This window comes from Cannabis sativa, chromosome 4, assembly GCF_029168945.1.
Source record: "Cannabis sativa cultivar Pink pepper isolate KNU-18-1 chromosome 4, ASM2916894v1, whole genome shotgun sequence".
Classification (NCBI taxonomy): Eukaryota; Viridiplantae; Streptophyta; class Magnoliopsida; order Rosales; family Cannabaceae; genus Cannabis; species Cannabis sativa.
Genome location: NC_083604.1, coordinates 67,790,181 through 67,862,269, shown reverse-complemented (window position 1 = coordinate 67,862,269; position 72,089 = coordinate 67,790,181). Strand labels below are relative to the sequence as shown.

The following is a 72,089-nucleotide window of genomic DNA, read 5'->3' as shown; positions in this document are numbered from 1 at the left end:
TCCTTAACATATAGATCACTTTCATAAATCCTTCTTGAATATCTTCTAATGTTCCCTATTTGATTACATCTCAGATAGCTCCCACTCAATAGCAGATGTCTGGTTAAATAATACTTTTAAACTCTGATTGTTTGGAGAGTTACCTAGTTGTGACTTTTGTATTAGTCTGAATCATTAAGTCAAGACTAAGTCATCAACATAGCAGACTAGTATTTGAAGTGAAAAATACATGCCAGAGATAAAGTAATCAAAATTAAGATACCATCAAATTTTATGAGGATTAAGAATTCTTGGTTCAAGTCATTCGAATGGACTGAACTAGAGTTCTTTATCTTATTCTCATAATTATGATAAGCTATACCTATCCATGTGAATGGTTAGATTTGCTTTTCAGTAGTGTTCTTAAGTACCTATCACAATTATCAACCTAATGAAGATGGGTATAGAACTTTAAAATTCTCCCACTCAATTAAGGTAGTGTGAAACTTTAACAAAGAACTTTCAAAGGTATCAAACTTTTACTTACAACAGTAAAAACGAAATGGAACATACAATCAAGATCAAGAATTTATATTGATAATAGCTGACTCATTATATTACTTCCATGTTTAAACAAGATATGTGTTTCATAGGGAATTGTGGAATGGACTCCACCCCTAAGAATATACATATAGGGTACTATGGATAACCTCCACCCCTAAGTATATAGAGATTATGATCCACCACTAAAGGTTGTAAAGATCATGATTCTCTTAGTGTGATAGAGTTTATGTGGAGTTGAATACTATCCAGAGTTCATTAGATATAAAAGATCTTTGAACTGCATAGTTTTCTTAACTTTTCTCCACCCCTATCAGATAATAAGATCCTTTTATTAAACAAATTCTTAATAATTGTATTAGAATGAACAATTATTAATAAACATAGAAATAATTTCTAGTGTTTATTTAATATAACTCTATGAAGAGTTGTAAATATTATAGAATTTGCATCAATAATAAAAACACTTACACATACAAACATACAAATATAATGTGGTAATAGTTGATGAAGATAAAATAAATGAAGCTCAATCTCATAAATTGCAATGTTGTTTTTGAAAATTATAAACTTTATTAATAAAAAAAAATGTATTGCAAACAATATGAGAGAAACAGGGATAAATATCCCTAACTAAAATTTGAAATCCAAATTATCTTTAAACTAAAACAATTAATTCAAAAATTGAAGAGCTTCATCTTCATCTGGACGATTTCACCCTTGATCCAGCTTTCTGATCCAACTCAATTGAGTTCAAGTAGCTTGGCCTATTAGAAGAAGAAAACAAATAAACAAAGTTTAGTCCAGAATCATAAATCCAATTGGATAATAATTCACTAAAACTTTTAAAGTTTATAAATGGAAATACCTTGTTTCTTTGCAAGAAGTTTAGGACACTGGGGTTTCCAATGACCTTTCTCATTGCAGTAGAAACACTTTCCTTTAAGTGTAGCATCACCGGAAGGAGCAGCCTTTTTATTGCCTTTTGTTCGCTTCTTGGTGTTGTGCCACTTCCTCTTCGATTTGGGCTTTGAAGCAAAGGCAACATTTGTTTCAGGTTTTATCGTCCCATTACCATTCCCAGGATTGTGAGGTTTACTCCCTTTCTTCTTGGGTCCTCCAATCAAATTTTCATAAGTTTGAAGGTCATTGACTAATTCATGAAAGTCAATTATGGTAGAAATGCTGGAGTCAGGCTATTCAAGATAAGACTTACTTGAGTAGCACTGTCCATTTCAGCACCATGATCCTGGGCTTCTTGGAAATAACTGGACATGAGGAGAACATGGTCACGCACGTTTTGATGAGGTTCCATCCGTGCATTAATGTACTTCTTAATCGCGTCAAAGCGTGACTGAAGTGATGTCTTACCGAATAGCTCATTTAACTTCGTCATAACTTCAGCAGCCTTCTCGGTTTTAGAAAACCGAGTTTTGAGGGTGTCAACCATGCTAGAAAGCATAAAGTATAGAGCTTTGTCATTTGCTTTCTGCCAACGCTCATACTTTTCTTTCACAGCTTTGGATGCATTATCCCCAGGCACTTCAGGTGACGGCTCAGTTAAAACAAACAAGGCAATTTCTCTTATGAGAGCAATATTAATGTTCTCATTCCATTTATTAAAGTTAGATCCATTCAGCTTATTTTCAGTCAACAGTGATAACATGGGATTCATTTTGACAAAACAGGATACTACAAAATAATAGAAATCAACAAATAGAAATTAATAATGGTTTAACACACAAAATCAATTAAGAAATTATAAGCACATAGCAAGTAGGAATGATATGAGAAAATACTTAAAAAATTCAATCCTAAATAATTTCCAAGGTTTTCAACAAACTGATATCAGTGTCCCGTTTAGGTGAGAGTCAAAGCTACCATCCATTGAATAGAGTTGTCAGCTCATCTAAAATGTTAAACATTCTAGCAACCTTTTATTCGATCAAGATTGGAATCCAGCGTTGTCCCGTTTAGGCGAGAGTCAAGGCTATTCTATCTTATGAGCTTCTACCATTGTTTCGCAATTTGCAAGTCAAATATGGTCGCCACCATTAGGGTGATCTATACCATATAAAACACTTACAAACCAGTTATCATGCGAGATTAAACGGTGCGAAATTGCTAATGAACGTTCCTCCATTAGGGAGGATTACTCACTAAAACAAACGCGGTGTAAAACCCACAATGGAGATCGAATATCTTAATAATAATAAAGCTCATTCTTTAAAATGTATTTTCTTTATTATTCTAATAAATAAATTCTCATTAAATTCGAAATTCAGAATTGAAATTCAAAAATAAGAATTTAATATAATATTTATAAAATTATACTTAGATGGTGATTGAAATAAAATTAATTATTTCCATCTTAGTAATAATCTTAAATATAAATATTAAGGAAATTAATTTAAGTTGAATGAAATAAATAATTAGTAACTTAAAAATTTCCTTTGAGAATATATTTATTGAGTTCGAAAATTTAAAGTATATAAAAGAAATATACTATTTTCGAAAATAATGAAAATAGAAAAGAAATACTTTAAGCAAAAATATCACCTATCTAGATTTCCTTGTGACTAGTTAATTCAATTTCTAATAATATATGTTGACCGAGATTTTCGGCAACTATTAAAATATGATTATAGTAGTGAGCTGTAAGAAAGCGAGATGGGGATTTTTACGTGGTTGGGGCGTTAATGAGCCTTAGTCGACGAGTCTTTGTTATTAATGGATGTATTTAATACAGATTCCACACTTGAGGGAAGGTTGTCCTCATAAATACAGAGAATGTTCTTGGTGAGTATTTGCTCTTCTTGCTTATTTGCAACCCAAGATTCTCGACCCCATTAAATGAGCTTTGAGGGGGTATTTATAGTATTTTGGTGGGGTAATCCCTAGAATTGTTCTTACAAACGTATCTGTAAGTATCCATAAAGTTGGGTATTCCCAATGAATATACCATCGGTGATGCATGGTCAAATCCCTAGGTGCTGTAGGGTTTTTATGAGGAATGTCCTTTTTGCCTTGTGATTGACGCGACTCTTCGCAGAGTAGCCGTCGCTAGACTTAAATGATCATTACTGTGGCGCTGCTGTTTGGGGGTTGTGCCGTCAGACTTTATTGCGTGTTACAGTCCCAACACGCTTCCTCCCATGCGGCATTAAATGCGACTTGATTGCTCAGGAGAGGCCTGACACATCCCGGAGAGGCTTCATGCTATACGAGCTTCCGGGAGTACCTTGTACTCCGGGTGCCTCCTCCGGGACCTATGCCCAGGGTGCTTCCTTGTGGCGTACAAAGACTTATCAAATATTTACAAGTTATCTGATCCACGTGTCCCTATTCGACTGGTCCACGTATTTTGGGCGAATTCAGGGGCAACAATATATATATATTTTAAATTCATTTATTTAAATTAATCAATTAAATGAAAAAATCATTGATTGTAGTTGGTCCAAGAATTAATTAAAATAAATAATTAATTTACAACTCAATCTATTTTTCAAAATAAAAAATTCGAAAATATTGCACAAATAAAATGCAAATTTCGAAATTGATTAATAAAATAAAGGAAAATATATATATTGAATATTATTTAAATTTAAGTTGAAAAATTAAATTTCAACCTAAAAATAATTTTCTATTTAATTAAGTGTCATGAAAAATCAATAAATATTTAAGTATCATGATGAAAATCAACTTAGATATTTAGATTTTTCAAGTTAATTAAATGTATTAAATTCAAGAAATAATAATTAAGTGTAGAGAAGGTTTAATTATTAATTTCTATTTAATACTAGGAAAAATATACTTAATAAAATTGTACCAAAATTAATTATTTAAATAATTAATTTCACAAAGTATAATTTTCCTATTTAAATATTAGAAATAATAAGTAGTCTAGAAATTACTATCTAGAAAATATCTTATTTGACTAAGTATCTTTTCAAAAATTTGAAAAAATATCTAATTTAAGTTAGATAGAAAAAATCTAAAACTTAAATAATTTCAAATTTAGATTTAATTAAATATCTAAATTAAGTTGTAACCACTTAATTTGAAGATATCTTTTTAAAGTTAATATTTGAAAAGATATTAACCAAAAAATATCTAAAATATTCCATTTTAAGTTAATATTTGAAAAGATATTAACTTAAAAAATATCTTAAGAATCTTTAATAACTAATGCCTAGGATTCCTCAACTTGATTTAAAATTTAAATCAAATATTCAAATTTAAGTTAGATAAGAAAAATCAGTTGATACAACTAATTTATAACTTAAATATGAATATTTAATTAAATAAGCTCCAGAAAGAATCTTAGTTAGTTAAAATTCTATATTTAATTAAATACAAGAAAAATACAAATAGTTTGTCTAGAAATAATATCTAAACTAAAAGTGTTTTTCTTAAAATTAACTTTAAAATATTAAAATGAAAAATAAATTTTCATATATTTTAAAAGTTAATTATGTTGCTAATTCAATTTTATTAGGTCAAACTAATATAATTAACCTAGTACAGTTATTTAAATCAGGCAAATGGGCCTTCACAATTGGGGTAGTTCATGTGAGGGGGTGCTGGGTTCAGTATGTCGTACCCACTTCTATGGCTCCCAACTCTCACACAAGGCCCAAAAGAGAGGAATTTAACCTTAAGATAAATAACTGTTATTAATTGAATAGGTCCAATAACTAAATGGACCTAAATAAAATCTATCATGGTGTGACATTTTATTTAGCAACAACCTATATGTATCTATATTAAAACAAAATAAACATATAGGCTCACACAGGCACACTTTGGATGGATCCTATCATGTTGCTAGGTCATACACAGATGAAAGAAGATTGTAAAATTTACCTGTTACAAATTATTAACTTGACCAAGGGAGTCATCAGATCATTAGATCTGGCAAAAAGTAACCATGGCTATTTGCAATCAAGTAATAATAGGTTTTAAAAACTTACACACAAGTTAAAACCACATACTCCTGCAACAAGGTTAGCTGGATAGTTGGAAGTAGGATTTATTTAATTTTAAATAAATAATTTCGAAAAATAAATAATTAAAAAAATATTTAATAAAAAAAATATTTTAATTTTCGAAAAAATAAAATTAAAAAAAATATTTAATTAATTTCGAAAATAAATTTAAATTTCGAAATTATTTAAAAATAAATATTTAAAATTAAACCTACTATTTTGAAAAATTAGGTTTCAACCAACCTAAATATCATTTCAAAATTTGCTAACTACTTTTAAAAATTAAATGTTATTTTAAAAATAAAAATTAAATAAAAATTAGAAAAGATAAATAAAATATCTTATCAGATTTTAAATTTAATTTAAATAAATAAAATAACAAAATTTAAAAGTTAGCAAAATATCTTACATCTATTTAAAATTACATGATTATAAATATCTTAATTTTAAATTTAAATAAGGTCAAAATATCTAAAAAAGATAAGATAAGATAAAATCTGACCTTTAAATTTAAATATAAGATAAGATATAATCAAATTTAAAAATAAGATATATTTTTAAGCAAGAAGATAGATACTAATTCTATTCAAATTCAAATTACACTAATATCTTGAATTAAATTTAAAAAAATATTAAATTAATTCAAAATGATAATTAGAATTGAATTAGGAATAGTAATAGTATATATACAAAACTATACAAAAAATCGGAAGTTAATTCCATGAAAAAGCATGAAAAATCGAAGAAAAACGAAAAAATTGTGAACTGTACGGACAGATTTGCGATCGCAGGAAAATATCAGCACAGCCCCGACTTTTTCAAATCTTCAAAAATTCATAACTAATTCAAATAAAATCGAAATTGAGTTCTGTAAAAGGCTAACTTGCTTAATTTTTTCCATACTATCCAATAAAAATAATTCCAGAAACAGAATCGCAATTATTTTTCATGAAAATTTACAAACATCAATCAATCATCAAATAACACTCAATACAACATGATACCATCCAAAAACAAACAAACAATCGTTTTAAAGTCCAAATTTCATGTAAGTAAATCAATTACCATGGCTCTGAGGCCAGTTGTTGGAAATTATTTTACCAGGATCTTAGATCTACTCACAAGTATGTTGTTTAAACACCCTAAATATGAACTTTCTAAAAACGATAAATTAAACACATATAAAGTTAAGAAAACCTTACATTGATGCAGCGGAATTAATGTCTCCTTCCACTCAGATCTCTAACCCTTGAATCCTTTCTGTAGCAGAGTATAATCAAGATCTGAGCCCGAATGTCCTTCTTCTTCAAGTTTGATCCTTCACAGTCTTCCAATCAATGATTGAGTTACTGCTTGCTGTGTGTGGGCACTTACTCTTTCACTAGGGTCACGAAAAAGATGAAGGGAAAAGAGAGAGGTATTTCGGCCAGGTATAGAAAGTGGGGAAGGCTCAGTTTTTCTGAAGAGAGAAATTTCTGTCAGAAAAGCTTGTGAAAACTTGTGTAATTTGACTGAGCCATCACTTTCTATTTATAGGCAACTACTAGGTTTAGGTTAGGAATTATTTGGCATTAAAATAATGAAAATATTAATTTGAAAAACTCCATATAGTGGCCGGCCAAGGTGTAGTAATGGGCCTCACTTGATTTTGCAGTTTTATCAAATTTTATCTCTATTTTCTCAAAAACGCCAATTTTCCAATTCTAACCTTTTAAATGCCAAAACTAATTATTTAATAACTAAAATAGATTATTAAATAATATTGTCATTTAATTTAATTATTAATTAGACATATAAAGTCCATTAATAAATAAATAAACCTAGAAACTCTTTTCTTTACAATTTCACCCCTGCTTAGTGAAAATTCATAAAATTAGACATAGTCTAACTTTAGAATTATAATTGATCAATCACGAATCAATTAATGAGTCTTACAAGCAGAATGTTCTCAACTAGAATGGGGACCATGGATCTATATGCTGAGCTTCCAATAAGTGAACCAAATTTACCAAGTAAATTCCTACTTATTAATTCTTCGTTGAATCCACTCTTAGAACTTAGAATTGCACTCTCAGACTTATATAGAGCATATTGTATGTTCCACGATATCAATATACTATCTCATTTAACCATTGTTATAATCTTATTGTGATTTAAAGATCCTCTATATAGATGATCTACATCGAGATGGGATTTCTTTACCGTTCTCACCCCTCAATGTATTTTGCCCCTTAAAACACTTAGCTACCTGTAAATGGTGTTTAGTGATCTAATAATTAGTCAGTTAAACAAGAGCTCATCCATTTACTTCTATTTGCTAAGCTCGAAGGGAATCATCACTTAACTTCTATACACCAGTAGAAGCTATAGATTCCATATTTATGTTCAGCACTCCCACTCAATCATACTATCATGTTCTCGAAATATATGTATCACCCTGACCCGAAAGTAAGCTTAACTAATAAATCTAAGAACATGAATAGCACTCCTGAGTTGAGCCTAAGCATATCAGGATTTAGATTCTTTTAATCTTAAGATCAACTACTGATATTGACTTGGAAAGATATGTATAACGGTAAGTTTGTAATATCTTAACTTAGTTGCAATATTGTTGCGAAAATTATTAATTACTACGCAAGTGCACGCAATCAAGTAGTATACTCACGCAAGTGAGGTCGAACCACAGGGAATTGGATTAATTACTACTAAACTATACTTATAATTCTATTTGGCAAATCAAAAGTATTTATGATTAAAAAAGGAAGAAAGAAATTCAAGAAACTTAAAGAAACAAGTGAATATTAATCAAGATGAGAGAATAGGGAGACGAATCCTGTTGTTAAGTTACCAATGTTAATGTCTAATTGCTATCCTTCTCTTGAAGTGAATGACAGATTATAAATTAACCTAGCTCTTTTCAGATCTTCTAGGTTCTAAATCTCATGCTCTCTAATTAATCTCTTAATTAAATTAACATGAAATCAGCATTAAGCAATTATCTAAATGTCACAAAGGCTATGTAAATACTTTCGTTTCACATCAAAACCTAGACTATCCAATTTTAGCATTCTCAATTCTCACTTTTCAGATTTCGAATTGAGATCATAAAACATGTAAAAGGTGATCAATCTTGCACATGGAAATTAAACACAAATATGAATAGTGTTCAAAATCAAGATGGAGGAATGGCAATTATTCATTAACTAGGAAAAAACTTAAACAACATTCATCATTCTCCCTAAATAGGAGTTTAGTTCAAAACATCCATAATCAAATCCATAATTAACATTGAAATAGAAAAGAACATAGAAAAATTAAAGAGAAAAGAAAGAACTAGTTGAAGCAATTGATCCGGGTCGCCACAAGCCGCTCTTCTAGCCTCCTCCTTTGTTTCTAGGGTTCCAATTCTGAATAATCCCTAATTTTCACGAACCCTCACTATTTAAACCAATTCTCATCTTTAAAATTCGTGAAATTACGAAACTGCCCAAAAATCCCGTCACTGGGGTCCCCGTCGCGACTGGCAAAGCCCCCGTCGCGACGGGGTTAAACTTTGAAACTTCGAGATCCTCTCTGCCAGTTCCCGTCGCGACTGGCATGTTCCCAGTCGCGACTGGCATGTTCCCAGTCACGACTGGAACAGGCAGCGACACAAACTTTGGTTTTTCTTCTCGATTCTTTCACCACTTTTCCTCAATTCTTGTACATACTTTCTTTAAACACCCAAGGACCTGAAACAAAAGAATCAAGCGTAAAATAGCCCTAAAACTAGAAACAAAGAGTGAAAACTAACTGAAAATACGACCCGAAACTTAGACTAATTTTAGCCTAACAAATTCCCCCAAACTAGATTCTTACTCGCCCCCGAGTAAGGTAAAAAAAAACTAACTACGCTGTCAGATAATCACTACGCTGCTGACTCATGCTCTGTTTTCTTCCTTGCATAAACTAGAATTTCGATCCTACTAACTCTAACAATTAACTCAGATGCTCAATTTATAACACTATGTACAACTGCAAAAATTTATTCAAATGTGAAACATTGCTATAAAAGTTTTACTCTTTCCAACGAGTTCACGGCCGATAATTCATAAGCTTGCATGCTTACCTTTCTCCACTAATGTTGACAGTATTCTTTGGAATCATTAGGTCTTTTCAAGGCTTTGGGTAATATGGCTCAGATATTGAGAGATAGGCAAAAGACAATTTTGGCTCAAGATATCATAAGCACACAAACAGAACCCACAAGCTTCTTACTTTTCTTTTTTCTAAGATCCCATAATATTCCCGAATTTACCAAGATTGATAGAAGACATCTCTATTATTTTCAACATCACTGAAAAAAAATTTCTCTTTTTTTTTTTCACACATATTTTTACTTTTTATTGTGTTTTTTTTTTCATCATATTCCATTTTTTTTCAGTGACATTGAATTACACAATTTTTTTTTTCTTCTCAATCTTACAAGTTTTTCTCCCTCTCACTATTTCCTCACACTAAATGTTTATCCTCCCCCAAACTAATTATGTAGCTTATGATATCATGGATAAAATGGTGAAGAAAAATTAATAGTGTGGTTGCAATTTTTTTTTTTTAAATCGATGGGTGAAAAACATAGCAGGTTTAGGCTCAAAAGGTTAACTAGGGATACATCTTATTACGGTAGGCTTGAAAGGCTCAAACTATCCAACAAATGCCTAAGTCATATTCCAATTGAACACTATCAAGGATTTCGTCTCAAAAGAATAAACATGCAAGTTCTAAGCTATCCTGTCAATCTTACCACAAACCATCGTAAAACAATTATATCAATTTTCACAGATTGAGTATTTGCAGATAAACACAGGTTTCTAAGCATCCAAACTAATCCAAAGAGTTAACAGAATCAAGCACACAGTTATTTTACAATTTCAGATCACATCACACTAATCAGCAGCACACAATTATCTTCTAGCTTATTGCCATTCCTTAACTAAAACAAAAAAAACTAAAACAGATAATTAAAATGCAGAATTTAAAAATTTTAAGTCTCTCCCCCCAAACTAAATATGACATTGTCCCCAATGTGCTATTATACTCAAGGTGATAAGGACTTACCTGAACCCCCATCAGAAGGGGTTGGGCGGACCCTTTTCATCCAAAAGAGCCCTCGTACTAAATGAAGAAAATTTACCACCAATCGTGTTGATTTCAGAGTTTCGCACAAGAGTAAGCTCACCTTCAGAACTACCACACATCAATCTTTTCCAATGACGCCGAATCGTTCGAAGTCGCTCTTTAGGCTTTGCTTTCTTCTTATCAGCTTTAACAAAAGAACCCTTCACCATCTCAATCTTGCAACAGGTAGGAATGTCGGTTGGGGCAAAAACATTAAAATTGATCTCTTCATCTTGCACTCTCAACTTTAACTCTCCCTTTTGAACATCTATTAATGCTCGGCCTGTGGCTAAGAATGGTCTTCCCAAAATAATGGGAATAGTTGAATCTTCCTCCATATCAAGAATTAGGAAATCAGCAAGGAAGATAAACTTACCAACCTTCACCAGTACATCTTCAATTATCCCACGAGGATGAGTCAAAGAACGATCCGCTAGTTGTAAAGTCACTGTTGTGGGCTTTGCTTTTCCCAATCCTAGCCTTTTGAAGACAGACAAGGGCATTAGATTAATGCTTGCTCCCAGATCACATAGAGCTTTAGTTTCCACCGAACCCCCTATAGAGCATGGAATATTGAAACTACCCGGATCTTTAAGCTTGGGCGGTAGTTTCTTTTGCAAAATGGCGCTACACTCCTCAGTTAATGCCACTGTTTCATAGTCCTCCAATTTTCTCTTCTTAGACAATATCTCCTTCATGAACTTCACATAACGGGGCATTTGTTCCAAGGCTTCGGCAAAAGGAATGTTGATGTGTAATCTTTTGAAGACCTCTAGAAATTTTGTGAACTGCTTGTCTAGATTGGTCTTTCGGAGTCTTTGAGGATAGGGTATTTTCACATGATGATCAATATTGATTGGTGGAGACTGTTGTGGTGGTGCTGGACTATCAGTAATCTTCTTATCTGATGATGCTTGAGTTGGTGCCGTTTGATCTTTAATCTCTTCATCCACTGGTTGTATCATCTCAGGCCCATCATATTTCTTTCCACTCCTTAAGGAAATTGCTTTACATTGTTCTCTTCCTTTTGCATCATTAGTGCTAGGCGAATTTCCTTGAGCTTGTTTTTCCACTTGAGTAGCCAATTGTTCCATTTTAGTTTCTAGAGTTTTAATAGAGGCTCTAGTTTCCATCATGAATTGGAGCAATAAATCAGCTTGGATAGTGGAGCCTCCACTAGAACTTTGTTGTTGCAGCTGTTGTTGGTTTTGTTGGGGCTGGTTTCTCTGTGGTAGAACCCACTGTTGGTTGTGCCCATAATTACCGTTTTGGGAATAGTTTCCAATGGCTTTTGCTTGATCCATTGGCAAATCATCCACATGCGACACTCGGAAAAGTGATGGGGACACTCCACATATCTCACAAACCACTTGAGCTTGTTTGGCTTGCACTGCGATCAGCTTTGTTAGGGCCTCAACCTGAGCTGTCAGCTTTGTAATGGCATCAACCTCTAACACACCAGCTACCTTCTTAGATTGACTCCTTTTAGTTGGCCACTTCTGGTTGTTTATAGCCATCTCCTCCAATAGATCATACACCTCATTAGCACTCTTTCTCATAAAGGCTCCGCCAGCTGCTGCATCTATTAGAGTTCTAGTGTTACCAACCAACCCGTTATAGAAATTATGAACCAGCATCCACTTCTCAATACCATGATGAGGACACTTTCTGATTAAGTCCTTGAACCTCTCCCAAGACTCATAGAGAGACTCATTCTCTTGTTGACAGAAATTGTTGATCTCTCCTCGTAGCTTAGCAGACTTTGCTGGGGGAAAGAACTTAGACAGAAATTTAGTTGCTAAGTCTGTCCATGTTGCTATGGAATTTGGTGGCAAGGAGATTAACCAACTCTTGGCTCTTTCTCTAAGTGAGAATGGAAACAGTCTCAAACGAATGGCATCATCACTAACTCCATTGACTTTAAAAGTCTCACAAAGTTCCATGAAGTTCGAGAGATGCAGATTAGGATCTTCAGAAGGGAGGCCACCAAACTGAACTGAAGACTGCACCATTTGAAGTATGGCAGGTTTGATCTCAAAGTTATTCGCATCCACTTCTTAGGTGGCCTGATACATGACTGCACTCCCGTCAGAGTAGGGAGAATGTAATCTCTCAAGCTACGGCCATTAGCTTGGTCTTCCACGGCACCACCATTATTGCCGTTATTTACAACATTCGCATTCACATTAGCAGCCATGATTTCTGTTGTTTCAGCAATTGCTGAAACTCTTTCTTGCCTCTTGTTCTTTCGGTTTCTCCTACAAGTTTTCTCGATTTCAGGATCAACTGGTAATATGACTGCTTGTCCTTGACGGCGCATACACTAGGATTCCTGAAATAGATAAAGAAAATATTGCAAGAAAAAGATTAGTAATTAGCAAGAAAAATAAACCAAAGTAGAAGTTAGTATAATTTTGGGTAATATTAATTTTATACAATTCCCCGGCAACGGCGCCAAAAACTTGTTGCGAAAATTATTAATTACTACGCAAGTGCACGCAATCAAGTAGTATACTCACGCAAGTGAGGTCGAACCACAGGGAATTGGATTAATTACTACTAAACTATACTTATAATTCTATTTGGCAAATCAAAAGTATTTATGATTAAAAAAGGAAGAAAGAAATTCAAGAAACTTAAAGAAACAAGTGAATATTAATCAAGATGAGAGAATAGGAGACGAATCCTGTTGTTAAGTTACCAATGTTAATGTCTAATTGCTATCCTTCTCTTGAAGTGAATGACAGATTATAAATTAACCTAGCTCTTTTCAGATCTTCTAGGTTCTAAATCTCATGCTCTCTAATTAATCTCTTAATTAAATTAACATGAAATCAGCATTAAGCAATAATCTAAATGTCACAAAGGCTATGTAAATACTTTCGTTTCACATCAAAACCTAGACTATCCAATTTTAGCATTCTCAATTCTCACTTTTCAGATTTCGAATTGAGATCATAAAACATGTAAAAGGTGATCAATCTTGCACATGGAAATTAAACACAAATATGAATAGTGTTCACAATCAAGATGGAGGAATGGCAATTATTCATTAACTAGGAAAAACTTAAACAACATTCATCATTCTCCCTAAATAGGAGTTTAGTTCAAAACATCCATAATCAAATCCATAATTAACATTGAAATAGAAAAGAACATAGAAAAATTAAAGAGAAAAGAAAGAACTAGTTGAAGCAATTGATCCGGGTCGCCACAAGCCGCTCTTCTAGCCTCCTCCTTTGTTTCTAGGGTTCCAATTCTGAATAATCCCTAATTTTCACGAACCCTCACTATTTAAACCAATTCTCATCTTTAAAATTCGTGAAATTACGAAACTGCCCAAAAATCCCGTCACTGGGGTCCCCGTCGCGACTGGCAAAGCCCCCGTCGCGACGGGGTTAAACTTTGAAACTTCGAGATCCTCTCTGCCAGTTCCTGTCGCGACTGGCATGTTCCCAGTCGCGACTGGCATGTTCCCAGTCACGACTGGAACAGGCAGCGACACAAACTTTGGTTTTTCTTCTCGATTCTTTCACCACTTTTCCTCAATTCTTGTACATACTTTCTTTAAACACCCAAGGACCTGAAACAAAAGAATCAAGCGTAAAATAGCCCTAAAACTAGAAACAAAGAGTGAAAACTAACTGAAAATACGACCCGAAACTTAGACTAATTTTAGCCTAACAAATATCGGTTCAGTCCAATGTATACTCCATACATTCGAAACTAGTATACTTTACTAATGTCCTGGAAAGAACATAACACTTACTCCAAGTGTAAGTACACATCATCGCTGATTATCACATTAGTGTAAATCCAATAACACTGATGAAACAGGGACCAAAACTTTTGATTCATATGATCACAATCACATTCCACTGTGTTGACGATACTGTAATTGTGAATAAACATATGATCTGGATTTAACTGATTTTGTGTGTATGAATGTAATAAACATATTAAACCATTAGCATGTAAAATTCATGCAAACATCAATCACTTCAAATTTCTTACATTGATAACTAATCAGATTGTAAAGAGTTTTATTTAGGGCATAAAACCCAACATATAGAGGAGGATTAAAAGGAAACTGACCTCGAGAAGTATTTGAACCTCTAAAATTTCGATTGTAATGTGCAAGAAAAGCTTCATAGGAGAGTTGATTTTCCAAATTAGTGTTAGTAGCTGCAAGATTCACATTCATATCAACTTCTTGATCTGTCTTCTCGATCCTCGATTGAGAGGCAAGTAATAAGGCTTCAATTTCTGCAACTGAATAGCCTTCAATTCTGGTATTCGAGGAGATAATGAACGTATCATATTCACTTGGCAACCCCTTGATTATTGCAGCTATGTGATCTCGAGCTGAAAGAACCTCCCCAACTGAAGCAAGAAGATCAACATGTTGTTTCACTTTAAGCAGGTAATCATTGAGAGACTATGAGCCTTTCTTGAGATTCTAGAGCTTAGTCCTAAATTCTAAGATCTTTTATGATACTTGCAATGTGAAATGTTTCTCCAAGGCACTCCATATCTGTCTTGCAGTAGTACATCCTACCATTCGCGTTAGCAGACTCTTAGTCATGGAGGAGAGTAGCCATGAAACAAGCGATTGATCTTGATCCTCCCACTCCACAAATTTAGGATTCCAGATCTGTGCAGCCTGATCTGCATCACTGAGATATTGAGGCGGTGGTGCACCGTCTTGGATGAACTTCAGAAGTCTGTTTCCACGAATGGCAGCCAACACATGTTGCTTCAATAACAGGAAGTTGTGATCATTCAATCTGATAGACAAAGTGTGATTGAAATGAACTGGTGAAGTATCATAAATTTTTGTTCTGTTTCGATCTGCAGCAGAAAACCCAGGAGGAACACCAAGATTTGTTGAGCTCGAGTTGGCTGTTCCAATATTAGCCATATTAGCCACCAATGGTGGCCAAGGCTCTGATACCATGTTAAGGTTAGAACTCCTTCTAGCCATTGTTGAAGAACACTAAAGAAACAAGAAAGAAAAGATGAAAGTAAGAGAGAAATAATTGAGCTGAAATAAGAGAGAAAAGAGAAGAAGAAGAAGCTGAGAAAGATTGCTATTGCATTACTTTGAACGAGAGAGCTACAAGAGTTTATATACAAGTAAAGGCGAAGGTAGTTGGAAAACATAAAAGCCAACAACAATAACAAATAACCGAAACAGTTATAACCGAAACAGTTATAACCAACTGTCTTGACAATATGTAATTTCAACTAATAAGAATACAAGCTTGTATCATCACCAGTCCACACCAAAATTTATCTTTTGAACTTATATAGTTTTCATAAAATAAGTGTTTATATATTACAGTATTACTGCTACAATCAAATGGAAAATAATATACATAAAAGCATACATTAAAATTTCACATTTTAAAAGGTGACACAAATATTGTCCCGATGATAAAATTAGATATGATGTGAGTTCTTTCCATAGCATACGGTGAATAGTCAAGTTTTTATAGTTTTTCTTGTGAAGTTGCAATATTTACATATAACATACTGAATTAATTTTACTATATATATGTTGAATACAAAAATCAAAGCTGATACAAAATTATTACAAGTAAAAAGAATCTAGCAGAACACCCAAGTGCCTAACTATAATATACATAGCTAATTCAAATAATAATTAATTAATTAAAAAGTACATATAGTACTAACCCCAACCCATGTAATCTGGTTTATATTAATGGTTCCATTCCATGTATGTGTCAACGCTGACCATCGTCATCTATCCATTATAAATTATTGTATATTCATATACAATATATGTGTACTGTTCATGTATACCAAAAGCATAAAACTCCTGCCTCGTGGACCATATGAGGTGTTGTTGAACTGCATGCAACAAAATATATAAATTAATAATATAATATATATGTATTTCTTTGTCAGGAATGTATTTATAATTTATACATGCTGAGAAAAAAGGGCATAAAATGTAAGATTTTAAGTGTGTATAGTTTAGTTTAGACAAAACTAAATAAAAAAGGCAAATAAAGGAGGGTGCAGCGATGGTAGAGTGGGGCTGCAGTGGACAAGCGTGGGCTTGAATGTTAATGCCATTGGCTCAGTAGTCATGCCTTTTACTTTTAGATCTCTAGTTTTGTAGTTTTCCTTATTGCGTGGTGTCTTGTAGTGGAAGCTACCGTGGTGCGCCACTAGTCAACTGTAGCACCTCCATATATATATATATAAGAGAGAGGGTAACCGCCCTTGTTTCTAGTGGCGTGGTCGGTGAGCTACTTAACATTAACAAGCACTACTTTTTTTCTCCTCTATGGAGAAATGTTCCAGTAAATAATCAGGAAAACTGTAAATTTTATTTTTGACAATTTATATTTGATAAAATACTTCTGCTTGATTCTTTGATTTTTAATTGTATTTTATTTCACTCTGACCCTATTTTGTTTTTTTAATGGAAATATTTATTTAATTAATTGTTAATTTCAGTTACTAAACAAGCTAGCAAATCAGTTAAAATATATTTCAAAGTGAAAAGACGGTGAGAATATAAAATAGAGATTACTCTAGTAAAATTATGAGCCACTATATTAACTGATCTTTTAACAAATAAAACAGAAAAACTTCTCAAATCAACAAGCAAAAGTTTAGAATACTAAATGACATCAACAAACATGGAAATCATAGAAACAGAACTTATCTTAAAGCTTGCACATTGCATAAACAATTTATCTTAAGAAATCTTAAATAACATGACAAAACAACCAAGCAGGGAAATCATAGAAACAAAACATCTTAAAGCTTACACAATGCATAATCAATCTATCTCAAGAATCGCTATTTATCATTGATGATCCTAATTAATCTAAATGAGCGCCTCACAAACTCCCATTGCTTCTGCTAGTTCCGAAACAACAACCTTTAAACAAGGTATAGTTTTGTAAAAGTTTTATGCCCTAAATAAAACTGATCATTTCAATACAATCTTATTTACTAATTGTTACCGCAGAAATCTAGACACAGATATCTGGTCAGGCCAGCTCGCTAGATTGCCGAGAATGTATTGAGAGTTAACTATAAGCTAGTAAGAGAGACACAACCAATTTATAGTAGTTCACTCTCTCAACGCGACGGTAATGGAGCTACGTCTACTTCGAGTTTTTATTTCTCACGAGAATAAAAAAGATTGGCTAAGTGTGGGGCCCAAAATTCTAAAGAGAAAAATTAGAGAGAGATACTCTGACCTTACATGAACTTTTCCTGACTGTAAAAAATGAGCTAGAGGTGTTAGACAATTATATGTATAATATAAAATATATGTATGTGTATATAAAATGCGGAATTAAACAAATATATACACTATATAACTTAAGGATCGAAATACCTCCAGCCATTGATTCTTGAGCTTTAGTCCCACATAAGCTTTGATATGCAAAGGAAACTGGTTGATGTAGGTAATCGGGCTTCCTCGCTCTCTCAACTCTCTTTAGATGGAATTTGCTATTATGAACAGAATGAGTGAGGAGCTCGGGGACCGAGATCCTATATTTATAGGTGAGATACTCCATCAGTATCTGTGCCACATTAATTGTCACAATATTTTGACAATTAATTCAGGAAATCAAATAAGGTAATGAATATAGAAATCTGACCATATATAGAATATTACATAATCGATTTTGTCCAAATTCAATGAATATAAAATATTCATTTATCAGAAAATCAATTATTTATTTATTTCCTTAAATAGAAATTTATTTCTTTAAATAGAAATATATTTCCTTAAATAAAAAATATTCTTATATTCTCCCACTTGGTCAGCATTTAGACTAAAACATTCAAACTCAAACGTTCCTCATTATATAATAAACATACGAATCATAGCGACATGTCCTCATTATAAGTCGAGTATTATCTTCCATGTATTACGATATATTTATTATATAACAATGTACTTTATGTGGCAATGTAATTAAGCGAATAAACCCTAACCCTTATGTTTATTCGGGTCCTCTTACGATAATTTTCTCGGATGAAATTAAGGTGCACATAAATATGAGAAAATATCAAAATTAGAGTTTCATTGAATAATTTTTGGTTGTACAAATAAAAACTGCATGTAGGTTAACTGAATCCCATATTTACTTTAAGATCCTTGAATTTGTGTTGCGGCAGGCCTTTAGTCAAGGATATATGCGATTACCCAATTCAGTTTGCGTGATTAATGACCACTTATCACGCCTTTTTTATGGCTAAATACTTAATGTGGATATGCTAGCTTCGACCAGTACTCTTATAGTTATTAGCCATAAATATTGTAGCTGAATTTATCGCAAAATTTTCTTAATGGCCTAATGAAACTGTAATTCTGAACTCTAAGCCTACTATGAAACTCTATAATACATCATACGAGATGTATCCTCAAAACAATGAATCTGACTTCTATAGTGGAAATAACAATCAAGATTCTCTACAATATAACTTACTGGTAATCTTAAGGACGTAATAAAATATTGATTTACGTGAATCAATACAACCAGTGAAGTACATTAGAATCTAATTAGTTAACTATATTTCCAGATGGTCAATTCATCTTAACAAAATATGTATGAATATAATTTTTAGTATCTTTAAGACACCTCATCACTTTGTATGAAGAATAAAGTGGTCTTAACTTTAGTTATTCTGATACTACTTAACGATCCTGAAACAAATGTAATGCAAAGTCTTATTCCGACTCTTAGGCATACATTAGGCTTCTAAAATAGAAGCAAATGAATGTTCTTAATTTATTCTCACTCCAGATCATTTTTCAGATGTTGGTTCGAGTTGAATTTATCACACTTAAAGATAAAAGTTATATCAGATGAATAATACATAATTTTATTTAATCAGAGATGTTGTGGCTACTCTCTAATTAATTAAAATTATATATATTATTTATATTCCTTATCTCAAAATAATAATTTGAGATATGAATTATTTCAACTTATATAGAAAAATTTTATCATCATTTGCAAGTAACATATTGTCTACGTATAAAACAAATATTACTCCCACTAACCTTCTGGTATATGATTATTTCCATAATTCTCTTTTCAAACCTAAAGGAAAAGATGATATAATACCAATTTGTGAGATGTTTGTTTTAATCTATAGGTAGACACTTTAAGCTTGCATATGTTCACCACTTATTAGAGGAAAATCTTTATGGCAGTCTGTATACCTTCTCCTCTAGTTCACTATTTGGAATTGATTAATGAATTAAAACAAGCAACAAATGCCAAGGTCTATAATAGAATCCTTTATAAAAACAAGTGAGAATGTAAATCTCCTTTATTATTGATTCTTATTTCAAAAATAAACTTCTTAGCAATGAATATTCTTTTATATCTTTATGTTTCTCAATGTTGCATAATGAATATTATTGGTGAAAAAAAAAAACTTATGCTTAATTAATGTTCTCCACCCCATTAGGCAACTTTACTAAAGATAAACTTCATTGCTCTATAACATATTCATTTCTTCATTCATGGCATGTTGTACTACAACTTCAATTCTTTATCATTCTATAATTTAATTTGTGTCTCAAATTAATATTGTAGATGAATTCTTATTGTACAAAATGTAATCACTAGAAAACATTGATCTTATTGTTCTAATAAGTAATCTTAAGGATGGACCAACAAACTCTTAAAAGAGCAAATGGTTCAATATGCATGTTATTTTAGAAATTATAAGCAATTACTAAATAACATAACTTATTAGAATTTTATCAATGACTTGTAGACTATTAATGATTAGTTATGAATTCTCAATAACCATTAACCTTAAGGGTTGTTGTACTAAATCATAATTAATCTAATACTTGAGGTGGAAGTTTGAGAAAATATGAATGATCTTTCTCAGAAACTAGGTTCCTAGATTGATCACTCCCACTGATCAAGTCAATTCTTAATTCCACAATTCTAGTATTGTGAGATGGATAATAAAATATGTAACCCTTAGACCTTATAGCTTTTATTATGAAATGCTTATTTATGGTATTTGGGCCCAGATCTTTTCTTTGACAATTGTACTCTAACTGTACATGGGTATTTATAAAAATGTGTACATGTCATCAAGTCGGTTTTGAACCTTATCACAACTCAAAATATGTTTGAGAAACAACTTTGGTTAGAACACGATTCGATATGTACACCCCATTGAAGAGTACCAATAGAGAAAGATTTAGGAAAGTTCGGAGCTTGCTATGTAGGCTCCACCCCATGTCCAAAAAATGCTTAGTTTCTTAAATCTGTCACACACTATGATTTAGGTGTACCAGGCATATGTATCGGGCAATGAACCCATGCTTTTAAAGAAACTTTACAAATAGACTGGGAGTTTATCCATACGCACGAATTTTAATGTAGTATTCTCCATTTTATATTTGATCTCACTATCTTAATATGCAAAATCCACTATTTCTCTACTTAAGATTTAAATGTCTTTGAAACATATAAATCTATACTTTTGTAGAAATATAATTTATGTGAGTAATCATTAAAAAGAGATGCAAAATTTGAGTCCATGTCTTCAAAATTAATTGACTTGTATGATTTCTAATATGATAGAATTCTAATATGCACAGATTTTGACTTGTTGGAATACATATTCTTAATGAATTTCACACAAGTTCTAAATAAAGTTAGTAAAATCAGTGTAATGAATATCCCCACCATTTACTAACATTTATTCTATTTATGGATATATGTTCCATAATTTTTGGTGCTATAATGTAGAAGAATTCTTATTAACAACACATTTTTTTATTGTCAGATTGAACTTGCATATCTTTATGAGTGACATCATTTTGTAGTAAAGACCTCTAAATGTGTCTAAATCAAGTTTGAGTGGAATCTTGGAACATGAAGGTCTTTGCCAATTTTAAAAACAAAGTCACTACTATATTGCTTGTTCCTTAAACTTCTAAATGTGAGAACTTATCTTGTCTGTGGATAAGATTTGCTCACAGTTACTGACTTTCTCAGGTTTATTTGTAAACCTTGCAAGAAATTATGAATGTGGAATAACAATCTAAAATAATCCACTGTGTGTTAATGATAATCACATAACCTATATTAGAATGAATTCATACACAATAAATTAAAATTTATTGGTGATAATAGAGTGTGATTTATTTTTCTTAATTATACAGTAAAAACTGTACATTTTAAAAGAAGTTATCAGAATAAATTTTGGAAATTTCTGCTCGTATGGAAGAAATTTATGAATAGTGATGTAATAAAATTACATTTATAGTTTTGAGGTTTAAATGAATCATGTTTTTACCAATGAATAAACATGCTTAAATATGAAATCTTATTAAACAAAAATTGCCTGTGGGCTAAATTTTTAATTTAATAAGATTAGATTTAGATGTAGATTATGATAGATTTACACAATTTATGAAAAAACTTAAAGTTTAATATTTCTATCTCAATGAAAGGTATGAAACACTTAATTATTTATAAATATTTCAAAATTTTATACTTTTTGATAAAATTATTAAATTAAATCTACATAATTTCCTGTGGGATAAATTAAGAGAATTTAATTTAACATATTAATTATGTAAAAATAATAAAATCCCTGTAGGGTAAGATTATTATGTTCACATAATTCATGTCCATTATGTGATCTTGATCCACTTAATATATATAATTTTATATAATTAAGGATGTTGTGGCTACTCCCTAATTATTTAAAATTATGTGGTTCACTAGACACTAAAGTATAAGCTGAAGATTAAAATTTTACTAAATCTAAAATTGCCTGTGGGCTAAATTTTAAATTTAATAAAATTAGATGAACTTTATGATAGATTTAATTAAACAATTAGTTTAGGAAAATGAAGGTTTATTATCTATCTTTATTAAATTTGTGATAACACTATTAAATTAAATCCCCATAACTCCCTGTGGGGTAAATTAAGAGAATTTAATTTAACATATTATCCTAATTAATTATACAAATATAATAAAATCCATGTGGGGTAAAATTATTATACCTATATAAATAATTACAAGTTATGTCCATTAAGGTGAATTTTAATTAATATATAATTTTATACAAATAAGGATGCTGTGGCTACTCCCTAATTACATAAAATTATATTTTCACTTTGACATTAGGTATTGGGCTCTACCTAAAAGTAATTTCGTTATTAACATAATAGACAATCACTGAGATTAGTGCTCCTAGTGTGGTCGTCCGAAGATCATTAAATACCGTTCTAGATATGAGCATTTGTCCCAGGTTCATGTTTTCTTATGTCAAACTACAAAATTACTTACATTTTATTCATATTTTATTTATTTTAGGAATGTTTTATGAATATTTTATGAATAATTTTATGAAGTTTTATGAAACTTAATGTGCTATATAAAATATTCAACCTATCTTAATGTTTGAATATTTCTAAATATATCTAGCACTATAAAAGGAATTTATGTATAACATTTAAATCATACAAATCAAAATTAATTGTATTAAAAATAAGTTTGCCAAATAAATACAAATGAATACAATTATTGTATGATAATAAATTACATGCTTAATTCCATAATATATAATTAATTATGCATTTATGACCATATAATATTTTGAATATTTATACTAATAATTAATTTGTATAAATAAGGTAAATATACAAATTAGTACAATTAATTATATGGAATGAATTAAATGCAAAATTAAAGACTATACTTAATGGCAGATTTTTCAAATTTTATTAATTTAAACAATAAATTACATAAATTTGGTAATAAATAATTAAATGCACAATTATACAAATTGCACAATTATTACATGCCTAAATAAATCATGTAATTAATTACCAAATTAAAACAAATTTCTATTTTTAGTTTATACTAAATAACATATTAATTCTAAATATATGTATTAAATTAAAAATAGAAATTGAATGAATGTAATTTATTGACTAAATTAACAATAGGAAAATAATTTATATTTCCAAATAAATAAAAAATATTAAAAAAAAATCGATTTTTTTTTTTTGAAAAATACACTGCCATAAACGACATGTCGTTTTTGCAAAAAGCAAAACGACACGTCATTTTTTCCAATCCTGAAGGGCTGAACAAAGGAGTAAAAACGACACGTCGTTTAACGTTCTAAAGGGTTACTAATGCATGTAGAAAACGACACGTCGTTTTCCACAAGGGAAAACCGACACGTCGTTTTCTCAATCTGAAGGGCTGCCCACAACGACAAAAAATGACATGTCATTTTCCACAGGGGAAAAACGACACGTCGTTTCGGCAAACGACAGCAGCCATTTAACTGAAAAACGACATGTCGTTTTTCCACTCTGGAAAACGACACGTCGTTTGGGTCATCTTCCTCAGCCAAACTGGGTCGTTTTGACCTGTTTTTCTGCAACTCGGGTCCTTCGGACCCGACCCAAACTCGATCTTAAATTTCGTTTCCGACGACCAAAAGACCCCAAATCAATTTCAAATGAATCTAAATGCAAAAATTAAGGCATCCATATAGATTTTATGCATCGAAAACACGTAAAACAAAGACTTTAAAATCACTAAAAATTTCGGGTCCGAATTTTTTTTTTTTTTAGATTTCTTTATTTTTCAAAATGAGTTTTCATGCTTTAGAACAATCTATATTAATATATGAATGTATTGATTCAGAATGTATAATGTATATATAAACATATATACATATAAATATATATATACAGAAAATAAAATAATGTACCGTATATATATATATATAATCATGAAATGTATATATGTATATATTTATATATAGCATTTAGGTATATAAACAATATGATATAATGAATATATGAACATATATATACAATATATATGCCTAATGAAATGAAGAAAATATCTATATATATATGTATAAACTGTATATGAATATATATATAAACTGAATGTATATATAAACAGAATGTATATGAATATATATATAAACTGAATGTATATAGGTATATACGTATGAAAATATATATATATAATATGAATATATATATAATATGAATGTATATACGAACCCGAAAACGAATATATAATATATATGTATGAACACCGCATATACGTATATATATATTAAACTCAAACTAAATCAAGGCAGAGATCTATAATCCGCTTTGATACCAACTGTTAGACATTTATATGTATAATATAAAATATATGTATGTGTATATAAAATGCGGAATTAAACAAATATATACACTATATAACTTAAGGATCGAAATACCTCCAGCCATTGATTCTTGAGCTTTAGTCCCACATAAGCTTTGATCTGCAAAGGAAACTGGTTGATGTGGGTAATCGGGCTTCCTCGCTCTCTCAACTCTCTTTAGATGGAAATTGATGTTATGAACAGAATGAGTGAGGAGCTCGGGGACCGAGATCCTATATTTATAGGTGAGATACTCCATCAGTATCTGTGCCACATTAATTGTCACAATATTTTGACAATTAATTCAGGAAATCAAATAAGGTAATGAATATAGAAATCTGACCGTATATAGAATATTACATAATTGATTTTGTCCAGATTCAATGAATATAAAATATTCATTTATCAAAAAATCAATTATTTATTTATTTCCTTAAATAGAAATTTATTTCTTTAAATAGAAATATATTTCCTTAAATAAAAAATATTCTTATAAGAGGAGCTCTCATTTTATTGAAAAGGATCGTCCTATGAATGATCTTATTTACACTAGGTTGACTGTCAACCTAGGCGTTGGGCCCAGCACCAAGTCAACCTAGGCGTTGGGCCCAACACCAAGTCAACCTGGGCGCTAGACTCAGTTTTTTACCCCTTGGGATTCTTATTTTCTCCCCAAGTTTGATTGTATCTTATTAGTTTTGATGACATAAAAAATACCTGAAATACTTTTTCAAGAAATTTATTCAACTTGGGCGATTGACCCAACACCAGGTGTCAACCTGGGCCCGGATCCAGTTTTAGGCCACCAAATGGTTCCATTTGATTCCCCAAAATACTTGTATCTTAATCTTTAAAGAAAATGGAGAATATGACCTTAAGAATTCTAAAAAAACTCCTTAGAAATGGCCTAAGTTGACAAAATGTGAACTTGGGCGCTGGGCCAAAACCAGGTGTCAACCTAGGCGGTTGGCCCCCATTTTAGTCTCTAGGTTTGTCTGTTTCTCCCCTAAAAGTACTTGTTTCTTTGTTTTTGATGAAGACAAAGAAAATTCTCAGGAAAACTCTTCATTTTTATGCTCAGTAGTTCCCCAAGTTGACAATATGTTAACCTGGGTGCTAAGTGCTAGGTGCTTAGGGCATCTGGTGCTTCGGGTGCTCATAAACAAAAGTGTTCTGAATCAGATTCTGATGCCTCAATTTTGTTTGTGACATGTTTAATTCATGCCCCAGTACAAATTTTGACCCATTTTTATTAAGACGGTTCCAAAAACTAAAACCCAAGTTGGGTTATCAACTTGAGTACTGGGTGAAACCCCAGGTGCCTGGGTTGACTTTTGAGGTGATATTTCGTATATTTTTAGCTCCTAGGCCTTGAACTTGGATTCTTCATGTTTTCATGGTTCAAAATACTAAAATATAGTGAGTTGGAAATAACTTGGAGGGATCTAAACACTCATTTCAGAGTTCCCAAAGCCAACCTGGGCGCAGGGCTAGGGACCCCTCCCAGGTCAACTGCTATGACTCAAGACTACTCAAGTTTGGGATATTTTCTTTCTTGCCATGTGTTAAGCATTGGTGTCTATGTAATCGAGGTCAAATTTTGGGCTAATATTTTCCCCCAAGTCAACTTCATACTTATGTGAGGTTGACTTGATGACGTGAACTAAGCTTATTTCTCTCTAAACCACCAGGTGTGCAAATTTGGCAATATTAGGCAATTATTTCTATTCTTCAAGCATTCCTAATAGGATTAGGATTTCAAATTACATTTTCCTTAAGGATGAGGAATCCAAAATTCTTGAGTTAAGGAAAAGAGGAAAATAATTATCATTTTTCACTTATCTTTTATCTTTTCCTTTTAAACTCAAAATATTCACAAATCCTAATAATGGCATTAAGATTAAGTGAGTTTCTAAGTTTTATATTCCTACTCTCATTAACATAGGCAATTTGAAATTCTAAGTGTTAAAGGAGAAGACAAAAGATGATCACCTTTTAATTGTCATTTATCTTTTCCCTTTAAACTTGGAATTTTCTTGAATCCTAATTGCATTAGGATTTGTGGTGTCTTTTGAATTTCGAATTTCTATTCTTTTTCTAATGAGAAATTCGAAACCTTAAGTAGATTTCTAGGCTTTTCTTGATGACAGGAAGTCTACAACTGGGATGATATTTACTCTTGGGGGTGGAGCAGTTGTTTGGAGAAGTGCTAAGCAAGCTGCAACATCAGACTCTACCATGGAGGCCGAATACATAGCTGCCGCTAAGGCTGCTAAGGAACTTTGTCTGGCTAAGAAATTTCTTCTCAGAACTTGGTATTGTTTCTGGAATGGAAAAACTATTGGTTTTACTTTGTGATAACACTAGTGCTATAGCCAACAGTAAAGAGCTTCGAAGCCACAAGAAAAGCAAACACATAGAGAGGAATTACCACATCATCAAGGAATATGTGGCAAGAGGAGACGTACTTGTGGAGAAAATTGATATTAAGACAACTTAGCTAATCTATTCACCAAAATTTTGATTGCAACTACATTTGAAAAGCACATACTGAATCTAGGATTAATTGAAATGTACTGATTGTTTTATGTTAGTGCAAGTGGGAGTTTGTTGGGCTTTGTACCCTAAATAAAACTCTATTTCAATGTAATCTTTTATATTTATTTATCAATAAAGAAACAGTTTTATTTCATTACTTGTTTAATGTGATCATTTAATTATTTATTTGATTAATAAATTTATCCAAATCCTGATCACATTGATGTTCTTGTTTATTGTGTTGTCAACATAGTGGAAAATAATCAAGATTGTGTGATTAAATGTATTCCTATGATTTATCAGTACATGGGGTTTAACTGATAGGATAATCTACAATGTAGTTTACTTGCACCTTGGATAAATGTTATGTCCTTTTCAGAGTATTGATTAAAGTAAGCTTGGGTTGGATGTATGGAGTATGCATCGGAAGGGACCGATATTGAATATGGATAAGATATAATAAACTTACTGTAATATCTATCTGATAAATATCACCTAGTTGATCTTAAATCAAATGATCTCAATCTTGAGATGCTTAGGTTCTAGTTCAGTTGAATTATTTATGTTCTTCAATCTGTTCGTTAAAGTTGACCAATAGATCTTTTCGTGACATATAGATTAAGGACATTGTAGTTCAATTAAGTGGCAACGCTAATCATAGATACAGAATTTATAGCTTCTATCTAGACATAGAAGTGATACGATGATTTCCTTCGAGCTTGGCTGAATAGAGATAAATGGTTGAGTACTCATTGTTGTGATTATATTGTTCACTGAAATTTCATTTATAGGTAGCTAAGTGTTTTAAGGATAAAATACATTGAAGGGTGTAACGGTAAATGTAACACCCTAACTAGCATAGGCGTATTACGTGATTTTTTTTAAACATACTGTGCAGCTCGTTGCTAATCAACGAGGTTTATGGAAATTGTGATTAATTAAAATTTTTGCTTTTTTATTAAACTTATAAAATATTTATACAAAATACTCGGGATCCCGATTACAAAACTATTTACAAAAGTTTACTGTCTATACAAAATACTTGTCGCCTAGCGACTAATTACAAAAATAGCCTTGCTGTCCCGAGGATCGTACGCTCCAGGCCTAACCGCCCCGACATGTACAATCTTCACCGGCTCGCTCTCACGATCCATCAGCCTTAGCCTTGCCCTTACCTACGCATAAACATAGCACTGTGAGTCGACAGACTCAGTAAGAAAAGCATAATAATAATCATACATAAATCCCGAGTCATGATCAGACGCCCATACCCCTGACCATAACCCTAACTTCCGTGTCCAACACGATACTGAGTCCTGAACGTTCATAGGGACGGTACTATTGACAAGTAACAGCCTATACTCGGTCGAACTGGTCATACTCCAGCTGCTAGTCATACTCTAGCCTGTACCGATGTGTTACAGTATCAGCCTATACTCGGTTACACATCGGTCATACTCCGACCGCTAGTCATACTCTAGCCTGTACTGATGTGATACGTCAAATAGTACGGAACCACCAACCCGAGTATCAGCCTATACTCGGCACACTGGTCATACTTCAGCTACTAGTCATACTCTAGTCTGTGCCGATGTGATACAGTGTCAGCCTATACTCGGTACACTGGTCATACTCCAGCTGCTAGTCATACTCTAGCCTGTACCGATATGACACAGTCGGATGGTTCGAAGCCAACATACATATCTAATGTAATCTAACAGGCTTCCTACATGCACGCTAAACATGTAATCTATATATGCATACTGTTATACTAATCTTACCTCAATTCCGAATTCAGGTGTGCCGGTCAACCTTTGTTGAAACGAAGCTTGCGCGGCGGATTACAGGCTCCTAAACCATAACAATCACAACACTATAAGTGATACGCTAAATCACTTCTTGGGGACTTAAACTAGGAACTAAAAGTTTTCCTATCAATAAAAAGCATGGCGATACCCCAAATAACATAAAAACGAGGAAATCTAGGGTTCCTGGAAATTCCCCAACCGGTAGACCGGTTCTGCAACCGGAATTCAGGTTCTGGGAATTCCTGAACCCTCATCCGGAATTCCAGATGCACAACCGGAATTCCGGTTCCTCGCAGGCAGAACTCAAAAATTCACACATTGCTCAAATCCAATCCAAACAATACCAAAACTTCCAGACCTGCTATTTAGATCCTAAGGAACAATTCTAAGGCATAAAAACCAAGCTTCATGCAACCAAACCAAAACAACCATTAAAGCATCAAGCTTTGAGTTCTAAACTCAAACTTGATCAAACACCACTAACATGCATTCAATTCAGCCCAAATCTACTTAATCATGCATAATTTAACCTCTGAAAATAGCAGCAAACAACTACAGCAAGCAGAGCAACAGATTCAACATATTTCTTTGAAAACCATATTTTTGAGCTAAAAACTTCCAATCTTGAATCAAAGCAAAAACCATGCATTAACAAGCTCTAATCTACTTAAAATAACAAAGTTAAACCTCTGAAAATAACATCAAAACACAGCAGCAACTAGACAACCAAATCAAGCATGCATTACTCCATTTCATCACAAATTCAAGAAAACTAAGAAGACAAAAGTAAGAACAATACCTAAAGCTTGAGTTGCACACAAATTAGCTTGAAAACCCAAAGAAAATTTCAAGTTGTTGCTGCTTCAAAGGGGCCGAAAAAGAGAGAGAGGTTTGAGAGAAAAAGGCTTTTTCATTTACTTTGAAAATTTTTAATTTTTTCTAAGTTTGTGAAAAGAAAATAAATGCCACATAACCCATTTACTTCAGCCAATATTAACATCAGATAAACATATAATTTCTAATTATTAAGTCCACTAAAGGACAAAATAACAATGGGGCAAAATGACCATTTTGCCCCTTCACACTAAAATAACATAAAGAGCACTAAAAGGGGTATTTTGGGAAGTTCTAAATTCCCGGCCAATTCCGACATTCCCAATGTCTAATAAATCGTCCCACAATACTAACATACTAAGTTGTGATTTTACTGAGCCAAACACCGAGTTCCATGTTACCGGGCACCGGAAATGCAAGCTTATGAAAATCTCTAAATGACATAAAATGCATTTCAGAATTCAATAATAACAGTATAATAATTATTTAAATAGCTATAAATAATTTTCATAATTAAACATGATTAACTGCTAATTTCTAAATTAAACTAAGCGGTCTTTACAGTAAATTTATCCCTACTCAATGTAGATCATCTATAGAGGGTCATTGATTATTAGGATTATAATAATAGATAATAATTTCATAGCGTATCTATATCATGGAACATATAAAGGACTCTATATAATTGAGAGTGTGATTCCAAATCTATAGTGGTGCAAGGAGGAATTAATAAGTTAGAGGATTTACTTGGTAAATTCTAGATCTACTTATTGGAAGCTCGGTTATACTAGCTAAGATAATACTGCTTGTAAGACTATAAATTAATTGATTTTGATTAATCAATTATAATTCTAAAATTAGACTATGTCTTATTTATGAATTTTCACTAAGTTATGGCTTAATTGTGAAGAAAATAGACTTTAGGGTTTATTTGTTGATTCAGAGACTTTGTGGAGTCTAATTAATAAATGTGGCATTTGTGAAGTAATAGATAAATTGTTGGGAAAATGGCAAAAATATAATTAGTGGGGCCCATCTCATGGCGGACCAATATAGGTATTATTTTGCTATTATTTTATCATTTTTCATTCCATAATAGGATGGTCTCATAATCCAACTAATGACTCATAACTTAGTTTTTCAACTTCTCAGACAACTAGAGAGTTCTTGAGACTTTTTCTTCTTCTTCTTTCTTCTAATTTCAAAATCTCATAGTGTTATTTACCAAATGTTTGAGTCATTAGTGAGTGAGTGCATGTCCACCCATAGTAAGTCTAGTACTCAATCATAGTGTGTAGGACTGTGAATAATCCAAACACTTGAAGGAGAATCAGGCTCAATCTTGATAATACTCTGAGTGGGAGGAGTCATTATATTCCGCTGTAATCAATGTAAGGTTACTTAAGCTTTATATGTGTTGAAATTCTATTATTTTAGAAATTTACATTTAGGATGTTAATAAACATACTTGTTAGTAAATCTAGATCCTGGTAAAATATATTCCAACACGTATGGCTTAGGAAAGCTAAAAGGGTTTATCACTTCATCATTTTCTCTTCAGAGAATGTTCTTGCTCCTTTGTTGAGACAAAAATAAGAACATCATATTTTCTATATACTATCGTCCCACACTGATCCTTGTATGTTGTGGTTGATCTCAAGATCAAGGTGTGAGTTTCATTACTGTTCTTGGATACAACATACGGAAAGAATTAAGGATACCCTGATAGGCATCAAGAAGTCAATATTCTATTTCATCTTTTTTTGTTTTTTGATTTAATATAGATACACATGGAGATCTTAGGGTATGGTACGATGATAATCCTCGTAAAATGCTTCTATTGCACACCTAATTTAGTATCACAAAACCAACAATAAATAGGCCTTGATCTTATGAATCGACAATAATACAATATTTGATTGTTAAAATAGTTGCCTAAACCCTTTTTTTTAGTATTGCCCGAGAGTTTTCAAAACTTGAGTAGAGGTTTTATAGCTAACGACACAAGTGAGAATTTCTTCAGTCATCGATGAAAGAAGCCATGAATATATAGAGAAGTTGATCTTGAATCTCCCACTGAGTGAATTGAGGATTGACAAGACTAGATTCTTGATCACGATTGGTGAGAAAGGTGAAGGATTTTGAGATGAAATGAAGTAGTTAATGGCCTTTGATATTGCATAGAGAATCTGAGGTCGCCAAAGAAGAAATTGTCAATATCAAGCTTAACTGAAAGCTTGTGAGAGAAAATTATTGGACTGAACGAACTAGTAGTAGTAGTATGAGAGGTTGTTGGAGTAGTAGAAGTGGAATCAGACATTGTCAGAGAAGACGAAGTGATTGGAGAATCAACAAATGATCAGAGAGAAAGACAAAAAAGGCTTTTGATACCATGTGAGGAATAACAGAATAGAGAGGGAGAGGGAGAGAGAGTTGAGCTGAAAATGATTCACTTCATTAACAGATGAGCAATGAGCTCTTATATACAAACCTAAGAATTTGTTTCAATAATAACTAAATGCTAATTACAGCTGTCAAAAAGTTAACTAAATAATCTTTAAGCATAACTAACTTAACAGGTTACTAAAGCTATCTAAGGGCTTGTTTGGTACACTATAATGTATTATATTGTATAATATTATGGTGTGTTGGATTGTATTGTATTACATTAGTATTATTTAATACAATACTATGTTTAGTATTGACCCATTGACTTGGAATCGTCGGACCTCGGACTCGACCCCAAACCCGGACCCCGACTCAAACCTAAGACCTGGACCCAAACCTCAAACCTAGACCCTAGACATCGAACCCCGAACCCTGGACCCTAGACCCCAAACTCAGACCCAGACCTGGACCTTGGCCTAGCCTTGAACCCCGAACCACGAGTCCGAGTAGATGGGTCTATGTTCGTGGTCCGGGTTTAAGTTTGGGATCCAGGTACGGGTCTAGGTCCAGGAGTATAGATCTAGGGTTCAGGTCCATGTCCATGGGTCTGGGTCCATGGGTCTGGGTCCAGGGTCCGTGTCCAAGTCCATGGTCTAGGTTTGGGTCCAGTCCGGGTCTGGAGTCTGGGTCTGGGTTCGGGTCCGGGTTTAGGTGATCTGAGGTCCATGTTCAAGTTCGGGGTCAGGACCCAGGATTCGAGTTCGGGTTTTGGGTCTGGGGCCCAAGGTCTAGGTATGCGGTCCTAGGCTTGGGTCGGGGTCGTAGTTGACCCTTGACCCTTTGTAAATATTATAATACAAGCTATTACGGGTCATTTGTTACGTATTAAATAATACGACTCACAATGTATTAAAATTTATAGTCGTAATATTTAATACAACATAATGTTTTATCCAAACATAATATTATTTGTTATTTAATACAATACTACCTTTATATGACCTACCAAATAAGATTAGTACATCCTAATTTGTGCACCCTTAATTACTAGATGAACATGGACATTAAGATTTTGAATTTAATTTAATTTAGTTTTTTTAAAGATTAATTTTGCATTTAATTATTTTATATGTATTATATATGATATTATATTGGACTTCTAAAATCTTCCCACTAAGTATTAGGTGAACCATTTCTCAAGTGTTCATAAGTTTATGTTTAGATTTTCTAGCATAAAGGGATCATGTTATGTTGAATTTGGGGTGTATATGTATAAGCTATACGTGGGTAATATTATTTGAATATAGTGATTAAACAGTGGAGTGTTTTCAAGCCCAAATTAGTTCTATCCACTATGCAAATGGAATGTAGTTGAGGATCAAGATTCTCTTATTACTCAAGGAAGAGACAAGCTATTATAATAGAAAAAGGCTCGTGAAGAGAATTATTGGTCAAAAGGTATCCTAATAAGCAACTTAAAAGAGTTGTTAAATATAGATAAAATAATTATTAATGTATATTTGGGTCGGTAGAAAGCTAAAATAGAACTAGCTAGTAACGTAGCCACCAAAACGCGCAAATTTATTAATTTTATTTTCATACCTCAAGTACTACAAATTTCAATGATTTTCATTTTATATAGGAGCATCATTATTAGATAATAATATTGTCTAATAATATCACTTAAAGTTGGTATTTTGTGATTGATCACTAATATTTTTTAAAAATTATTATATTAAATTAATACTTAATTATACTAATAGTAATATGATAACTTGAAAGGTGTTAGATTTTGGAATAAGGTGAATGAAATTCTATCTTAAAATTAATTGACAATGAGAAGAGTAGCACATTCATCTAATATATTCTATTATCTTTCAACATATTAGCAATGTAAGACTCTCTAACATCTCTTTCAAGATAGTATCTATTTTATGTGCTCACTATCTTGAACAACTCGATCATAAGCAATTCTTTTTGACTCACTATCCCTGATTACAAGTGGCTCTTTTACTCTACTTTTTGAATCGGTATTTATGAAATTTTGGTAACTCTTTTTTTTTGGCTCACTATTCCCGAATCACAAGTGTCTTTTTTTTGGGTCATTTTATTTTTTGTTTATTTTTGCTCCGAACCATGTTAGATTTTGAGATAAGGTGAATGTAGTCCTATCTCAAAACTAATTGGCAATAGGAGGAGTAGCTTATTCAACTTACAAATATTATATTATCTTTCTACACATTAGCAATGTAGAACTCTTTAACAGAAAGTACTATGCACTATTGGTGTCTTTTAGCATTTAAAGGGAAGAGCATTGATGTTGGACACTGCCATACGATTGATTAATGATATTCTTTAAAAGTTATTACATTAAAAATTATATGAGATTCTTCAATAATACTAATAACAATATAATTTCTAAAAAAGTATCATCTTATTTGTACCTTTTAGCATTTTTCTTTTGATAATTATTACAGAATATCACTAATTAAACAGACTACACTGGGGGCGTTTGGTACGAGGTGTTCAAAATAATTTGATTATAAGGAATATTATGAAGGAGAATACGATTATAGGAAAATGTGTAAACTGTGTTTGGTTGTGTCGGGTAATATGTAATCATATTCCTGTTAATTAAATTAGACTGTTTGGTTGAGTACAAGAATCTTATATATTATTTTAAAAAATTAAAATAAAAAAATTTATTTTTATATATTTATTTAATGTTAATTATATATAAAAAATAAAATAATTATTTATTAAAGAAATTTATTTATTAATTAGTAAATATTAAATTGGGGAATTATTTCATATACTGTTTTTTTAACTTTTTTTTTCAAATTTACGGTTTGGGTTTCTAAAGTGGTTGCAGCGCTAGTTGCAATATGGGTTTCTATACGATTTTTTGTTGCAATTTAGGTTGCAGCGTTAGTTGCAATAGGGGTTTCTATGTAGAATTTCGTAAAAATGCAAAAAAAAAAAAGTGTTTTGAAATGTAAAAAATGAAAAAGCCCCTATTAAATTTTATTGTATTTTTTATTAATTAAAATGAATCACTACAACAATAATAGTTTATACCAACACCACTATTACCAACGCCAAAAAGTCCTCATTAAAAATGGTACTATCAATAACGACACTTACCTGTCGTTGGGACAATTATTATTATTTTTTTTTTTAAAAAAAATATCATCAATAATTATTGAAAATACTTCAATAACGACATTGTCGTTGGGAAAGGTTTTGATTATTTTTGAAAAATGGCCGTTGTGGAAGGCGGTAAATTTCCCTCCTATTTCAGCTACCAACGACATTGTCGTTGGTGACAGACTGACACGTTGCAGTGATCAGTCTGCCACCAACGACAATGTCGTTGGTGTATGTCGTTGGGAACTTCTGTGTATATAAAGAAAAATTACAGCGAGCCTTCTTCATTTCTCAGCCAAAACTAAAAACCCTAACCCATTTCTCAGCCAAAAATTCCTCTCTATTCAGCCAACCCCTTCAAAACTCAAAACTCAAAAAACCCTCCGCCTGAAGCTACGTCCGGCCACCACCATCCTCCACCTGAAGTCACGCGTCAGCTCAGCCCAGCACCGGGTCTCTCCTCCGCCTGAACCTCCGTCAGCCCACCACCGGCGGCGATTTTTGAGGTATACCCTCATTTGTAATATGTATATATACTGTTTTATATTTATATATGTATTTATAAATATGTAGATAAATTTTGTTGTTTAGATATTTGTAATATTTATTTTAGATATATGTTTAAATATATATGTATTTGAGTTATATGTATGTGTTTTTAATAATGTATGTATTGTGTTAAGTGATTGTAATTTTTTTTCTTTTTAATATAGATGTGAATAATCTGAAAATAGTATGTGTGTTTGTATTTGTTTTTTTTTTTTGTTATTTTTTGTATTGTAATAAATTTTTGATTTACTTTGAAAATTTGTAATATTTAAAAATGTGTAATGTATTTTAAAGTTGTTAAGATTGTATAAATCAGGTTCAAAAAATTTTGGGTATAGTGCAAAATATAAATGTTATGCTGTCCAATTTTTTTTAAAATTTCATATAGTAAAAAAAATTAGGTTAATTTAATAAATTAGTAATTTTTTTATAAAAAATATTAAAGTGGTATTTAAAAAGAAAAATTATAAGTTAATAATTATTTATAAAAATTAATGAAATTAATGTTAAAATTAAGTAATTTAAGTAAATGAAATTTGTATTTTGTTTAAAAAATAATAATAAATAATTAAATATTTAATAAATAACTTTTATTTTTTTTGAATCAATAAATAACTTTTATTAGTTGAGAATAGATAATTAATAATTGAATAAGTAATGAATTTAATATTGAATAAATTCTTACAACAAAAAATATTAAGAAATAATTATATTAATAAAAAAATGTAATATTTTATTAAATAGAAATAATTTAAATAAAAGAATTTCGGTAAAATTTTGAGATAATAAAAATTTTGTTATTTTAATAATTTATAATAAGTTAATAGTTTCTTATAAAACTAGTAACAAGTTATTTTTTAAATGGACAATTATTTAAATTATTATTTATTTAACAAAATTAGTGAAATAAATCCTAAAATTAAGTAATTGAATTTAAAAGATTTTTTGTATATTTATAAAAATAATAATAAATAATTAAATAATTATAAATAACTTTAATTAGTTGAATATAAATAATTAATAATTGAATAAGTGATAAATTTTATAATTAATAAATTCTTGTAATAAAAAAAATTAACAAATAATTTGATAAATACTATAATTTTTAATGTAAGTATAGTTTAAAATAAAAGTTAAAAAAAGTTTCATAAAATGACGTAAGATTAGCCTTAGTTCAACTACACATTCAAAATTACCAAATTCGTGTGACAGTAGTCAATTTGATTATAATGTAGTCAACGTAAATTTTTTGGTAGATGGCAATCGATAAGACTTGGGTGACCATGAGAAATCGTAAGGATCCAGCTTACTGGGAAGGTCTCCAAGTCTTTATGGAACTTGCGTCTAAACACAAGGATTGTGACGGAAGAATTTTCTGTCCTTGTGTTAAATGCAAGAATACTAGATTGCATCCTTTGAATACTGTGGAGGCACACATCTTTACAAAGGGTTTCAAGAGCAGCTATGAGAGGTGGATTTACCATGGGGAGCCAGATGAACATGTCGAGGCTAACATCAATGTCGATACGGATGAGATGTCTGGTGTCATTGAATATTTCTTCCCTCCTATAGATGACGACGAAAGAGCTGGTGATGATGAAATGCAGAGGGGTCAGTATTATGATGACATGTTTGAGGAGATTGAGGCAGAGTTGTATCCTGGTTGCGATTGGATATCCTCCCTCAACTTTATAGCAAAGGTGATGCACTTGAAAATTTTGGGAAAAATACCAAATTATATATTTGATGAATTGTTGAAGTTGTTGAAGTTTGCATTTCCGAAGGAGAATAAAATTCCTGCAACACACTATGAGGCGAAGAAGAAATTAGGAAAATTAGGATTAGGGTACGAATCAATCCACGTGTGCGTGAACAATTGTTGTTTGTTTCACAATGAGCATGCCTCGAAAGATTTTTGCCCGGTGTGCGGGACCAGTAGATGGATTAATGAGGAGACAAGCGGAAAAAAAGTAGCGCATAAAGTGATGCGCTACTTTCCGTTGACTCCTCGATTGAAAAGATTATACAGTTCAAGACATACATCCAAAGAGATGGTATGGCATCGTACTGGTCGTGTGAGAGAAAATGGTGTTATGCGTCATCCTGTTGATTCTGCCGCGTGGAAAGACTTTGACTCCAGACATCCTGATTTTGCAAGAGATCCTCGGAATGTTCGCCTAGGCTTAGCTGCTGATGGATTTAATCCTTTTGGCAACATGAGCCTCTCGTATAGTATGTGGCCTGTAGTGTTGGTGAATTACAATTTGCCACCTTGGATGTGTATGAAGGATAACAATTTCATGTTGAGTCTCCTTATTCCCGGACCGAAGTCACCTGGTAAGGACATGGATGTCTTTTTAAGGCCATTGGTGGACGAGCTAAACGCATTGTGGACTCAGGGTGTTGAAACAAGAGATGCTACAACCAACTCAATGTTCAACATGCGCGCAGCTCTTCTTTGGACAATTAATGATTTTCCTGTCCGTAGTAGCTTGTCCGGATGGAGTGGACAGGGATATAAAGCCTGTCCTACATGCAACGAGGATACTACTTCTATTCGAGTGATTGGTAAGACATCTTATGTTGGTCATAGATGTTTCTTGCCATCCAATCATCGTATGAGAAAAGACCGTGAATTTGATGGAAATGTTGAGAAGAGACCTCCGCCAAAACGATTTACTTGTTCTGAAATATTAGAACAAGTGAATGCTCTATCTGAACGGGCTCCGGGGAAACGAAAAAGAGGCGACACTGAAAATAACTGGAGGAAAAAAAGTATTTTTTATGAACTTGAGTATTGGAGTGCAGATGAGTTGAAACACAACATCGATGTTATGCATGTTGCGAAGAATGTTTGTGATAGTATCCTTGGCACTCTCTTGGATAATGACAAGTCTAAAGACACCACTAATGCAAGACAAGATTTGAAAAATATGAGAATTCGCCAATCCTTATGGATTTTCGAAGATGCTCGTAAAAGATTGCTAAAACCACATGCCCCTTATGTGTTAACTGCTAATGATAAGCAATTGTTTTGTAAATTTTTGAAGGACGTTAAATTGCCAGATGGATTTTGTTCGAACTTGAAGAAGAAAGTAACTAATGACAATATTGTTGGATTAAATCCCATGATTGTCATGTCATAATGCAAAGGTTACTTCCAGTTTGTATTGGCAAGTTTTTGTCGAAGGAAGTATCAAGCACCATTATAGAATTGTGCAATTTTTTCAGAATTTTATGTTCAAGGACATTGAACGTAAAAGACATGGAGAAGGCCAAGGGAGACCTTATTCACATTTTGTGCAAAATGGAGAGAATTTATCCTCCAGCATTTTTTGATATCATGATACATTTGGTGATCCATTTACCCGAGGAAGCCATATTGGGCGGGCCAGTTTTTATGAGGTGGATGTACCCTTTTGAGAGGTATATGAAAAAGTTGAAAAATTATGTTAGGAACAAAGCAAGGTCGGAAGGATCTATTGCTGAAGGATACGTTATAGATGAGGCTTTGACATTTTGTTCCATGTACTTCAAATGTGTGCATACAAAATTCAACTGTCCTGAGCGCAATGAAGATGCTCCTAGTGTATCTCGCTATTTAACAGTGTATAAATCTCAATGTCGTCCACACGGTAAGCAAACAATAACAACTCTCGATGAGAAGACTCGCAAAAGAGCTGAGTGGTACATACTGCAGAATTCTAGCGAGATCGACCCTTATATGACGTAAGTTAATCAAAATTATTACATAATGCTTAATGAATAATTTATATTATTCTATCTAGCTAAATTTGTAATAATTTTTTTTCTTTTAATAGAGAGCACCTTGAAATAATCGCACAGAGGGACCCGAATGCCAACCATAATCTTTTACACAAAAAAGAATTTCCTTCGTGGTTTCATAAGAAGGTGTGCAAGTATTCCTTTTCGTACTATTTACTTAATCTAAATTATCAACTCTCTCAAATCTTGATTGTTATGCGTGTTTTTTCAGATTTTTGATTTGTATAAGCTCGGGTCTTTAGAACACAGTGATGAATTGCTAGCTTTAACAGCTGGCTCTGATCTCGTTGTGGATTCGTATCCGGCATGTATAGTGAATGGAGTTCGATTTGTTGTACACAGTCGAGATAAAGACCGTAATACTCAAAATAGTGGGGTGTCCGTTGTAGGGACAGAAGGTTTTGACTATTTTGGGCAACTTGAAGAAATATTGCATTTGTCCTTTAGTGGTGCATATTCAGTTGTATTATTTCGGTGTAAGTGGTTCAACACAGATCCGAGAAAGAAAAAAATCATTATCGAAAATAATATCACTAGCATAAATGTTAGTGGTGTATGGTACAAAGATGATCCATACATTCTTGCCAGTCAAGCTAAGCAAGTTTTCTTTGTGGATGATCTAGTTAGAGGTCGTAATTGGAGAGTTGTTCATAATGTCCATCACCGCCAAGTTTGGGAAAATATTTTGGATGCTTCTAATGAGACAGATGATGTTGATGTTGTACATGACACAAACTCATCAAATTTTACACTATCAGTGGATTTGGGGGAGTTGAATGTCCAACGAACTAATGATTCTCCAACAATTGTAGATGTCCCTCAAAGTTCTGAGATGGTTGCAAATGTTGATGATAGTAGGGATGATGAAGATGAAGAAATTGCAGAAGACCTGGAGGATGATTTGCTTATTGATCATCTTGAAGATGAAATTGAAGAAGCGCCCGCAACAAATTTGCATTTCATTAGTGATGATGATTGTGAATAATGGATTTTAGTACTGTTTGTATTGATGACTAGTTATATTTTTTTAATCCTTTTGTCTCAACAAATTATTGTAAAAGAACAAATTTAAGAGTTAATGAGTTGTTCGTATTCTCTTAAGTAAGGACTCATATGATTTTATTATTCTATTTTTAGCATAAAATGTCAGCAGATGTTGCTAACTATCATGGTGGAGATGGTGGCGGGGATGACCCATTAGATCCTACTAGGGTACCGACTGCGTGCGAGGCTTCAGGTATTTTTGTTATTTTTCTATCTAAGTGTTTAATTTTTTAATTCAACTATTCACACATATACATTTTTGATGGCAACATAGGTGGTGACGCGAGAAAAGGCCGTGGGAGGAATGTTTTAGTAAAGTTAGAAGAGAGAAGAAAAAACTCTACTGGCCCGTTGCCATTAGAAGTTGACAGTGTCTCGAACAAAATAGTAGGCTTGGAGAGTAAAGCTTTTCCTCGATTGGTAGGGCGAGAGGTTGCACTGCATGTGCCTGGACATCATCCAAGTTGGGCAAATGTCCCGGAGCAGTACGAACACCTCATCTTAACCAAGCTTCGGGTAAATAATTATTAATTTATCTACACTAATAAATGTGATTATTACCATGTTATTTTAATTTATTTTTGTCATATGCAGCATTATTACCAGTTGGACAGTCATCCAAAGTTAGTAGCTATTTCGATAGCTGAGATGGCCGAGAAGTACAAAACACAAAAGAATATTAGATTGCAACACTTCAGAGAATATTACAAAAACCCAGAAGACTTTGAAAATGCAGTGAAGAACCCTCCCAATGAACTTAATGAAGACCAATGGCGACTAATATGTGAATTGTTCACAACTCCTGATTTCATTCAACGGTCGAAGCAAAACTCTATCAATCGACAGAAGATGAAATTCTCTTCAACAACAGGGTCGGTAACTATGGCTGAGATTCTTCGTCAAAAAGTAAGTTAATATATTAAATTTCTATTTTACAAAGTTTACTTTATATATAATTTTCTAACAAGTTATATTTATCAGCAAGGAAAGGGTTACATTGAGACTTGGAAAGAATGTCATACTAAGAAAGACACCAACACCTTCATCAATGAGGCTGCCAAAAATAAATATGTAAGATATATAAAATAATAACTTTTAAATATTTTCAAATAATTGTAACTTTGCTTGATTTCTAACTTATTTATATTATAGGAAGAGATGTTGACAACTTGAAATAGTGCTCCTGAATCTTCACAAGTTTCAGAACTTGAGATTCTTCGGAAAACACTTAGAGAGAGGTGTGGCCATCAACGAGGAGTGGGTCGCAAGTTGAAAGGCCAATCATCAGGACGACGCTCACAACCTGCAACTGCTGATCAACTGGACTTACGGGAAACAGTTATTGAGTTACAGAAACAAATACAGACGTTGACTCAACAAATGTCACGTGAACGTCGGGAACCAATGGATGTTGAGATGAATTCAACCGTCTCGCTCTCAAATGGGTTTTAACCCAATGGGTTTTCAGCAACCGCATCAGACTCCTACTTCGTTTCAGCAACTGCTACAACAGCCTCTTGTTCCTTCGCCTGGAATGTTAAGTCCTGAGCAATTTCACAGTCAAATGTACCAGTCATACTTGCAGTTTATGTTTCAGTCGCCAAACAATTCGCAAGTATTGTTGAATATGATGACGCAGTCGCCTCAGACGTCTCATGTGTCAGAGCCTCAGATGCCACAAATGTCACAAATGCCGCAAAATGTTCAGATGTCGACACAAGGGCAGCAATATCAGAACACATCGCAGACGATGCCGACATAACCATGGGAGCAGACATCTCAAATGATACCGACACATCTACGACAACAGACTTCTCAGATGATGCCGACACAACAAGGGCAGCAGACATCTCAAATGATGCCGACACTACATGGGCAGCAGACATCTCAGATGATGACCAGCTCGCAAATGCCGCCATACTACTCACAGATGCCGGATGTTCCTGGGTCGGATGTTTCTCGAGATGCTAGTGATGAGGACGATGCTACTACAAACTTCTTTTAGAATATCTATTTTAATTTTACGAACTATCGGTCTAATATGTTTGTTAATATTTTATGAACACTAATTTATATTTAGGTAGGCAGTACTATAATGTTTATGACTTACTTTTTATTGTAATATTAGTGACTCTAAATATTTTCTTTTAGTTAAATGATTTTATATCTTAATTAATTCAATAATTTTATATATTAATTAATTAAATAATTAAAAAAAATTAAAATTTAAATTAATAGTTTTAATATAATATTATATATAAATAATTAATTACAAATAATTTTGATATAATTATTTTTTTTTTCGTAGAAGCTCTTCAATAACGACATTGTCGTCATTGATAATAATATCAATAACGACAATGTCGTTGTTGATGCACTCAGATCTAAAAAAAAATTATTCCCTACAACAATGTCGTTGTTGATAATTTTTATTCCCAACGACTTAAAAAGTCGTTGTTGATAATGGTTTTTCCCAACGAAGTATTCCCAACGACTTTTTACCAACGAAATGTCCTCATTGATGCGCAATACTGACGAAAACAGGGGTTTTTACCAACGAAATTTGTCCTCAGTAATGCTCATTTTTCTTGTAGTGAATATTTCTATATATTTTATCACTATATTATTTATTTTTGTTTGCTATGTCATTTATGTGTACACCATTCGCATAAAATTTATGTATAATGAATATACATATATTATTGCTAATAATATAAAAATAACTCAGTTAAAAGAAACCGATCTCACAAACTTAATATATATTGTAATATTTTATTTATAATAAATGATAATATTATTAGTATTTAAATTTATTTATTAATTCAAAAATACTATTCAAATTAATATAATAGAAGGGAATGATTCAATTTTACCCTTTTTTAAAGTATCAACATTACCTTCCTCAAGGGTAGTTATATTACTAAGGGAATAACATTCTAAAGCTAAACACTCAAAACAAACAAGATAATGTTTCACATTACCATTCTTTTGTTAATATTAACCCATTCCAAACACCCCGTAAGTATGTATGCATTGAAAAAGTAAGATTCACCCCTTGTGAAAAATTAATATTCAACTTTTCTTAGGACTACCTTAATTTAAAGGCATCTAAAATAGGAGTTTAATTATTTATATCAAATTAGTTCCTTAACTTAGTTAACTATATTATTAATCAATAAGTGATTCAAATAATTAGTTTCTACATTTCGGTGCAAATAAATTTTTATCAATACAATCAAGTTATTTTTAATAATATAGATTTTAAATTGAAATTTAATTTTTTTTTTTTTGGTAATGACTAATAGTAATTTAGTCATATTGATAAAATTTTATTAATGAAAGTTAGCTTTAAATAGTATAAACATTTCTTAAATCTAACATATTAAAATTAACTAAATTAATTATTAATGTATATAGTATATGTGTGTTGGCAATAGGAGTATAGAGATAGCCCACAGCCCCACACTATCTTGTCCCTGTCCTTACAATTATTATACTGCCAAAATAAAAAGCACACACACTCACCCCCATTTTGTACACTTGTGGTCCTTTTTCTATGAAAACCACTACCAATTAATTGTTGGGAACTGAAACACTAATTACACCACTACTAATACCAAAAATACAAGAACCAGTTTTTTTTTTTTTTAAAGAATTCGAAAATATATGGTATAAACGAAAAAAGTAGTTGAAGATCAAGTAAAAGTAAGAGAAAAGAAAACGTCACGGGAGGCTCTAAAAGTGAAAATGTGGTACCCATGGTCTAATGATATATTTGAAGTCACATGCAGGGTTATGTATGTACCATTTTCGTGGTTGTTTTCCCATTTGGTGGATTAAATATCACAACTTCACAAATGGGTTTTTGAGGCCGGTTAATTTTTGTTGTATAAATATATAGAAATAATTCTTTTTAGTAAGAGTTATACTTTGTAGAGATATCTTTTATGTTTTTGGTATATAGAAAAAGAGAAATAGGAAAGGACAGCCGTGTTGACTAATAATTCTCATCAGGTGTAATAAAATTATTTGTATAATTTAATACGCCATCTCACTTATTTTTTTACTTCGTTAAAGATTATATAAAAGATGTTTAACCAATTAGTAATTACATGAGACTACCTCATAAATAATGTTACTAGATATCTTGTGCATATATGCCACCTTATTATAACAATAAAAAGTACGACCATGCTACTTCACTATATTATAGGCCCACGCACTTTAACTCTACAACCCATCGATTCACAATAAAAATGCTCCCATGGGTGAGGGCAAAAACCATGCCCTTAACAAAGAAAAATCCTATATATATGTATGTATAGTGTACCTATAATATTCTAAGAGTTAGGTTATACCTACTTTCAACTTCTATATATGGGTGGGAAGACTGCATAGAATATAGTATATGAATCTATGATAATCGATGGATTTAAACCGAACTGTTGAAATGCAAATAAAAGGTACATATAAATTTTCAGAGATGTAAAATATTGACGCCGTATTTTATGATGTATAATAATATTATATAATGTGAGTATAATTGTATTATCTAAAACTATAATTTTAATTGATTTTATTAAAAGTTAGTATATATTTAAAATAAGAGAAATTATCTTATATACTATGTTTTTTTAATTTTATGATGTATATTATTATATAATGTGGGTTGTTATATGATTTTTTATTGCAATTTAAGTTGCAGCGCTAGTTGCAATAGGAGTTTATGTAAAATTTTGTAAAAATATATATAAAAAAAATTATTTTAAAGTGTAAAAATAAAAAAGTTTCTTAAAATAATTAACACACAATATGGTGAGAAATAATCTAGCTGACATAATTTAAGTTTTGCTCCAAAGTTTATACACCTTCATTATAAGTTATAACGTCATCCAAAAAAATTAGTGAGAGTTTGAATGATCTAATTATGAGACTAATCTTGTTCACTTTACTTTGCAGATCTTAGATCAATGTTGTCCATATCAATAAGTATATTGAAGGTACACAATCCTGTTTTTATTTATATATAATAATTTGTTCATAGTATTCAATCTAACTCTATTGCGTATATATATTTTAATTTGTCCTTCTAAAAATTTAAATTAGAAAAAAATCTCATCAGCTCCTTTTACTTTATTTTTTTTAAGATACTTCCCGAAATCTTATTTGCCCTATTTTATTTCAAATTATTATACCATACATCAATATTTATATATTTTCACTTTATATAATTTAATTATTATTTATTTATATAAGAGAGAAAGATAGAGAAATGAAGAAAATAGAATATAAATAGAATATAAATAGTAATAAAATAAGTTTAAAAAATAAATAATATGAATGAATAGTGTTATTTAGCTAGGTTTTTTAGCCATTTTTAGCTCACTTTTCATCAATGTTTAGTGGATGATTCTTTAATTTTTTAACTTTTAGTTAGTACTATAATTGTTGGTGAGTGCTCTAATAAAATTTTTTACGAAGACATCATTAGTACGGTTTTCATAGACTTTAGAAAATAACCCAATCTCATAAATACATCTGTTAAATTAATTTCCATTCCCTCCTTAGGACGATCACACCACCAAAATTAGTCATAATTTACAGAAATAGAGTCATATATAATTCTTAGTCTATCATATTATTTGTACAATAATTGTCGTGTTTGACTACATAAACGTATTTTATGAGTAAACGATATATCTATATCTATGTGTACAGTTTATATATAAGAACAATGATATACATATATAATATATATTTTTTTTAAAAAAAACGAATAAATGATGAAAAGAAGACAAGGCGGTATACAGTACATTTGAATCTTTTTGCTGAAAAAGAAAAGAAAAAAGAAGATGAGAATTCTAACTTTGAACGTTATATTGTGATCAAGTACTACTTTGTCGTTGCGAAGAAGCTACGTACGTACTTTCTCTCAACCAAAGTAAAAATATTAAGAAGTTTCTTAAACATCAATTAATGAATATTTGCAGACTAATTAGTTTAAAATGAACGTGTTAATAAACTAATTAAAGCCACCATTTTCCCAAGAGTTATTGGAGTTTTCCAATACTGACAACTATAATATAAGACACATGAAGTTTAATTAGCCAATTCAACTTGATCTCATGCGATTTACAAAACAACTCTTTGAACTTCTGTCATTCATTTTTTTTCTCGTTAATTAACCAACTCTTTGACTTTCATTTTACCAAAATCCAGAATCCGAATCGACTAGAATATATAAATTAATGTACCTACCACTTTCAAATTTATATATATAACTATAATAATTTTTATAAAAACAAAAATATAAAATTACATATAATTAATTTAGTTAGAGCATCCATAATCATGTTTTTTAAACATACTCCTTAGTTAAAATAAGGAGTGAGACTTGAAAAAAAATAATGCTCCATTAATAGAGAATGGATATGAAGTTTTCTAAATATATATACGGAATTAATTCTCTATTTTTTTGCTAAATATTTTTAATAGCATTTTAATTAAAAATATTATTAATTTTTTGTTGTTTTATAAAATTAATTTATATTTGATAAATTTAAATTATAAAATATTATTAAAATAATCAAATACTATTTAAAAGTAGAAATAATATTGGAGTAACAAAAAATAAAAATGATTACCAATTTTAGATTTTTAGCTAAAAAAATAGTCTTATACATATTAATGCATGTCAATAAGTTAAATGCATATAAATTATTACTCATATAATCATACAACCTCTATATGCATATATGCATGTTAATGTTTAAATGGCAGTATAACATTTTGTTTACGAAAATTAAGCTTACAAAATAACCCTCCACGCCATATAATTTTCATGCAAATATCTAGATGTTCAACCAATTGACGCCCACAAATATTAGAGATATATACAGCATGTAATAAATAATAATATATATGTATATAAATTATAAAATATTACTACATCCTTCGCCCAATTCTGGTGTATCTACACAACAAGCCCCCAAAGATAGAACAAATGTTAAATAAAAAAGTAATAAAATACAAAAAATTCAATGTTTCTGTTAACATGTTTTGCACTTGTCAAAAAGTTGGCACAATTAGTTAACCTTATTCTTCCCTGTGCCATGCTTTAATTTCATTATTATATTCCTTCTGTTGTATATGGTCAAGTTATGTTGTCCTAAATTAATATACACATACACATATGTCTTAATTATACTATAACGTATAACGTGTGGTAGCTATAATTGGTCAAATTCATACATATCATCATAGAAATGGAATTTTCTTCTCTTAGACTAATTGGTGACCAAAGACAAAGAGTCCTAATATGATTTCTTCATTTTAATTAAATTTTTCGTAAAGAACATGTTCATATTACCACAAAAGACCAAAATTTTAATAATAAACATATCAAGAGTATATTATAAAGTCAAATGTATACCTAATAAATAAAAATAATAATAAAAAAAATTGAAGTTATTGGATCACTATTTAAAGCCTTAGTAAACCTCATTCACTTTCCATTACAAATCTTTTGGTACGGTTTTTAAAGCTGTGAAGGTTTCGAAAATAGAACCTTAAGTATAAAAACTACCTCAAAACTTAAAAGGACAATAGAGAGAGAGAAGAAAAGCATACTTTTACATTAAGAGAAACCCATATAACATTGCTATAAATTGTGCTTTGTGTAACTATCTACCTTTCTTCTCCTTTGCTTTTCCGATTAACTACACAACTACTCTCTTAGTTTTCCTTGAACCAAAGGTAATAATTATATATTAATAAACCAAACCCATTGTTCTCTTCTTTCAAAATTCTCATACATTGAAAACAAATAAACAAGAATGTTCTCTCTCTCTCTCGATCGAGACATTTCTACTTGTTCCCTTTTGCCGCCAAAAATGTTGTCATTATCGTTTCTAGTTCCATAAAGCTCAACCCTTTCCTTTTTATGTGTTTCGCTTGTTCAGGTTTATATTTATAAAAATAAGAAAATATGGAGAACCAACAGTTGAGAAAACAATGGCGTTGGCTACTTTGGTCGTCAGCCATGGCGGGTTTAGTACTGTTCTTCTTCTTCTTCTTCTTTATCAATGGTTGCTCTGAGATTAAGAGTACTTATGTTGTCAGGTGATTATTTTCTAATCCCAAACTTATGATTTAATCAGCTTATAATTTATTAGATTATTACATTCATATACACATAAACAAAAACAGTAAAGGCATTAATATAGAATGTGGTTTTGAGCTGTGCTGTTATTTAAAACCCAGAACAGAGTGCTTCAACAAGCTTATAAATAAGTTTTTGACTTATTATCGTTTTTCTTCTTTTCTTTTTTCACTTTTTGCTCCATTATATTTTGAGAAGAGAATCGATATAGTCTATTTAATATTAATGGGAAGCATAGGTATATTATTAATTGGCCAGTTGAGCCAAACATAAGGCTGACATGATGAGTATGATGTCTGGTTACCTAAAGGCAGCGGAAATTTGTGGCTCGTGAGTATATATGTCATTTTTTTTATGTGTAAATGAATATTTTTCAGCTGAATGTTTAGGCTCGTGAGTCATGACTTGGCCTTGGAATTTGGCGTGGGTACTACTTTCTAAGGTTTTTTTTTACATATGGCATATGGGTTATGATGGCATGTCAAAATTTTATTTGTTGTGTGGAAGGTTTAAAAAAAAAAAAAAAACTGAGCTTTCGGCTTTCTTTGTCGTTTTAGCAATATTCATATATGGTGTACCTCCAACACCTCCAACATTCACGAGTGAATAATATAGTACCAAATAAATTCGAAGTCCTATACAAAGAATAAGATGAGGTTTTGTCCCATTTTCAACCTCACTTTTAAAAACCAAGAAAGTGTCTCTGTTTCTCAAATAGGCTTTAGTGAGTTTCAACATTAATTTTTTCTTTTAGAAAGTAGTCATTCTCCCTAATTAGTAAATAGTACAATGATATATATCCCTTCTTCCATTTAATGTATTGATTAGTACAATAATGGGCCATTGGTAGATAACCAACTTACAATAATGTAAATTTTATTGAGGTTATATTATATACAAGAAACTCCATGTGAACCATTATTGTAGAAATGAAGACACTATACTATTTATTTCATCATTTCGAAAAGGATGAACGCATGCCCTTCACTCACTTTTTTTCACCTACTCTTCATTATCAATTACATTTTTTTAAAAAAGAAATAAAAAATTCTATAGATAGAGTTCGTTTTTGTTTGGAGTAGTTGCTACTCATTTTTTCTTTTCCTCTCTTTATTTCACTTTTGGTAAGTTATAGCAACTATAAATATACAGTATATAGAGAGGGCTAAAAGTAGTGTTAGCTAGATATAGTTTATTAAATATCATTTGATGTTGTAAATTAAATACAAATTTATGTACTTGATTTAAATTCTTATGTTCAAAAGCAAAACATAAATTCACCGAAATGAGTTAATTAACACATGCATGCATATTATTTATTTAATTACAGAAGAGCATTAAGGAGTATAGGATATTCACTCGATGTCCAGCTACAAGCCAGTAGGGCTCGACAGGTTAGCTTCAATATTTATGCCTAATTATATTTTAGCTTTGTTAAATACACTCCTGTTTGATAAAAACATTCTTCATTAATTTTATAATTGCTTATGAAAATCATCAACATGGGCATTTAGCATTATTACATATACTAGATATAATTGAAAAATTGACTGAACCCATAACCATTATAAGCCTTTAAACTATAATGAAGTACTTATTTAAATTTACCCATATCATGCTTTGTCACCACACTTGCACAAAGTAAGGAATAAAAACAAAAAAAAAAAAAATTACACTGCTCCCATAAGTCATTAAATTTTGTTAATTATGAGACCTTTAAAAATACCCAAAATTGTTTTGAACGTAATAAATTACCATTTCGGCTAATTAAGTATATAATCATCAACAGGTTGTTATATTAGACAATGGCCTTGTTCGACTCACATTTTCGAAACCAGGGGGTGATGTAATTGGAATACAATACAATGGAATAGACAACTTGCTTGAAACAGAGAATGAAGAAAAGAACAGAGGGTACATAATACAATTTTCTTTTGACTAATTAATTCAAAATCTTTTTAAATGTTATAGAAGCTAATTTAACTAAACATGCATTTATTTATAAATTTAGGTACTGGGACATTGTCTGGGACTCGAAGCCAGGAGACAAGACTATCAATATTGACACGTAAAAAATTTCTCCACTCTTGTAACTTGTATATTATTAGCATTAACTATTATGTATGTACAAACCTTTTCAATTTTGATTCTGATTAATCTAATTCATTTGCAGATTACAAGGAGCAAAATTTGAGGTTATAAAGGCAGATAAGGATGGAGCAGAAATTTCATTCCGCAGAACATGGAATGTTTCCACAAGTGGCAAAACAGTTCCATTAAATATAGACAAAAGGTCTAAATAGCTATTCCAATTTCGTTATACTAACAATTTTTTTATCTATTTATTTAATATTTCGAATATAATTTTTGTTATTGAGACTTTTTTATAATACATAATTTACTGAAAAAATTATAGGTACATAATGTTGCGTAACTATCCAGGGTTTTACACATATACGGTACTTGAACGTTTAGAAGGATGGCCTGCATCTGAAATTGGCCAAGTTCGGATCGTTTACAAGCTTCGAGACGACAAGTAAGTATATTATAGTAACATTTTTTTTTTCATTTTCAATTGTGTAATATAGTAATTTAAATAAAAATCAATGTCTCCATTGTTTAATTTTTTTTTTTTCTAAATAATAAATAATTAATTGTGTAGGTTTCGCTACATGGCTATTTCGGACAATAGGAAAAGAGTAATGCCAACAATGAAGGATCGGCTTAATGGCCAACCTCTTGCTTATCCAGAAGCTGTTCTCCTCACAAAACCAGCTGACCCTCAGCTCCGAGGAGAGGTATTTATAATTATTATTAGGCTAATTGTTATTTTTGCCTCTAAAATTTTATATACCAAATTATGGTTCTGAAATTTTAAGGTTGTTAAAATATTCTTTGAATTATTGATATTATTAAATTTAAGGACTTTTGTCTAATTTCATTCAATTTTACTATTTCAGTGATTGTTTATTTACTAAATCATGCTCCCCAAATTTTAATATTTACTAAATCATGCCCCTTGAACTTTGACATGTACTAAATCATATCCCCAAATTTTCATCCATGTTAAACTTTTTTACTAAAATTGGACAAAAAGTCCTTAAATCTAACAATCTTAATAATTTATGGGGTATTTTTAACGACCATAAAAATTCAAGAAATATAATTTGATACGTGTTAAAATTTAGGGGATAAAAATTATAATTAGTCTTATTATTATGAAATTTTGATTTGGTTTCTTATTCATGATTATTATAATTTATTACCTGTATACATAAAGAATAATGAGAAATTTGTTTTCAAACCAACCATCGTTTTGCTATATTTCAAATAAAATTACAAACTCTCTATATATCTAGTTCTTAAATAAGTGTTCATAATAATTTTATTCATTAATTTAGAGGATAAACATTTACAATCCATGCATTCATGTGAAGCACACTACAATTCAAAACATTTATATGGTTGTAATTTCTCCATTACTTTATCTATTTACCCTTTCTTTTCAACATTTTCCTAGTCAATTTATTCCAGAAACAAACTCCCAAAAAAACAAAAAACTCTCTCAATGAACTGGTACCCTCCCATAGATATGATTTTTAGTCATATATGTTGTCATAAGTCAAAACAATGTTGGTCTTTGTTGAATTATTCGCCCCAAGTTTTACTCTTTCTCAATTTTTTATTCCATTCATTCATGTTTTCATACCAAAAATATATTTTTTTTTCTTCTATTCAACAGGTGGACGACAAGTACCAATATTCGTCTGAAAGCAAGGACAACAGGGTCCATGGTTGGATTAGTACTGATGAGTCTCCTGTTGGGTTCTGGATTATCACGCCCAGTATCGAGTTCAGAGCTGCTGGGCCTGTCAAACAAGAGCTCACTTGTCATGCTGGCCCAATTGCCCTCTCTGTAAGCCCATATCATTTTCTTTCTTGTTTTATCTCAAACTAAAATATCCATGGCAATAGTTCATTTCATTAAAAAAAATAAAAAAACTTCACACATTACATTACATAGGGCATACTACTTTTAGTGAATGAATACTACCCTAGATGAAATTTAGTTAATATTTTGCAACTTTATTTTTTTGTAAAATAAGTTAAATATGGTATGCGTAAACTAAAAAGTTGTAAAAATCAATTAGACATTATAAGTGACACTAAAGTGTGTACATATATAAATTTATATATATATGAAGTCACATGGTATGCTTTAGTACTATGACATGAAAAATAGTTCAAAACACCTAAAAAGATCATTAAAAAAAATGATTGATTATTAATTCAAATTACAATGTGGACTCACATTAAAACTGTGAGATGTAATAGTAGATTTTTTTTTTCTCTTCTCTTTTTGGGTATCTAATAAAATTTGTATATAGATGTTTACAAGTGCTCACTATGCTGGAAAGGATATAGCAATGACATTTGAAGAAGGGGAGCCATGGAAAAAGGTTTATGGGCCAGTTTCTATTTATCTTAACTCAATTTCCACCGATGAAGATCCTCTTTCACTTTGGGATAATGCTAAACAAAAGGTACTATAAAATTAAAGTTTATAATAACACTAAATTTTTTTATATATTATTTGTAATATAACTCTTAATTTTGTTACAATAATTAATTATAGATGCAAGAAGAAGTTAGAGCATGGCCATACAATTTCCCTCAATCCAAAGATTACCTTGTCTCTAATCAAAGAGGCAGTGTTGGAGGCAGATTATTAGTTCGTGATAGGTACGGAATATTTCATTTTTATTTTGAAGCATATATAGCCATAGCCATAATTTTATTCGTTTTTCTTTAATTATTAATTTAAAAATTATAATAAATAAATAAAAATATATAATACACTCTTTCTGTTTCAGATACCTTTCTCGATTTCCTTTCTTTGCTCGCTATGCTCATGTGGGATTGGCTGCACCTGGTGAGGTTGGATCATGGCAGAAGGAAAGTAAGGTATATGCAAATAATTATTTATTTTAATAAATAGAAAAGGTATTTATTATTATAATAAGACATGATCTTAATTAAATTATATTCTCAATATTGTTACTTTTCAATATTGTTACACTTTCAGGGGTATCAATTTTGGACTAAAACAGACAGACGGGGTTTTTTCTCTATAAGAAATGTTCGACCTGGCAACTACAGTCTATATGCATGGGTTCCTGGTGTTGTTGGAGATTATATGTATAACATACTTGTTACAGTTGAACCAGGTAATTAAAAAATTTAATTAGTAGTACTTAAAATACATTCTTATGTAATAATAATAATAATAATTAATGTAATTTTGGCATTGCAGAATCACATATTCCCTTGGGAAATTTAGTCTATGAACCCCCAAGAAATGGTCCAACACTATGGGAAATTGGTACCCCAGATCGTAGTGCTGCTGAATTTTACGTACCTGACCCTTATCCAACTCTCATGAACCAATTATATAGCAATCACCCGGACAAGTAGGTTCACATACATTTTAATTAATCACTTAATTATGAAAAAACAACAACTTCATATACAATTGATTAACTACTAATCTCAATGCATGTTTTAACAGGTTTAGGCAATATGGCTTGTGGGATCGTTATGCGGATTTATATCCTAATAATGATTTAGTTTACACTGTTGGTGAGAGTGATTATAAATCGGATTGGTTTTTTGCCCAAGTCGTCAGGTACACAAATTGTAGCGAGATTGAGTTTAGTTTAGATGAGAGAAATATATTATTTATGAAAATATGCATATTTCTTTGATCATATATATGAGAAACTAAATTTGGCTTGTATGATGTAATTTTTGTAGAAATGTGGGAAACGAAACTTATGAAGGCACCACATGGCAGATTGTATTTCAACTTGAAAACGTAATAAGGCCAGCGAATTACACGCTCCAATTAGCATTGGCTTCAACTAGCAACATGGAGTTGCAGGTACTTTAATTACATCAATTATAATATAAATACTATATTAATTACTGCTTCAATATTACGGTTAATTAGAATTTTTACCCTCAAATTTTGACATATAGTAAATGATGCCCCTAAACCTTAAGGTTATTAAAATTTCATCAATTGTTGGATTTAATTAATTAATTAATATAAATACTTAATTAATTACTGCTTCAATATTACGGTTAATTAGAATTTTTACCCTCAAATTTTGACATATAGTAAATGATGCCCCTAAACCTTTAAGGTTATTAAAATTTCATCAATCGTTGGATTTAAGGATTTTTGTCCAATTTTAGTAAAGTAAATCTAAAATAGATAAAAGTTCAGAGACATGATTTGGAACATGTTAAAGCTCGAGATGCATAATTTAATAAATATCAAATTTAGAAAGCATGATTTAGTAAACAAACAATCACTTAAATTAGTAAAATTGAATAAAATTAGACAAAAATCCTTAAATCTAATAACTACCCTAAAAATAACAATATGACCATTGCAAAAACGACACTACGTACAATCGAAATATATAATTGTCAATCAATAATATTGAGAAAAAATTGTAATTAGAAACTAACATAAATCATATGGTTAATATTTTTTGAGACTAACTAATTAATGTTACTGTAGGTTCGATTCAACGACCTGAAATCAGAGGCTATCTTCACAACCGGCCTAATAGGCAGAGACAATGCCATTGCAAGGCATGGAATCCATGGATTGTACTGGTTTTACAGCATAAATGTACCAAGCACTCTACTCCTCCACGGCAACAATGTTATTTATCTTTCTCAAACAAGACATTTGACCGCTTTCGATGGACTTATGTACGATTATATTAGATTCGAAGGACCTCCTAGAACATGAGATTAGATTAATTATAAATTATTTTTTTCTTTCTCCATATTCTTGTGTATAGGTCGATTAATAGAATCCATTCTTTACAATTTTTTTTATTTGTAATAATAAGTTATTATGTTTTTAATAATTCCTTTCTAATTGTTTAATTTATTTGTTTTTCAAAGTTTATGTAAGTGAATAAAGTTTCAATTGGATAGAAGATCATCAATAGCTGTCATGGCATTTTTATAGATTAATTATTATTATTAATAGGGTAAATTACGGAATAAATAACTAATGTTTCAGATTTTATACACTTAAATACTTAATGTTTATTTTTGGAGGCAAAAATAACCTAATGTTACAATTCTCTTACACCGTTACTACTATTTCCGTTAACTCATAAATATGTGGAGAGTTCAGATGCATTACATTTATTTTTATTTTATTATTAAACTTAATATTCTTAATATTAGAAACTAAATGCTACTTGTTCTAAAAAAAAAAAAAAACCAGTTCTCATAACAATTATTACATGATATTGGTACTTTAATTTGATAATCATGTTTCATATACTGCACTGGTTCACTCAGCTATGGTAATTTAGTATTGCATCTCACTTTTTTTTTAAAAAAAAAACAAGTAGTATTTAGTTTTTGATAAATGTAATGCATTTGAGCCTTCTACGTGTCTATATTAATGATAAGTTAACGGAAGTGGTAGTAACGGTGTAAGAGAATTGTAACATTAAGTATTTTTGTCTCCAAAAATAAACCTTAGGTATTTAAGTGTATAAAATCTGAAACATTAGGTGTTTATGTCGCAATTTACCATTATTAATAATTTATTATGAAACTATAACCATTATATGAGTTTTCTTGGTATTTGGATCCGCTTCTCTTCACATTTTGCTTTCTGCTCTTGGTTTTTTGGGCATTGCTTAATACCCATTTTCATAGTCAGTTGGTGAGTTTTCTTTTGACTTGGTCTATCTTCTGTTTGGCTTTATTGGGTGATATCATTAGTGGATTTTAGTTTTGGGGAGTGTGGTGAAGTTGGCTCCCTATATTGCTTGGTGTCCTAACTCTCCGTTTGGAAGATTTTTGCTAGTTTCTTCCAAGGGTCGTTGCTCCATTAGTGAGCTTACTCCTAATTGGAGTTCTCTTTCGTGAGAATGGTGTTTGCCGTCTCAAGTTACTCTAGGTGCTCACTGCTTGTTCTCGAGGTAAGACTCACCCTTGCATCTTTTGGATCACTGGTTCGAGCAGGTTATGCTCTATTGTAAATTATGAAAATCTTTGCCTGGAACTACCCTGAGTTTAATCCTGCCCCAACAGTTTGTCAACTGAATGTTCACCTTGAGCACTAGCCTAATATAATTTTTATTTCAAAAACCAGATACTGTGGTAAGGTCAAAGGAATTTTGAACCGTTTCCACTACCCTTATCATCATCAAGTGGAACCCTGGAGTTTATCTCACTACTACAAAAGTTAGACTTCATGGCGGTCCTTAAAACACTTTTTTTTGGGGATCATCGCCAATAAAATTAAATGACTATTTAACACCGTAAAAAAGTTAGGTATTCTCGACGGTTTAGAACATTTGTTAAAAAAATAGGCGACGATTTTACTTAAAAACTTAATTTTTTTATAAACTTTTATCCGACGGTTTAAACCTGTCGGGTGTAAGGCCCACATGCCTCATCAAAATTACTCATATCATGTACTCTTCACTCCCAGGCCTAACCCATACAAGCAGCAGATGTTAGGCTATTTTTAGCCTAAGTTTCGGGTCACATTTTATAGTTATTTTTCTTCTTTATTATTATTTTTTGGAATAGAATTACGCTTGTTTTCTTTGATTTCAGGTTTCTACACTTAGAATGTATAAATTGGATAAATTTCGGATAGCAGTGATCTATAAAATAGAGAAAATTTTGAAAGAGAATAAAGCTGAAACTTTAAGCCTAAATTTGACTATGTTCTGATCATATTTTGGACAAACTCAAAACATGAAAGTTTTAGATCTTTTTTTTATTATTCCAACGCATCTTGAATCAGCTCATTTGGAGTTTGTATGAGAAAGTTACACCCATTTTACTAAAAGAGATCAAAGCAGAAAATTCCATCTCGCCGCGGCGAGATTTCCATGGCCGCGGCCATAAAGTCTGGGCAAAAACGTGTTTTTTTTTATGCACTTCTGGCCGCGGCGAGACCACTTTTGGCCGCGGCGAGCGTCCGTACGGTCAGGGGTATTTTTGTCCGACAAACCCTAAAAATTAGTTATAAATAGAAAACTGCGATTGGAAGTCAGAGGAAGCGATTTGGAGACCTAAAACACAGCAGAAAGCAGCAGGAAGAGCAGAGTAATTCAAAGTGAAGATCCAGAATCAATCCACCAACAGTTTCTTTCTCTATTCCTCTTTAATTTATTTATGTTGAATATTGTTATAGGAATGGTTATGGATTTATTTCTGAACTAAATTTTCCATTTAGGGAGGATGATGAATGTTGTTTAATGTTTTTGCCTAGTTAATGCATAATTGCCATTCCTCAATTCTTGATTGTGAAATTATCTTTATTTGTGTTTAATTTCATGTATAAGCTTGATCACCTTCTGCATGTTCTATGATCTCAATTCGAAATCTGAAAAGTGAGAATTGAGAATGCTAAAATTGGATAATCGATGTTCTATGTGAAACGAGAGTATTCGCATGACTTATGTGACAAGTAGGTTATTGCTTAATGTTGATTTCATGTTAGTTTAATTAAGAGATTAATTAGAGAACATGTGATTTAGAACTTAGAAGATCTGAAAAAGAGCTAGGTTAATTTGTAATCTGTCATTCACTTCAAGAATAGGATAGCAATTAGGCATTAACAATTGGGTAAACAAACAACAGGATTCTCCTCCCTGTCATATCATCTTGCTCAACTTTCAATTGTGTTATTAAGTTTTCTGAATTACTTTAATTCTTTTAAATCATAAATACTTTTGATTTGCCAAATAGAATTATAAGTATAGGTTAGTAGTAATTAATCCAATTCCCTGTGGTTCGACCTCACTTGCGTGAGCTACTACTTGACTGCGTATACTTGCGTAGTTTTTATAATTTTCGTAACAAGTTTTTGGCGCCGTTGCCGGGGAATCGTTTAAAGATTAATATTACACAAAATTATACTAACTTCTACTTTAGTATATTTTTCTTGCTTAATTTCTAACCTTTCTCTTGCAAAACCTTTTTTTTTTTTATCTATTTCAGGTCTTTTGAGTGCATGCGCCGCCAAGGGCAAGTAGTTGTATTACCCGTTGACCCCGAAATGGAGAAAACTTGTAGGAGAAACCGAAAGAACAAGAGGCAAGAACGAGTTTCAGCAACTGCTGAAAGATCAGAAATCATGGCTGCTAATGTGAATGCTAATGCTGCAAACAATGGAGGCAATAACGGTAATAATGGAGGTGCCGTTGAAGATCAAGCTAATGGTCGTAGCTTGAGAGATTACATCGTCCCTACTCTTACTGGAGTGCAGTCATGTATCAGGCCATCGGCAGTGGATGCTAATAACTTTGAAATCAAGCCTGCCATACTCCAGATGGTGCAGTCATCAGTCCAGTTTGGTGGACTCCCTTCAGAAGATCCTAATCTGCATCTCTTGAACTTCATGGAACTTTGTGAGACTTTTAAAGTCAATGGAGTTAGTGATGATGCAAGAGTTGGTTGAATTCCTTGCCACCCAACTCCATTGCCACTTGGAATGACTTGGCAACAAAGTTTCTGTCAAAGTTCTTTCCTCCAGCAAAGTCAGCCAAGTTGCGAGGAGAAATCAACAATTTCTGTCAGCAAGATAATGAATCTCTCCATGAGTCTTGGGAGAGGTTTAAGGATCTCATCAGGAAGTGCCCTCATCATGGTATAGAGAAGTGGATGCTAGTTCACAACTTCTACAACAGGCTGATTGGTAACACTAGAACTCTTATAGATGCAGCAGCTGGTGGAGCATTTACGAGAAAGAGTGCAAATGAGGCTTATGATCTGTTGGAAGAGATGGCCCTAAACAATCAGCAGTGGCCAACTGAAAGAAGTCAAACTAAAAAGGTCGCTGGTGTGCTAGAGGTTGATGCCATTACAAAGCTGACAGCTCAGGTTGAGGCCTTAACAAAGTTAATCGCAGGGAAAGCTAAACAAGCCCAAGTTGTTTGTGAGATATGTGGAGGTCCCCATCACTTTTCTGAGTGTCAGGCAGATGTGGATGATTTGCCAATGGATGAAGCAAAAGCCATTGGAAATTATTCGCAGAACAACAACAACAATTATGGGTTCAACCAAGGTGGTAACCGAAGGAACAGTGGGTTCTATCAGCAAAGAAATCACAGAACCAACAGTATACTCAGCAACAAAGCTCTAGTGGAAATTCTAGTTTGCAGACCGATTTATTGTTACAATTCATGACTGAAACTAGATCTTCCATTAAAGATTTGAAGACTCAAATGGGGAAGCTAGCAACCCAGGAAGCAACCCGTCCTCAAGGAAATTTGCCTAGTACAACTGAAGTTAATCCTAAGGAAAACTACAAGGCAATTACTGTTGGGTTTTATGCCCTAAATAAAACTCCATTTCAATGTAGTCTATTTTATTCAACGTCAATAAAGAAACAAAAGTATTTTTCATTCATTTGTGTATGTTTTGGTTCACTTTATCAATTGCTTGTCTATTTGATTTATAAATTCATCAGAAACTCTTTTCACATACTTGATCCTGTTTATTGTGTTGTCAACACTTTGGAAAGTAAACATGACTATGTGAATAAAGTTTCCTAGATTTATCAGACACAGGGTTTTACTGATATGATAATCTACAACAAGAGTTTACTTGCATTCGGAGAAATGCTATGTTCTTTCCAGAACATTGGTTAAAGTAAAGCTCAGGTTGGATGCATGGAGTATGCATCGGAAGGGACCGATATTGAACTTTGACTTAGATTTATTAAACTTACCGTAAAATCTATTCAAGTCAATATCGCCTAGTTGATCCTATATCAAATGATCTTAATCTTGTTATGATTAGGCTCAATCTTGAAAGGCTATTCGTGTTCTTTGATTTGTTAGTTAACCCTACTTTTAGGTCAGGCTGACACGTACATTTTGGGAACACGGTAGTGCAATTGAGTGGGAGCGCTAACATAAACATGGAATCTATAGCTTCTGTCTGGTGAATAGTAAGCAAAGGATGATCTCCTTCGAGCTTGGCCAAACGAAAATAAATGGTGGAGTACTCATTTCACATAAGTTGAAATATCATTTATACGGGGTCAAGTGTTTTAAGGATAAAATACATAGTAGGGTGTAACGGTAATCTAATCCCTTTACAGTGTAGATCATTCATATAGAGGATCATTGATCAAATTAGGATTATAACAATGGATAACTAATGATGTGTCTATATGGTGGAACATATAGAGCATTCTATATACTGAGAGTGCAATTCTAAGTTCTATGCGTGGATTCAACGAAGAATTAATAAGTTAGTGAATTTTAGTAATAAATTCTTGATCTACTTATTGGAAGCTCGGTTATATAGACCCATGGTCCCCCGACTAGTTGAGATAATATTGCTTGTAAGACTCATGTAATTGGTTTTGATTAATCAATTATAATTCTCAAATTAGACTATGTCTATTTGTGAAATTTTCACTAAGTAAGGGCGAAAATTGTAAAGAAAGAGTTTTAGGGGCATATTTGTTAATTATGATACTTTGTATGGTTCAATTAATAAATATGATAAATGAAAATATTATTTAATAATTATTTATAGTTATTAAATAGTTAGAATTGACATTTAAATGGTTGAATTAGAAAATTGGCGTTTTTGAGAAAATCAGATACAAAAGTGATAAAACTGCAAAATTGCAAAAAGTGAGGCCCAAATCCAAACAGCCATGGCCGGCCACTTTTTTAGGTATTATCCTCTGATATCTTCATTATTTTAATGCCAAATAATTCAAACCTAACCTTAGTGGAATGCTATAAATAGATAGTGAAGGCTTCAGGAAAATTACACTTTTCATTCAGAAAAACCTGAGCCTCTCTCTCTCTACCTTGGCCGCCACCCTCTCTCTCTCCCTTCTTCCTTAAGATTTCGAAACCCTTAGTGATTAGAGTAGTGCCCACACACAGCAAGTGATACCTCAATCATAGTGAGGAAGATCGTGAAGAAAGATTTTCAGCAAAAGGAGTTTCAGCATCAAAGATTCAGAGAAAGAGATCCAGGTTCAGATCTTGATAATACTCTGTGACAGAAAGGATACAAGGGTTAGAGATCTGAACGGAAGGAGTCATTTAATTCCGCTGCACCCAATGTAAGGTTTCCTAAACTTTATATGTGTTTATTTCATCGTTTTAGAAAATTCATATTTAGGGTGTTAATCAACATACTTGTGAGTAGATCTAAGATCCTGGTAAAATAATTTCCAACAACTGGCCTCAGAGCCATGGTAATTGATTTTCTTGCAAGAAATTTGGACTTTAAAACGATTGTTTGATGTTTTGGATGGTATCACGTTGTATTGAGTGTTATTTGATGATTGATTGATGTTTGTGAATTTTCGTGAAAAATAATTGAAAATCTGTTTCTAGAATTATTTTTATTTGATAGTATGGAAAAAATTAAGCAAGTTACTTTTTTACAGAACCCAATTTCGATTTAATTTGAATTAGTTGTGATTTTTTGAAGATTCAAAAAAAAGATAAGGATGCTGCATCACCCACGCGCGCGCGAAACCGAGTGCACCTCGGTCACATGCGTGTTCGGACATCATTTTGTCCGAGCAACACGCACGGGTGTCTGAAGACACCCCTCTCCGCGCGCGGAAATCATGCGCATCCCTCCCAGCGCCGAGGTTTCTTGGCAGGCTCCCTAGCGTGCGCGCGCGGACGAGTATGCACAGCATACCGTCCGTACAGCTCACAATTTTTTCGTTTTTTTTCGTTTTTCTTCGATTTTTCATGCTTTTTCATGGATTTAACTTCCGATTTTTTGTGTAGTTCTGTATTTAAACATTTACTATTCCTAATTCAATTCTAATTATCATAATTAATTTAATTAAAATTTTTTAAATTTTATTCATGATATTAGTGTAATTTGAATTTGAAAAATAGTAAATAACTTTTTTTTTTTTTTTGCTTAATTATCTATATTATTTTTAAATTTAATTATATCTTATCTTATTTTTAAATTTAAGGTCAGATATTAAATTTTTTAAATTAATTTTTTTTAAATAATTTGACCTTATTTAAATTTAAAATAAGATAACTATAATCATGTAATTTTAAATAGATGTAAGATATTTGCTAACTTTTAAATTTTTTTATTTTATTTATTTAAATTACATTTAAAATCTGAAAAAGATATTCATTTATCTTTTTTTTTTTTAATTTTTTATTTAATTTTTATTTATAAAATAACATTAAATTTTTAAAAGTAGTTAGCAAATTTTGAAATGATATTTAGGTTGGTTGAAACCTAATTTTTTCAAAATTGTAGGTTTAATTTTAAATTTTTTTAATTTCGAAATTTTTTAAAATTTTCGAAAAATAAATTATTTATTTATTTAATTAATTATTTTTTCGAAATTATTTATTTAAAATTAAATAAATCCTACATCCAACTATCCAGCTAACCTTGTTGCAGGAGTATGTGTTTTAGCTTGTTTGTAAGTTTTTAAAACCTATTATTGCTTGATTGCAAATAGCCATGGTTAACTTGTTGACAGATCCAATGATCTGATTTTAACTCATGGCTCCCTTGGTCAAGTAAATAATTTGTAACAGGTATATTTACAATCTTCTTTCATCTATGTATTACCTAGCAACATGATAGGATCCATCCCAATTGTGTGCCTGTGTGAGCCTATGTGTTTAATTTCATTATAGATGCATATAGGCTGTTGTTGCTAAATAAAATATCATAGTTGTTGATAGATTTTATTTAGGCCCATTTAGTTTTTGGGCCTATTCAATTAATAGCAGTTGTTCATTTTAAGGTTAAATTCCTCTCTTTTGGGCCTTGTGTGAGAGTTGGGAGCCATAGAAGTGGGTACGACATACTGAACCCAGCACCCCCTCACATGAACCACTCCAATTGTGAAGGCCCATTTGCCTGATTTGAATAACTGTACTAGGTTAATTAAATTAGTTTAACCTAATAAAATTGATTAGCAAAATAATTAATTTCATTTATTTTGAAATTAATTTAAGAAAACCATAGTTTAAAGAATTTTATATTCTAAGCTAAACTATATGTATTTTCTTGTATTTAATTAAATATAGAATTATAACCATCTAGATTCAAACTGAAGCTTTAATTTAAATTTTTCATTAAATATTCCTATTTAAGTTGATATTTAGTTATCTATAACTAACCAACTTAAATCTGAATATCTTTTGGATTTAAAATTTCAAAATTAAGTTGAGGAATTTTAGGCATTGGTTATTAAGATTCTTTAGATATTTTTTAAGTTAATATCTTTTCGAATATTAACTTAAAATGGAATATTTTCAAATTAAGTGGTTACAACTTAATTTTAATTTAATTAAATCTGATTTGAAAGATATTTAAGTTGATTTTTTTTTTTTAGATTCTTCTAAAACAACTTAAACAAGATATTTTCAAATTTGTTCCATTTTATTCGAATTTATTTTTCGAATTTAAATAATAATTGAAATTTAATTAAAGTTGATTTTTTATTTAAACCAACTTTAATTTGTAATTTTTCATTATTATATGGAACTTATTCCATTTTTTTTATTATTCGAATTTATTTTTCGAAATTAAATAATAATTGAAAATTAATTGAAGTTGACTTTTTATTTAAACCAACTTTAATTTGTAATTTTTCATTATTATAATATGGAATAAATGATTATACAAAATACATATTTTTTTTAAATAATGAGCTTTTAATCAAGAGATATTCGATCTCCATTGTTTGTTTTACATTGCGTTTGTTTTAGTGAGTAATCCTCCCTAATGGAGGAACGTTCATTAGCAATTTCGCACCGTTTAATCTCGAAAGATAAGTAGTTTGTAAGTGTTTTGTATGGTATGGATCACCCTAATGGTGGCGACCATACTTGACTTGCAAATTATGAAACAATGGTGGAAGCTCATAAGATAGAATTGCCTTGACTCTCGCCTAAACGGGACAACGCTGAATTCCAATCTTGATCGAATAAAAGGTTGCTAGAATGGTTATCATTTTAGATGAGTTGACAACTCTATTCAATGGATGATGCTTTGACTCTCGCCTAAACGGGACACTGTATCAGTTTGTTGAAAGACCTTAGAAAATAAACTATGTTAGATTTAGTATTTTTATAACATGTGTAATTATTTGTTATTTTTTGAACAAGTGTGTGAATTTATGAACCAAAACCTTACTTCTGTTTTATTGATGTGTTGTAGTGCCATTATGAATAACCCTCGCCCCGATCCTCTCCTAGTTAATATCTTAGCAAAAGAACTCTATAGTGTGAAAATGCATCCTTGTAGTTGCATAAACTCGCACCTGTTGATGATGAATCTGAAGTTCCAAAAGGCAAATCTACTAGGAATTGATTTATCAAGAGAACAATGGGTCCAACTCATTCTTAATAGTCTTCCTCCGGAGTATAATGAATTTGTTATTTCTTACATGATTAACAATTTCAACTCCTCCGACATGGACAAGCTCGAAGAAGAATTACGAGCCCATGAACGGAATCTGATTGCAATGGGTCCCCTAAGTTTGCAATTCATAATCAGAGGAAAAGGACTAGGCATGAAGGCTCTAGCAAAGCTGCTTCTTCAAGTACAATTATCAGACATAATCTTCTATGTTCGAATTGTAATGAAAAGGGACATCAAGAAGAACGATGTCCCAGGCTTCTAAACAATTCAAACGAAGGTAATGCTTTTGTCTTTGAATCATGTGTTTTAGAGAACAACAAATCCGTCTGGATTGTTGATTCTGGGTCTACTAACCATGTATGTTCTTCACTGCAGCTTCTTGAAACTTGGGAAAATCTGCTTCTAGGAGAGTTAAAGCTTAAAGTTGGCAATGGCGAGTTAGTGTCGGTCAAAGCTAGAGGAAAAGCCCGCATCAAGTTTCAACAAAGATTTTTAATTTTAGAAAATATTTTATTTATTCCAAACTTTAGTAGAAACTTGATTAGTGTCTCATGTTTGCAAACACAATCTTATATATTGAATTTTTCGAGTACAAATTGTTCAATATCTCGTAATGGATTTCAAATATGTGTTGCTACCATGGAACAAGGGCTTTATGTTTTAAGACCGAATACTCAAATCTCACTAAACAGTGAACTTTTCAATGTAGCTAAACCTAGAAACCTCAAAAGAAAAGAGATTGATAATGATGATCAAACTTATCTATGGCATTTACGTTTAGGTCATATAGGCTTTGATAGACTCAATAGGCTAACCAAAGGCGATCCATTGAAAAATATCGTCTTAGGTGAACTACCAGTATGCGAGTCCTGCCTAGAAAGAAAAATGACTAAACGTTCTTTCTCTACAAAGGGAGAGCGTACCAAAATTCCCCTAGGGTTAGTGCATTCCAATGTCTGCGGACCTTTGAATGTAAAAGCCCGAGGTGGTTATGAGTATTTTGTCACTTTCATTGACGATTACTCTAGATATAGTTTTCTTTACCTAATGCAAAAGAAATCTGAAACCTTTGAAAAGTTTCAGGAGTTTCATGCTTTGGCTCAAAACCAATTAGGTAAATCATTAAAGATCTTGCGAACTGATAGGTGTGGAGAATATATGGATATGCAGTTCAAAGATCATTTAACTGAACTTGGAATTGAATCCCAATACACTGCCCCAGGCACTCCACAAAAAAATGGAGTTGTAGAAGTAAGAAATCGCACTCTTTTGGAAAAGGTTAGGTCTATGCTGAGTTATTCAACTCTGTCTACGTCCTTCTGGGGACATGCTATACAGATGGCAAATGACATTTTAAATGTTGTTCCATCTAAAGCAGTCCCTAAGACACCCGTCGAACTTTGGAATGGTCGTACACCTAGTTTACGCCACTACAGAATTTGGGGGTGCCCTGCTCATGTCTTAAGAAAGAAAGAAGGCAAACTTGAATCACGTACCGAAGTATGCATGTTTGTCGGAAATTCTAAAGAGACTAGGGGTGGACTATTTTATAGTCACAAGGATAACAAAGTGTTTGTTTCTACAAATGCTACTTTCCTTGAAGAGAACTATATTAAAGACAACAAACCGAAAAGTAAAGTTGTTCTAGAGGAATTGCTATCAGATATAAGTCCTTCCAATGTTCCGTCCTCCTCCACTCCTGAAGAGGACAATCCCACTCCCTCAGTCGAACCAACTGAGAAATCTACTACTAAAGTTTCTGTTCAGAAGATCACCGCTCCTCATCGTAGTGGGAGGGTTTCAACAAAACCAGATCGTTATGGCTTGGATTGTGAAATCAATATGGTCGTTGGTGACGGTATTGAAGACGATCCATTGACCTATAAACAGGCAATGGCTAGTCCGCAACGGAAACGATGGTCGGCCGGCATGGATTCAGAAATGGATTCCATGAAAAAGAACAAAGTCTGGGAATATGTAGACGCACCTGACGACTATCATCCGATAGGATGCAAGTGGGTTTACAAGAAGAAAAGAGGAGCTGGAGGCGAAGTCGAAACTTTTAAAGCTAGACTTTTAGCCAAGGGTTATACCCAAAGAGAAGGCGTGGACTATGAGGAAACTTTTAGTCCTGTTGCCATGCTCAAATCCATCTGAATTCTTCTCTCCATAGCTCCTGCTTTTGATTATGAAATCTGGAAAATGGATGTCAGGACTGCCTTCCTTAATGGGGTACTTGAAGAAACTATCTATATGGAGCACCCAGAAGGCTATGTTCTTCCAGGGCAGGAAAAGAAAGTTTGCAAACTAAATAGGTCTATCTATGGACTTAAGCAAGCTTCTCGCTCATGGAACAAAAAGTTTGATGAAATCATCAAGACCTATGGCTTTCTTCAGAATGAAGATGAACCTTGTGTTTACCAACTCAAGGAAGACCAAGTAGTAGTATTCCTTGTCCTTTATGTGGATCACATTTTGATTATTGGAAACAATATCAAGAAAATGACTCACATCAAGGAATGGCTTAACACTCAATTCGATATGAAAGATTTGGGTGAAGCAGCCTATGTTCTTGATATTCAGATTATCAGAAACCGGAAGAACAAATCTCTTGCTCTCTCTCAAACAACCTACATTGACAAAGTTTTAGAGAGATTCTCCATGAACAACACCAATGGGGCAAACATGCCTTCTAGATATGGTATTCGTCTATCTAAGGAATAGTCTCCGACTGATCCTCAAGAGATAGAGGACATGGCGAAAATTCCCTATGCTTCTGCAGTTGGAAGTCTAATGTATGCAATGTTATGCACTAGACCTGACATCTGCTATGCAGTGGGAATCGTGAGCAGGTATCAGTCTAATCCAGGACAGGATCATTGGAATGCAGTTAAGTATATTCTGAAATACTTAAAGAGTACAAGGAACCTTGTGTTAGTCTACAAGGGTGGTGCTTTAAGTCCCATAGGCTACACTAATTCAGATTTCCAGGCAAGTCTAGAAGACAGGAAATCTACATCTGGGATAGTGTTTACTCTTGGGGGTGGAGCAGTGGTTTGGAGAAGTGCAAAACAAACCGCTATATCGGACTCGACAATGGAAGCTGAATACATAGCTGCAGCCGAAGCTGCTAAAGAACTTGTCTGGCTAAGAAAGTTCTTCACCAGCATCGGTGTCGTCCCTGGAATGGAAAAGCCTCTGGTCCTACTTTGTGATAATAATGGAGCGATAGCTAACAGTAAGGAACCTCGAAGCCACAAGAGAAGCAAACATATTGAAAGGAAGTACCATATTATCAGAGAATACGTGGCAAGAGGGGATGTACTAGTTGAGAAAGTGGACACAGAGGAAAACCTAGCTGATCCATTGTTGTATACCGAAATGGTACGTTTTACATTTATCAACTCGCAAGCGCACGAATCTTTATTGTAGCATGGAGATTGCGAAGAACGAGGTCGAACCCATGGGAATTGCGTGAAATCGAAGAAAATACTAATTTAATCTAAGTTATTACAACTCTAACCTAGTTCCAAAAATGGTGAGATTTTTGGTAATAAAATAAAATAAAGTGTTTAAATGATAAAAATGACAGTAACAGATATTTTCAGTGATATTTGAGGATATGATTAAGGGTTCAGAATCCACTTCAGTGTATATAAAAATATTTATGTTTATATTGATTCTCATAATTTAATCAGTAATCAAACCAATTATTTTCTAATAAAAAATAGTTTTTCCTTCGCTTTAAAATTATAACTTCTAAGCATTAAATGTGAAACAATTTAATGTAAATACAAAAAATCAAAGAATATTATTTTTAATAAAATATGGAACCAAGCATAAATAATTTCTAACTATCAAAAATACTTGATATTAAATATGAAAGAAATTATTTTAAGAAGCGAAAATCATAAGCATATATTGTACTGAGAATCAAAATAAAAATAAATACTTAATTAAATACACTAGGTTTCATCGTGCTCCCTAATAATAAGGGAACTTAGAAACCCATAAGAAAATTAACTAAGAAAGCGGTAAACTAACACTGAGCGCTCTGAGCGTTTTCTCTGGATTTTTCTGTCTGAAACTGAAACTGTAACTGAATTCTAAAAACCTAAGCTTCTATTTATAGAAGGGTAAAAGGACTAATACGCAATTAAACTTATTACAAATTGCATGTGGGTAAAATTGTAAATACAAAAAATTAGAACCGGAGTGCCACGTGTCAAGCTCGGATTGGTGGCTTTGGTGTGCAACTTGACACGTGGCGAGAGGAGAGAAAGCCAAGTGGAAAGTGGCTTTTGGCTGATGGGGCTCGGACCAAACGAAGGCCAGCCCCGTGGCTGGCGAGTGGACGAAACGCATGGCCCATAGGGGCCGGTGCATGCCACGCGTGCGTGGAGGAGGCAGAGGAGACAAGGCACCTGTTGGTGCTGTCCGTGTGGGGCCCAGGCGCAGATGGCCTCTGCGCGTGACACGTGGCAACGGAGAGAGGAAGAGGAGGATTGGGCCAAATGGGCTCTCCTTCTTGGGCTTTGTTTTTTATCTTCGAAAATGCTATTTTTCATAGTTTTGGGCCTCATTTTTATCACTTTTTAATTTCTTTTCCACTCTTTCACAAATGCTATTTTCTCAATCAAACACAAACAAAATTAAATCCAAACAAATATTTTCAACATAAAATATATCACAATAATTTTAATGAAAATATTTATTTAAAATTTAATTAATTTGTATTTCTTTAAATAAATACAATACATTTTCTTAACTTTTTATTTCTTTTTCTCAATTATGCCATAAATACTATTATTATTTATAAACAAAGATAAAATTAATCTTAAATAAAATATTTTCAATATAATAATATATTGCATTAATTTCTTGAAAATATTATAAAGAATTAATTTTATTTTGTATTTATACACTATAAAATATGTAATATTTTGGCATTTAACATCCATTCACTAAAGTCTTGGCCATGACTACATTTGAAAAGCACCGTCAGAATTTAGGATTAATTGATATGTACTGATTAGTTTTATATTAGTGCAAGTGGGAGTTTGTTGGGTTTTATGCCCTAAATAAAACTCCATTTCAATGTAATCTATTTTATTCAACATCAATGAAGAAACATAAGTATTTTTCATTCATTTGTGTATGTTTTGGTTCACTTTATCAATTGCTTGTCTATTTGATTTATAAATTCATCAGAAACCCTTTTCACATACTTGATCATGTTTATTGTGTTGTCAACACTTTGGAAAGTAAACATGACTATGTGAATAAAGTTTCCTAGATTTATCAGACACAGGGTTTTACTGATATGATAATCTACTACAAGAGTTTACTTGCATTCGGAGAAATGCTATGTTCTTTCCAGAACATTGGTTAAAGTAAAGCTCAGGTTGGATGCATGGAGTATGCATCGGAAGGGACCGATATTGAACTTTGACTTAGATTTATTAAACTTACCGTAAAATCTATTCAAGTCAATATCGCCTAGTTGATCCTAGATCAAATGATCTTAATCCTGTTATGATTAGGCTCAATCTTGAAAGGCTATTCGTGTTCTTTGATTTGTTAGTTAAGCCTACTATTAGGTCAGGGTGATACGTACATTTTGGGAACACGGTAGTGCAATTGAGTGGGAGCGCTAACATAAACATGGAATCTATAGCTTCTGTCTGACGAATAGTAAGCAAAGGATGATCTCCTTCGAGCTTGGCCAAACGAAAATAAATGGTGGAGTACTCATTTCACATAAGCTGAAATATCATTTATACGGGGTCAAGTGTTTTAAGGATAAAATACATAGTAGGGTGTAACGGTAATCTAATCCCTTTACAGTGTAGATCATTCATATAGAGGATCATTGATCAAATTAGGATTATAACAATGGATAACTAATGATGTGTCTATATGGTGGAACATATAGAGCATTCTATATATTGGGAGTGCAATTCTAAGTTCTATGCCTGGATTCAACGAAGAATTAATAAGTTAGTGAATTTTAGTAATAAATTCTTGATCTACTTATTGGAAGCTCGGTTATATAGACCCATGGTCCCCCGACTAGTTGAGATAATATTGCTTGTAAGACTCATGTAATTGGTTTTGATTAATCAATTATAATTCTCAAATTAGACTATGTCTATTTGTGAAATTTTCACTTAGTAAGGGCGAAATTGTAAAGAAAGAGTTTTAGGGGCATATTTGTTAATTATGATACTTTGTATGGTTCAATTAATAAATATGATAAATGAAAATATTATTTAATAATTATTTATAGTTATTAAATAGTTAGAATTGGCATTTAAATTGTTGAATTAGAAAATTGGCGTTTTTGAGAAAATCAGATACAAAAGTGATAAAACTGCAAAATTGCAAAAAGTGAGGCCCAAATCCAATCAGCCATGGCCGGCCACTTTTTTAGGTATTATCCTCTGATATCTTCATTATTTTAATGCCAAA

The 72,089-nt window shown here is 31.9% G+C and overlaps 3 protein-coding genes and 2 non-coding genes across 5 annotated transcripts; 4 read left to right on the top strand and 1 right to left on the bottom strand.

Moving 5' to 3' along the window:
• Nucleotides 1–12,332: 12,332 nt before the first annotated feature.
• Nucleotides 12,333–12,439, top strand: LOC133037561 (small nucleolar RNA R71). Its single transcript, XR_009687651.1, has one exon. It is a non-coding gene; the product is annotated as a small nucleolar RNA R71 (small nucleolar RNA).
• Nucleotides 12,440–37,419: 24,980 nt separating this feature from the next.
• Nucleotides 37,420–39,309, top strand: LOC133037098 (uncharacterized). Its single transcript, XM_061113919.1, has one exon. It carries the CDS (start codon nucleotides 37,420–37,422, stop codon nucleotides 39,307–39,309), a length of 1,890 nt encoding a protein of 629 aa, XP_060969902.1.
• A 1,918-nt stretch (nucleotides 39,310–41,227) lies between these two features.
• On the top strand, nucleotides 41,228–42,180 carry LOC133036549 (uncharacterized). The gene is made up of 3 exons (XM_061113075.1): nucleotides 41,228–41,509; nucleotides 41,588–41,899; nucleotides 41,975–42,180. The coding sequence occupies exons 2-3, from the start codon at nucleotides 41,642–41,644 to the stop codon at nucleotides 42,080–42,082; spliced, it is 366 nt and encodes a 121-aa protein (XP_060969058.1). The 5' UTR covers nucleotides 41,228–41,509; nucleotides 41,588–41,641; the 3' UTR covers nucleotides 42,083–42,180.
• Nucleotides 42,181–48,528: 6,348 nt separating this feature from the next.
• Nucleotides 48,529–56,184, top strand: LOC133037332 (rhamnogalacturonate lyase B-like). The gene is made up of 16 exons (XM_061114372.1): nucleotides 48,529–49,114; nucleotides 50,485–50,548; nucleotides 50,944–51,068; nucleotides 51,166–51,222; nucleotides 51,328–51,447; nucleotides 51,571–51,690; nucleotides 51,817–51,952; nucleotides 52,897–53,070; nucleotides 53,543–53,698; nucleotides 53,791–53,897; nucleotides 54,029–54,119; nucleotides 54,241–54,382; nucleotides 54,469–54,625; nucleotides 54,724–54,840; nucleotides 54,969–55,095; nucleotides 55,744–56,184. The coding sequence occupies exons 1-16, from the start codon at nucleotides 48,981–48,983 to the stop codon at nucleotides 55,978–55,980; spliced, it is 2,064 nt and encodes a 687-aa protein (XP_060970355.1). The 5' UTR covers nucleotides 48,529–48,980; the 3' UTR covers nucleotides 55,981–56,184.
• Nucleotides 56,185–59,762: 3,578 nt separating this feature from the next.
• Nucleotides 59,763–59,869, bottom strand: LOC133037566 (small nucleolar RNA R71). The gene has a single exon (XR_009687658.1). It is a non-coding gene; the product is annotated as a small nucleolar RNA R71 (small nucleolar RNA).
• Between the last annotated feature and the right edge of the window lie 12,220 nt (nucleotides 59,870–72,089).

Bases quoted from the DNA above. Each gene is read 5' to 3' on its own strand.
- LOC133037098 (XM_061113919.1), top strand. From the start codon at position 37,420: ATGGCAATCGATAAGACTTGGGTGACCATGAGAAATCGTAAGGATCCA.
- LOC133036549 (XM_061113075.1), top strand. From the start codon at position 41,642: ATGGCCGAGAAGTACAAAACACAAAAGAATATTAGATTGCAACACTTC. The intron at 41,900-41,974 runs GTAAGTTAATAT...TATATTTATCAG, and splicing joins CTGAGATTCTTCGTCAAAAA to CAAGGAAAGGGTTACATTGA.
- LOC133037332 (XM_061114372.1), top strand. From the start codon at position 48,981: ATGGAGAACCAACAGTTGAGAAAACAATGGCGTTGGCTACTTTGGTCG. The intron at 51,953-52,896 runs GTATTTATAATT...TCTATTCAACAG, and splicing joins ACCCTCAGCTCCGAGGAGAG to GTGGACGACAAGTACCAATA. The intron at 54,841-54,968 runs GTACACAAATTG...TAATTTTTGTAG, and splicing joins TTTTTTGCCCAAGTCGTCAG to AAATGTGGGAAACGAAACTT.